Here is a 72,089-nt window from a genome sequence, read left to right as displayed (position 1 = left end):
TCTCTCTCTGTTTCTCCCTCTCTGTTTCTCTCTCTCTCTCTCTCTCTCTCTCTCTCTCTCTCTCTCTCATTCCCCCCATTATGTGAGACATTTATACATGTACACTCATATGTATGACAAGATTAGTGGAAAACCATTCTTGCAGGCCCTTCTATTCCACACTGACATAGTGCCTCTTAGTCAGTGATTCATGAGTTTTGAGGAGGGGGCTTCTACCTTTGTCTCTCTTCTCCTTGTAGAAATAATGAGACTATAGATGTGGGATGTGGCATCTGGCATCTAAAGACCTCTAATATTTTTACGATGGGTTATTATGATTATGTAACAAGTCTTTTACTCACTGAGCTATCTCTCCAGTACTAGATTATAAATTCTTACCCAAGATATTCTTCTTCACAGAGTCAACATAAAGACTAAATGCAATAATGTATTTAAAGTATTTTATATAGCTTATTTGATATGACACAATGCTTGTTTTGTGAGCAAGCATTTGTACATATGGTATGGAAAATTTAATGTAGGGTCTTGTACATATTAGGCAAGCTTTTTATTATTAAACTATATCCCAGTTCCTAATTATGCCATCAACACTGTCACAGGTCGAGTTAATCAGTATATTCTTTCCTAATGCAATGAAATTTTTATGAAGGAAATTCTAGCCAGGCTTACTGGCACATGACTATGTACCCTATTAGGTACAGTCAGAGAATGGAAAATCTTTTAAGTTTTAAGTCATAATGGATACAGATGAGCTGAAGCTACATAGAAAGAACATGCTTCAAAACAAAAGTAAAAATAAAAATAAAATAAAAATAAAAAATAGATCCCAACTTTGGAAATAGTTAAACTGTAACTTTCTATTTCTCTTGCTATGCAAATGAGCTTGTAAGTTGTAAGTAGTGATTTCTTCTACAGGCAAATAAAATCAACAATTTTAACTGCGTGTGATACTTATGAAAGCACAGGCCTATTTACTCAATATTTCCTAACCCCTCTAACAGACTACCAGATGATGCTGGTGATCTAAGGTTCTCTAAAGTGCTGAGACCTCTCTTCACCAGCCTCCAAGATTGGTTTGTTTTTAATCATGTGTATATGTATGTGCATGGCTGTGCAGGGTAAGGGCACATGGTTATAGTTACTATAGAAGTGTAGATGCCATGAGATCGTGTCAAATCCATAACCACTGTAGATACCAAGAATTTACAGTGTCCTCTGGAGGAACAATTTGTTCTCTTAACCAACTCAGCCCCCTAATGTGATTTTTTAATGGACATTTTATGTATTTACATTTCAAATGTTATCCCCTTTCCTGGTTCTCCCCTCTCCCATTCCCCCTACCCCTACTTCTATGAGGATGCTCCCCCTCCCAATAACCCACTCCCGCCTAAAAACCCTGGCATTCCTCTACACTGGGGAAATGAGCCTTCGCAGGACCAAGAACTTCTCCTATTGATGACAGACAATGCCATCCTCTGCTACATATGCAGCTTGAGTTATGGGTCCCTCCATGTGTACTGCTTGGTTGGTGATTTAGTCCCTGGAAGCCCTGTGGGGTCTAGTGAGAAGATATTGTTGTTCTTCCTACGGGCTAATGGATGGAACTAGAAAATATCATCCTAAGTTAGGTAACCCAGTCACAAAAGAAAACACATAGTATGCACTCACTGAAAAGTGGATATCAGCCTAAAAGCTTGGAATACCCAAGATACAATTCACAGTCCACATGACACTCAAGAAGAAGGAAGATTAAAATGTGGATGCTTTAGTCCTTCCTAGAAGTGGGAACAAAATACTCATGGGAGGAAATACAGGGACAAAGAATGGAGCAGAGACTGAAGGAAAGGCCATCCAGAGACTGCCTCACCTGGGGATCCATCCCATATGCAGCCACCGAACCCAGTCATTATTGCTGATGTCAAGAAGTTCATGCTGACAGGAGCTTGATATGGATGTTTCCTGAGAGGCTCTGCTTGAGCTCTACTGATACAGATGAGAATGCTTGTAGCTAACCATCAGACTGAGCAAAGGTACCCCAATGGAGGAGTTGGAGAAAGGACTGGAGGAGCTGATTTGTTTTTTAATTCTGTAACTCAACTGTAAGACAACTGTACAGTATATAATCTTTACAAATTAATCCTATTTACAGATTTCCTTTGCTTTCCTTCTTAGTGTCCAAATAATTTCTCATTTGCATTTGGTCATATTGTCAATGCTCTACACTCCTTGTTTGTTTAAGGATCCAAACAAACTTTCTGTATAGCTTTGACTTGATATGAATGTTTCCACAATGACGGCGACTGGCAACAGTATTGAGTTTGCAATTTACTAATTGAATGACATAAAGCTTGTCTGAATATTGGTCTAGCATTATGTTACTTTTACTATGGTTGAATAAAAGTGTTATTTTACATGAAAAATATGACACCTCATTACCAACAATGCTGAGAAACGTCTTTAAGCAGCAAACATAACCCATAATACAGTTTTCAAGAACTTATTAAAGCACATGTGGTAAATATATTTTCTTTTATAATATTTTTAACTTCTGGAAGTAGTATGGACTCCAGTATTAAATTTACATTTAGAAACATCGAGGGATGGAGTCAGAGATGCAGCTCGATTATTAGAGCTCACTCATCCTGCACAGAGTCCTGGGATCCATCCCATGGACCTCAGAATCCAGGTGTGGACCCAGTCTGCAAATCCAGCTGTGTGAGTTGGAGGCAGGAAGGCCAGGCATTCAAGGCCATCTTGACTACATAGAAAATTCAAGTTTAACCTGGGCTGCATGAATCACTGAGTATAACAAATGATATAATTATTTAACCCTTCACATCATTTTAGGTACTATGCCATCCCATCCTTATTATTTGCTTTTAAGTGGTAAAATTCCCTCGCTGAAAGTCCTCATTGAAAGGTCACCTAGGGAGTAAGCAGATAAAAGACTTTATTTCAGTTTGGTGATATCTATATCTTTATCTATATTCTATCTATATCTATATTCTATCTATCTATCTATCTATCTATCTATCTATTATCTATCTATCTATATCTATGTCTATCTATATCTTCCCCTGTCTCAGTAGGAAGGAGATACACCTGCTTTCTTCACCCCCCACTCTCATTGTTTCACACCCTGACTTTTGTTCCATCTAGATGATTCGTGTTGTATTTTGTAACACTAAAGCTTTGTTTCCCTTTTCTCCTTACCTTCTTGCTTTCTCTCCTCACTGGTTTATATATGTGCACTCCCGTGTTTGGTGTGTAACAAACAACTTGCAGGACTATCCTGATGATCAGTGCTTCTCCTAAGCGACCACAGTAGCATCAATGGCTTTGCACACAGTTCAAAGTCCAGCTCAGAGCCCGCAGGTCTGTGATATTACCTAGTAAACAAGAAGCTGAGGTCAAATAAAGATGAAAAACAGCAATGCATAGTTAAAGAAGAAAATGGAGAGCTTCTCAGCTCTCACTAACATATGGAGCACTTTAAAAATATTATTTAAGCCCTTTTAAGTTCCTCTCACAGAGCAACCATTGAAAGAAAACCATTCCTTCAGAAAAGCCAGTAATAGATTCCTAACTGTCATGTTACTATTTCTTGCGAACCGAGAATCAAATTCAAGACTGTCTGTCTTCAAAAAAAAAAATCCATGTTTTAGCTCACTGCCCTTACTTATCCTAGTGATTCTTCATCATTTGAGCAGAAGAAATGTGGCAAAAGTTGGTTATTTGACTAATTATAATACTTAAAACGTGTTTAATGAAAGAGATGAGAGTAAAATCAAGTCACTCAAATCAAGTTGATCATCATTATTTTTTTTTTATCTTGATACATTGGCTTGCTACCTAATTGGCTAGTGGTTGGAACTGATTGGCAGGTGCGACAAAACTCATTAAATCAACTCTTCTTTAAAAAGAAATGATTGCTATCTAAATATGGTATCAGGCTTAAGGATTCTCGTATGTGTTGTAATTGACTCAATCTCCAGGGATGTAAGCCAACTTTGCAAAAAAAGAGTCCACTAAAACCATGCACATGTCCCATGATGGGAATTTTCAATCATTAGGCAATAAAGTCCTTCATATGAGGGCCTGTTCTAAATATGCAACATATACCATAATAATAGGTAGGAAATTTATTGATATTTTTCTAATGATTTTTTTCTCTAAATAACAAAGCAGAGGAGATGAATGTTTGTCCACAGAGTGACTTGCACTCCTCTGGTCTAGTGAATTCTAAGAGAATTCTACATGCACCTTTGTTTCTGTATTGACTAATGGATGCTCTTTGCCAGTGTAATTGTATAGTGAACAGTCATGGGGAAAGATAGACCCGATGTGGCAGGAAAGGGGTTTATTTAGTCTTGGGACATAGAGTTAGTACCTCCCTCTGGAGCTAAGAATATTCAGGGTACCATATAAAAGGTTTATGTTGTATGAAAAATCACTTTTCTTGAAGTTTTCTCTTACATGGAGATGTTGTCTACAGGCCCTCTGCTATTTGTCCTTTGGGTATCATGACTCAGGGATTCAGAGTGAAAATCAGCAGAAAGTCCGGCCAGCTTAAGTACCATGAGCTGTAAGCTATTCTCTGTCTCTGACCCAAGAGAATTGTAGCTTTCACCAACATTCAAACTGTAGTGAGATAACATGTCAGCTTGTACACAAACACTGGTCTGCTCATAGCTGTCTACAGAAAACAGAAAACTAGCTTCTAAAAATTCCTCTAGGAAATAACAGAAGCACTGATCTAGAAGATCTTTGGAGAGAGGACAAATATTTTTATGAAACTGTTGAACATTGTATATCTGTGACTCTGGGCTAGCTACTTCATTTTACATAATCCTAAGAGTAACGTAAAATTAATCTGTTATTTAACAGCCTATTATTTACATCTTAAACTTTTTTATTTACTATTTGAAGCCAGATTTCAAAGGTAAATTTAAAATTTTTAATGCCTTGTACTTTTTTTATTTTTTGAAAATATTTTCTCTTAATTCATGAGAATTTTATACATACATAAATGAAATATATTCATGACTCTCTGATGATTCCATGGGAGTTTTTGATAAACCAATTAATGATACCCATATGTGTACAGAAAAGGGTCCATGGAGACTTAACAGTATCCCCTGAAAAACAACCGTTCACCCTTCCCTGACAACTTTTACAGCCAATACCTGCTCAGTGTGGGGTGGAGCCTAGAAAGCACTTCTCATATCTAGATGGGAATTTGGGCTGATTTCATCACAGGCAGTTCTTGTGCAGGTAAACGACTCCTGGGAGCACGTAAGTTCAAAGGCCAGAAGACACCTCATATACAGACAGCACTATACAAGATTCTTCCACATCCCACAGAGAGTTCTAAAGTTACTTAAATTATTAAAATTTAGTGTGATGCTTGGCCCATGGAGTGACACTATTAGAAAGTATGGCCTTGTTGGACTAGGTATGGCCTTGTTGTAGTAGGTGTATCATTGTTAGTGTGGGCATTAAGACCCTCATCCTTGCTGCCTGGAAGCCAGTATTCTCCTAGCAGCCTTCAGATGAAGATGTAGAACTCTCTGCTCCTCCTATACCATGTCTGCCTGGGTGATGCCATATTCCTGCCTTGATGATAATGAACTTCTGAAACTGTAAGCTAGTCCCAATTAAGTGTTGTCCTTATAAGAGTTGCCTTGGTCATGGTGTCTGTTCACAGCAGTAAAACCCTAACTAAAACAGAAGTTATTACTGGGAATTGGGTATTGCTATGATTGGCCTGACCATGTTTTTGTTTGGAAAAATGTGGATTTTGGAACTTTGGATTTGGAAAGTCATGGAATGTTTTAAGTGAGGCTCAATGAGTCATCCTAAAAGGAATATAGAAGACTTTGTTGCTGTGAGTGATTTGAACTGTATAGGCCTGGCCCAAGAGGTTTCAGTGGAGAAGAATTTCAATACGTGGCCCAGAGACTGTTTTTGAGATATTTTGGTAAGGAGTGTTGCCCTGTTACCTTGACAAGGTAAAGAGATTTATATTAATTGCATTGACAAAGGAAGTCTTAGAAAAGCCCAGCATAGACTTTGTTCTCTGGTTAGGGCTCATGAAGAGAGTTTTGAATAAGAGTTGCGAGCTTAGAAAAGAAAAATATAAAATACATGGTTTAATATTAAAGGGGCACCAGGAACCAGAGTGGAGCTGAAATCTTATGTTCCAGGAGACAGCTGATTATGGGAGTAGCAACTTGTGTCAAGATATTACCCAGCTAAATTTAGATCCAGGAACTGTGGTACATACCTTTAATCCCTGGAGAGAAAGCCAAAAAGATCTCTGAGATCAAGGCCAGCCTGGGATAGAGCAAGGTCTAGGGGAAAGCAAGCTTAAGTCCCAGTGGGGTGGTACACACCTTTAATCCCAGCATCGACAAAGTCAAACAAGGGAGGAGCAAGCTCCACCCCGGTAAGCAGTAGAACTCAACAATTTTGGCCATTTGGTTCTGGCTTTAGAGTCAAGAAGAGAATGGATTACTGGGACAATTGATGCTGATTAGTTAGAGCTAAGAAAGAAGTGGTGATTAAGATGAGACCAGCATCACTGAGGTGAAATCTGCTGGGAACTATGTTCTGAAAGTACAAAGAAACTGTGCTCCAGAGATAGTCAAGGTTGTACCTTGTGCTACAGCTGTAGTTGGTAACGTGTAAGAGTCATGCAGGTGGTATTGGTTTTGAAGGCATGAAGGCATCAGGAACAACAGCTGAGGCTTGGCACTGTGAGAGGCCATAGAAGTCTATTGGTGAAGGTGCTCCAGTTGCAATTGACAGCCCAGAACTGAAGTGGTCATGCAATGGAGTCGAGACTTGGCACCATGAAGAGAGCCTGTAAGAGTCTATTGGTGAAGCCTAGTTGCAGTAGAAGTCCCTAGTGTATTGGAGATGTCAGTACCACAGGATGATCACCAAGAACAGCAGCAGCAGTGGAGTGGATCAACCTGAGCTTAGAGTGCTACAGAGGACAGAGTGGGAGAAGTGACACTAGCCCTTTGGAGGAGACCAGAAGATCATGTGTATATCTGAGACATTGGAATAAGTAGCTGTAGCAAGGAAGTTGCCTTGGAGACCCCAAGATGTTCGAGATGCCAGAGCTGTGAGACATCCGCTGAAGAAAGAACTAACAGGAAGTGGAACCAGCCCAGGAGAAAGAACTTTGTGGCAGTCAACATGGATGGAAAGGAGTGGGAGATCTGAAGACTGCTTTGAAGTCAGATATGGAGCTGCAGAATTTATAGTTTTCCCAGCTGGTTTCCTGTCTTGCTTTGAGGATTACAGTTAAGTGATCTGGTAATTGTTAGAAGAGACTTTGAAATTTGGGCTTTTACCATTGTTGGGACTGCTATAGACTACAATGTCTTTGGAAGTTGTACTAAATGTACTTTGCATTATGCTATGTTTAAGTATGATCTACATAGGCTCATGTTTGATCAAGCCTATGGGGGCTAGGGAGTGAAATGTGATGGCTTGTATATGCTTGGCCCAAGGAGTGACACTATTAGAAGGCATGGCCCTGTTGGAGTAGGTGAGTCACTGTGGGAGTGGGCTTTAAGACCCTCATCCTTGCTGCCTGAAAGCCAGTATTCTGCCAGCAGCCTTCAGATGAAGATGTAGAACTCTAAGCTCCTCCTATGCCATGCCTGCCTGGATGCTGCCTTGCTCCTATCTTGATGATAAGGAACCTCTGAACCTGTAAGCCAGTCCCAATTAAATGTCCTTATAAGAGTTGCCTTGGTCATGGTGTCTGTTCACAGCAGTAAAACCCTAACTAAAACATTTGGTCAAAGAAAATATAGTATAGAAACACTTTAAATATTATCTTTTGAAATCTGTTGTTGTACTATTTTTCCTTTAACCCTATTTATGTAATTTAACTAATTTCAATAATATATCTCATTACCTTTAAAAAGTTATTAAAATTTCAGACATAGAATCAGTATCATGATAATAGCAACTAAAATTTCCAATGTATTATCTTTATTTCATATTTTATAGTTCGATCTGATGTTATATATTTGACTTTCTTAGCTTTTTATCATTTACTGGTTTAAAATGCCATGGATTATTTATAAAAAATAATATATGACATTGAAATTTAATAAAAATATGCTGGGAAGATAGATATGCGATGAGATAAAGTATAATATTTATTATAGTAATAAAATAGAAAATGTACTTATTCAAATAATTACATAGTAAAATTAAATGTTCAATATTTTAAAACTATTAACATGAAGCAAAATCAGAGACACAGTTTGATAAAACTAAAATGTCAAAATGTTTGGAAATAAATTTTCTTCCTATTTATATCATTAGTACTTGTTGATTTATATTCTAATTCTCTACTCTAAATAAATGTAAAACCCTTTTTTTTTTATCAAAAAGTGAGCTTTTTAGAAATAATCTACAAATGAACAGGTTGCGCTGACTTGTTCTGTCACCTTGACACAAGTTAGGATCACCCAGGAAGAAGGAAGCTCAAATGAGAAAATGCCCCCATTAAATTTGCCTGTGGGCATATCTTGGGTTCCTTTTCATGATTAATGATTGACTGGGAGAACTCAGATCTCTTTGGGTGGTAACACCCTGTGTAAGTGGTCCTGATTGTATAAACAAAGCAAGGTGAGCCAGCTATTGGCTAACAAGCCAGTAAGCAACGCTTTTCCGTGGTCTTTGTTTCTGCTCTGACTTCTAGATTCCTGCTTTGAGTTCTTATCCTGCCTTCCTCAGTGATGGACTGTAAGCCATAGGCTGAAATAAAACTTTTCTTCCTGGAGTTTCTTAGGGTCACCAGTGTTTTATTATATCAATAGTAAGCAAACAAAGGCACACAGACTTAAGTGCTCTGTACCATGAACAAGCACTTTTACCCTCAATTTACCATCCTTTGTGTTGCCTTGGGAAGTTTTGGGTGCTTACAGAGAACATTTGCCTGAATCCTTGGCTTTAAGTCCTCTAGGAGTCAGTATTGCTAACTGCATTTGGCTGATGAGTGTGAGTGGAGTCTGGGAGTATGTTAATCACTTCCATAGTTCTCCCTACATTTTTCCCTAGCAGCCTACTTCGAGGCCATTACATCAGCACCCCGATTAACTGATGATGAGGTCCACTAACCTGGAGAAATTGCCAAAGAGAGGGATCATTGAGGTTCATTTTGATGAGCCCTGGTAAGCAATAATCTGCAAAATCCATTTAGCCAGCAACCCCCCATGTCCTTACACCTAAAACAGGTGTGACAGGGTAACTTCCTTCTGTGTAACCCTTATCTGAGGCACCATGCTGCTTTCTTCTTCTACCACAGCTGTTAAATTAGGTCACTTTACCTTAGATGAGGAAGTTAAAGTCCTTTAAGCCCCGATTCCTCCAGAGCAACATCATGTGTGCAGTATAACACTAAGAAAAGCAAGAGTTTGGAGGAAGAGACGTAGGGCGATCATATACTAAAGAATGGCTCTAACATAGGTGGATTAGAAGGCTCACCGCCATCAATATCTGAATATTTCTGCACATCTCTTATGAAAAGGAAAGCCAGAACAACACCCCTATGTGTTGACCTGCAAATTTTATAGAAAAATTGTATTGAAGAGGGGCTATGTGGGAAAATATCCTTTTCTAAGTTCTGGTTTATATATTGTTATATGTATGAGCTTGACCTTCTGATAATGAAAATTAGTGACTAATTAACACATTTAGTTTCTCAGGATCTGGGCTAATTAGGCATATTCAACCATGTCTTTCTAGCTTCCTTTCAAAGTAAGTCCATATGCAAAATGTTGCTGCCTTCCTACGTGTTTGTTTATTTGTCATGTGACTATTTGCTAAAAATCTGTTCATTCAAGAGGTTGAGGCTAGGGGTCAAAAAGTTGGAGCTGGGAGAATGAAAACTAATTTCCTTTGAGTCCTGATGCACAGTCTTCTAGTAGACATAGACATCCTTCATGGAGACGGACCTCAGGAAACCCTGAAAGGACAGGATAGATGGTGAGCTGTGAATCACGCCATGCCAAGGTGCTCAGTTTACCTGTGGGCAACTTTCCTTTCTGCATAGACTTAGATTTGCTCTCTTTCCCTCAGAAACTGTCTGGTAGAGTGTGACTTTTACACCCCTCTCTAACCTCTTTTCCTGTCTACCTCTGCTCTCTGTAAGACAGTAATGACTTTATCACAATCTACGGAGTTAGCGGACATACATTGACTACAGACTGCTTCTGTGTTCATTGATCTAATGTAGTATTTCCATAGGCTTCTGCTCCATTCTAATCACTTAATTGGGCATACATTTTCCGATGTAGTCATTTATCCTCTCAGCGAAGCATGTAGATTTTTTTAACTCAGTCTCTCACAGGGATGTTTACAGAGTCTGAATCACAAGTTTTCTTGCTCTGAGGGATTTCACAGTCAGAACAGCTCTAGATTTTGAAGGCTAGTGCATTCAATTGCTACCTTTTTATAAATATTACATAGTAGGTGCTGTTCATTTAATTTTCACAGCAATCTAAATGTAACTGGTGGTGCTTTGCTTGTGACAAATGAGATTCTGAGAAAGAAAGCAAGAACTTTCCAAGCTCTCTCAGCCAGCATATAGAAGCCAAGTCTAGCCACAAGATTTTTAAAAATTATTTCTTTTATTTTTTGAAATTATAATACAGTTACATCATCCTGTCCTTGCCCTTTCTCCCTCTGAGTCCTCCCATATACCCCTCATTTTTCCCTTTTAAATCAATAACTTGTTATTCATTCATTTTGTCACATAGAAAAATATACATTCTTACATTAGTAAATACAAAACTGAAACCTGCTCAGGTGGGATAATGTGTTTAGAGATGATGGTTTAGAGATGATGGTTTGGATAGCCAACTAAGATGCTCTTCCATGGGGAACAAAGCCCGCTTCTCCCACTCTCAGCACTTCTTGGCTGTCTGTAGTTCTCAGTGGAAGGTTGAAGCCTACTGACCTTTTCCCATCAACTTTAGCATGTCTATTGTTGTTGTCTTTTTTCAACTCATGTTCGTTAGCAGGCATGCTACCAAAGCTTTGCGGGCATAGCTGTGACAATACTAGGAGTCACAATCTCACACCAAACTCCCTGCTTAGTTTAACTCAGTATAATCTTTCTATGTTTCTTACCTCAATGATACATGAACCTTAATTGAAGGAATTCTGTTTCCAGTGTTAATTGGTACTGATGCTCAAAGACTCTGCATTTTGATTGGCTGTGGTTTTCTGTAATGGTCTCTGTCTATTTCAAAACGAAGTTTTCTTTATGAGAGGTGAGAAGGTCTCTTGTCTGTGGGTTTAAGGACAACCATCATTGCATCTCCCTTCAGAGTTATTTTATGAATGTCTGTAATATGTATCTACCTTACTGATTTATTCATCTTGGAGAATTTTTTTCTGTAGGAAATGGAACTCACCATCCCATGGAAAGCTAATCTCACTCACGTTGCAAGTGTTTCATCATAACTACAGCAGAAGGTTAGTTCAGAGAGGACAAAGAAAAAGAACTCAAACATTCACTCCTGTTCACACATTAATTAGATGTGTACTTCACTAGGCACGGCTGTCAAACCCTTCCTCTTAATTTTAGAGATGCCAAAGAGATAACTTTGGGAACAGGTCTCATGTGACCCTCTGTAACATTGCATTTGGATGCTGTGGTCACTTCTCCAGAGAATAAGAACTGAAATCAACTTGGTATGGTCACCACAGCTGCAAGGTGAGATACTGAGGCAGATGAATAACCAAGGCAGCACTGGAAAAGAGACTAACCCTAGAGCCACACGTTGGCTGTAGTAGAAGACATTCGAACATAATATTGGCACACACACACACACACACACACACACACACACACACACACACACACAAGCGCCAGACCTTTGAGGCATATTATAAAGGTAGGAAGTTACTACACATTGGGTGCACAGTTGGGAGGCGTGTGGAGGGACTAGATCATGAGAGGGAAATTGAGGACCAAGGAACACTTCCCTCAGACACAATAAAAATGTGCAAACAACACTTCGTGTTTTAATCACACAATCTACTGAACTGAACAAATACTTAATGAATGTCATATTACACATGCCATCTCCAACTCCAAATTTACCTCCTGAAGCACAGCGCAAGAAATTACACTTTAATTCATATACTTCAAACATTGCCCCAACATACCCTATATTACCTCCCAGTGGTTTAACTTTGATTGCTTTCTTGAATATTATGGTTTTGCTTCAGAAAAACAAATAAATGTATCTATAATCTTCATGAACTAAAATTTAAAAGCAAGGGTGTTACAATTAAAGTGAAGTTTCTTTTTTAAACTCATGCAATGCTCTCTCCTCTGAACAGATGGCAAATTGAAACTTTTATTTTTTGCAATGCACATATTGTTAACACTTGACCTGGTACATTCCCTTTGTATAATGATTGCAACAGGAGAACTCAATGGAAAAACAACCAAAACTGCTATCCTGCTAGCAAGCAACATCCTCTAGATCTAGCTAAGCACTAGTAAACAATCAGGTAGGGATGTTGGTCATCGATTTTCAAAACATAACTAAGTCATTACATAGGATGCTGACAAGCAGGTATGTTGTAAATTTCTGAATAATTGAAATCCTGTTTAACAAGTCCTCTTAGAATGCACATGTGTCTCCCAAGCTGGGCCTCAGTCCTGTTTGCAAGGTCTCCTATCCTTTTAAGCCTTTCTATTTCCCCATCCCTGGCCTCCATTCCTCTGCATTGAAGTGAACCCAAGCAAGGCAACATTAGCCTAATGCACAAGAACAATGAAGTGAAGAAAAAAAAAAGGAGACCGAAGAAGTCTAATTACTCTAGTTTTACAGAGTAAGTTTTAAGGCTAAGTTCACACTGGGGCAATTATCCACCTAATTGCTTTAGTTTGAAGCTGGTTTGAAAAGATGTTTTCAGCAAAGTGAGAGGGAAACATGCAAATTGGGTGCCTTGGTTTGATCCCTGTTGCCCCTTTTTAATAAGGAAGAAAGCTCCTTGAAGGGTTGAGATGACGTTCCTTCAACGGATTTCAAATGTGCCACAAAGCCTTTCCCCTTAGAACAGAAGCCCTTGTACAATCACATCGAAATGCATAGACCAAGTTAAAAATCTAACAGCAAGTAGGATAAATAAATAAATAAATAAATAAATACATAAATAAATAAATACATAAATAAATAAATAAAATGCAGGGGTTCATTTGTAGCTACATATCCAGCAATGGATGCACACCACCCTTTTTGCTTGTTTAAGAAGAGTCTCAAAAGTTGTTGGGTTTTTTTGTTTGTTTGTTTGTTTGTTTGTTTTTTTCTTGTACTATGAGCCCTTAACAAGATCTATGTATGGATGTTAAAACTGAAGGGAGGAAGGATTGTGAGAGGGGCTGACCAGGAGGGGGCAGTGAGCAGTGAGTGAATAGGTAAAAAATAAATAAATAAACAAACAAACGGAAAGATACACGTATTTCATGGGATCTAGTACTCAAGTAATCCTTGATATTTTCACAGAGAGGTCACTGGAAGGAAAGAAGAGTGGATGAGCCGTAGACGGAAGAAAGCATAGAGTAGGATCAGGCAGATGTGAAAGGTAAGAATGGCGTCTGGATGTGAGTTCTGAAAGCTTTCTCGCCTCAGGCAGGGCACAAGGTCCTCCAGCTTGAAGTCGGCTTCATGAATCGCTCAGATGAGAGAGAGAAATATAAAGAGAATCATCCGAACCAAGAGCAGTCTTCGGGCTAAAGAGATTGCATTACCTAAACCACTTTCCTCATTGTACTAACAAGGGAACTAAATTCGAGAAACCTGTCAAAGACACATAAAGAATTAATAATGCAGCCTGCTCTCGCATCGAGCCTTCTGCGCCAGTCTGTCTGGTAAAGGTTCACAGATGGGGAGATCAAATGGTCACTTATTGGGTTAGAAAGAGAGCAGTTAATACTTCCTAACGGCAGCCTACCTTTCATGGACCAGAAGGCAAACGTCAAAACTGCAAAAGAAGGCACCTAAGTCCAGCAGGTCGACAAGTAGGAATTGCTGAAGGAGACCTGGGGAAGCAACTTTCACCCAATGAGGAGAGGATGCACATCACAGAGGGATGGAGGATACTGCCCTGGTTTAGTGATGCTGTTTTGTCTGGTGTTGAGCATTCTGCATAGGTTGGCACTTGTGGGAGGTGACTTTAAACAGGTGAAGACTTGGATGTTTAAAATGCATACACACGGGACAAAAATGTGTGAGATCAGAAATGTTAACATATATGCACACAGAGACAAACCCAGAGAGAGAGAGAGAGAGAGAGAGAGAGAGAGACAGAGACAGAGACAGAGACAGAGACAGAGACAGAGACAGAGACACTCCACATATTGAGAAATGGGACTCAAGTCCAAATATTTGAGCTCCAATATACTTAATATACACAACCCCAAAGGTAACATCCTATGACTGTTAATGATCTTGTATATGAAACATTGTTTCATGGTATAAAAATTCCCACTGTAACAAAGGCTTCCACTTTCAAACTCCCCAATTTCAGAATTCCAAATTAGGGATTCTTGGCCTGTGTAAACTGCATGACATTTTGTGGTCTCTTTGGTTTTGCTTAATGTTCACTTCTATGACTGGGAGGGGGATAGAGACTAAGATACAACAGGAAATACAATTTTTGCTTTTTTATATGTAAACCCCTATCTTCACACAGAGCAACTCTAGGGACTGGGAGATGCCTCAGTAGGTGAGGACACTTACAGATAATCACGGGGAACTGAGTTTGTATCTCTAATACCCTCAGAAAAATCTTGGCTACATCTCGCAGATCTGTATCTCCACTGTTATGAGCAATGGAGACAGGATGATTGTGGCTCAGTAGCAAGACAACTGGTGGAATGTGTGTGTCAATGAAGCACCGTCAGTCCTCAGGTTCAGTGAGCTGCCTAAAAGTAGAATAGAGGTAGACATCAGAAATACTCTTCCGTCCTCTTCACACAACTACATGAGCATTGGCACCTAACTTCACCTCCACATAAACCATGCCTAAAATCAAATCATTTAATGAATTGAACAACATTAAAAGGGATAACTCAAAAACTAGACACATGATATTCTTAAATTTAACAGTAGTCATGGGGAAAATATACTAAACAAAACACCAATGGCTTATGCTCTAAGATCAATAATTGACAAATGGGACCTCATAAAACTGAAAAGTTTCTGTAAGGCAAAGGACACTATCATTTGTCGTTGGTTGACAAAATGGCAACCAACGGATTGGGGAAAGATCTTTACCAACCTTACATCTGATAGAGGGCTAAGATCCAATATATACAAAGAAATCAAGAAGTTAGACTCCAGAGAATCAAATAATCCTATTAAAAATGGGGTACAGAGCTAAACAAAGACTTCTCAACTGAGGAATATCGAATGGCTGAAAAGCACCTAAAATAATGTTCAACATCCTTAGTCATCAGTCAAATGCAAATCAAAACAACCCTGAGATTCTACCTCATACCAGTCAGAATGGCTAAGATCAGAAAATTGGGCATAGTAATACCTAAAGACCCAGATAGACCACTTCTGGGCATAGACCCAAATGATGCCCCAACATATAACAAGGACACATGCTCCACTATGTTCAAAGTAGCCTTATTTATAATAGCAAGAGCTGGAAATAACCCAGATGGATACAGAAAATGTGGTGCATTTACAAATGGAGTACTACTCAGCTACTAAAACCCATGAATTCATGAAAATTTTAGGCCAGTGGATTGAACTAAAAAATATAACCTGAGTGAGGTAACTCAGCCACAAAAGTAAATTCACATTGTATTCACTCACTGATAAGTGGATATTAGCCCAAAAGCTCGGAATATCCAAGATACAGTTCACAGACCATATGAAGTCCAAGAAGGAAGACCATAATGTGCATGTTTCAGTCCTTCTTAGAAGGGGAAACAAAATACAGGAGGAAATACAGGGACAAAGAATGGAGCCAGAGGCTGACAAATACAGAGGCCGATGCTCGCAGCCAACCACTGAACTGAGCATGGGACCCCAATGGAGGAGTTAGAGAAATGACTGAGGGAGCTGAAGGGGTTTGCAACCCCATAGGAAGAACAACAATATCAACCAAGCAGAACCTCCAGGGCTCCCAGGGACTAAACCACCAACCAAACAGTATACATGAGGGGACCCATGGCTCCAGCTGCATACGTAACAGAGGATGGCCTTATCTGGCATCAATAGGAGGAGAAGCCCTTGGTCCTGTGAAGGCTCATTCCCCCCAGTGTAGGGAAATGGCAGGGTGTTGAGGTGGGAGTGGGTGGGTGGGAGGGGGAGCATCCTCATAGAAGCAGGGGGAGGAGGGATGGGAGAGGGGGAAACCAGGAAAGGGGATAATATTTGAAATGTAAATACATAAAATATGCAATTTAAAAAAATCTTGGAAAAACTCAAAGCAAACAAAGAATAGTAGTCATGGAGATTCCATGCTTCCTAATATTTAAATCATAAGAAAAACAAATGGAGCCTTAGTCTCTGCTACAATATTTTTCCACTCACATTACTTTGATATATATGATTATTATTAGTTGTCTCAAGAAGTTAAGCAAGAAAAGCCATCTGTCTACTCCCTTTGACTCAGCTGATGATAGTTAAGGGAAAGGCGTGTTTGACCAAAGTTGACAATTGCCTTCTCTAACTATCCCTGCATCCAGATTGTCAGTCACCGCAGGCAGAGTTGTAGTACAGATAGGCATCTGAGCAGTTTTCGGTTGCTGCCTGGCTTTATGGCGGGACCATTTCTCTACAGGGTGAGAACGTAAGTATTTCAGGCTTGGCAGGCCACAGGTCTTTGCTGGACACTGTTCGGCTCTGTTTCTGTTTTCTTCCCACACACAGATTGTTCATGTGTAACGGTGCTCATTTCCAGCAAGATGTATTTGTAATCAGGTGTGTGGCCATATTGGGCTCAGAGACCGCAGTTGTTGGATTCCTTCTTCACAGGGGCTAAGCATGAAGGACTACCAGCAACGGGGCAGCAATGTGTGCCTGGCTTACATAAGAAACATGGAAAGAAACAAGAGTCTGTGAGGTGTCGGCCACCTACTCGATCATTCCCAATGAGCATGCTCAAATTTCACGGGGCAGGTAGAATCATTAGAAACATCTGCCTCAAAGACCACCGCCACCCAATCTCTAAGATCGTATTGTACATTACAGAATAGATAGATGCGGGTTTTTTTTTTTTTTTTTTTTTTTTTTTTTTTTTTTTTACTTATTTGGTCCTTGTATCTGGCCACCTTGTTAAAAGTCTTGCATTACAAAAAGGGAGTCAGTAGTGTAGTGAGCTTTCTAGAAACAACGACAGAAATGGAGCCATGTTGGAAAAATCCAAAGGAAAGAAAAAGATTCTTTTATCACTTGAATCCCTATTCCCGGTTTGCTTCATCACTCATCATGAGCGCCCACACAATATTACCTGCAATATTGTCTCAGGTAAACTAAAATCTCTATTTTCTAATCTAGATTACACAGAGAGGATAAACAACAGTATTGTCTAATAAGAAATATGTTCGATCTTGATTAGATGAACTCTCCAGGTATTTATAGTCTACAGAAACATCAACAAAGATCACACAAGGAAAATAAAAATAAAATAGAATGAAATACAATCTTTCCATCAAGAATCATGGGGCTATGTACAGGCAGGAGGAGAATCAGTAACTGGCAACAGCAGGAGGGAAAATATCGTCTCAGCTCCTGTATCCACAGCAAGACCATTTTCTTTTGCCTCCTTTTGTTTTAAGGATTTATTTTATTATTAGAAATACAGCGTTCTGCCTGCGTGTCCATCTGCATGTCAGAATAGAGCACCAGATCTCATTATAAATAGCTATGAAGCCATCAAATGGTTGCTGGGAATTGAACTCAGGGCCTCTGGAAGAGTAGCCAGTAGTCTTAACTTCTGAGCCATCTCTCCATCCCTGTCCATTTTCTTTTGCCTGTCAAACCTCACGTTTCGTACTTCCTCAGTGAAATGGAAGTGTGCAGGTCTCCACCCACCTGATGCCCAAAGCCTCTGTCTACCCAATGCCCAAGTCCTCCATCTACCCAATGCCCAAGGCCTCCGTCTACCCAATGCCCAAGTCCTCCATCTACCCAATGCCCAAGTCCTCCATCTACCCAATGCCCAAGTCCTCCATCTACCCAATGCCCAAGTCCTCCATCTACCCAATGCCCAAGTCCTCCATCTACCCAATGCCCAAGTCCTCCATCTACCCAATGCCCAAGGCCTCCATCTACCCAATGCCCAAGTCCTCCATCTACCCAATGCCCAAGGCCTCCATCTACCCAATGCCCAAGGCCTCCATCTACCCAATGCCCAAGGCCTCCATCTACCCAATGCCCAAGTCCTCCATCTACCCAATGCCCAAAGCCTCCATCTACCCAATGCCAAGGCCTCCATCTATCCGATGCCAAGGCCTCCATCTACCCAATGCCTAAGGCCTCCATGTGCCCGATGCATCTACTCCCTCTCTTACTTTTGACTCTCATCACAGTTCCCTTGATCATCACATGTGCTTTGAAGCATGATGTATTACATAACAGGCTTTCAGAATTTGTCTCAGCAGAAGGACATCAGCTCATGAAATGTTTTCCAATGGTGCTGTGTTCTACTGTACGAGTATCATTTGTCTGTTGTTTAAAAGACTTCATTATGCTTTTCTCACTATACAGTAGCATTCTGTTTCATTCATGGTACAGCTTTGAGATATACAATTACTTGAAATATTATGCATAATCCATCCCTTCAGAATGTTGACATACAGGGATTATTTTTAAGGTATTGGTGTAGTATAATAAGCAGGCACATGCCAAAGGACAGTCAGTAAGTCCATGTTTGCAAAGGATGAAGATTTACAGCATTTAAGGAGGATGTTCTCCCCTCGCTTAGGACAAGAGCCTGGAGATTACAGACCTCCACGGATTTACAGGGGAAAAGAAAAAGTTAAGTTGGTAGTAAAAACAAAACAAAACAAAACAAAACAGTAGAGTTTAAGACAAAAATGCTCAGTGTGAAAAAATGATTATTAATGAAAGGTAAAGACACCCACTGTAAATAAAGACTTAATCTTAGTATATAGTATGGGTGTCTGCAAATAAAGCATGCTAAATATTAACAAATTATGAATCACATATATAATATTTACATTTTAATTTTCATATAATGAACTGATGCTAACAGTATATTTTCCCTTGATAGTTTTTTTAACACTCATGAACTAACTAATCTAACTGATTTATACTATAATAAAGATTGATGGATGTTGGTTTTTATTGTCATTTAAGTAAATGAACAATGCAAATATGACTTAGTAGGGGTAAAAATCAGAATTTCCTTTTTTCTCAGTAATTGTAGCAATGTCCTTGAAAGTTTAGATGTGTGGTTCTCAACCTATGGGTCATGAGTCCTTTGTAGGTCTCATATTAAATATCTTGCATATCAGATATTTCCATTACAATTCTAAAAATAGAAAAATTGGAGTTATGAAGTAGCAACAAAATAATTTTATGGTTATGGGTAACTACAACATGAGGAATGTTATTAGCGAGCCATGACCTTAGGAAGATTAAGAAGTTCTAATTTAGATAATAGTATTGAATTTTAGAAGATTATATTCTCAAATGAACATTAATAATACATCCAAATCAAATCAAATGAACATTAATAATATATCCAAAATATTCACAAATTTATTCAATCAGCAAAAATAATATGGCAGCCCTGCCTGGTAGCATCTGTGGCATGGACATTCCTGTCTTTATAAGACGCCTACAGTCTATGTAGTCAAGTCCTGTGACCAGCATTACAGAAAATGGAAGACTGAACTGTCTTCCAGCCACACGGGGCAATGAATGTAATTTCAAGAGCATAGATAACAGCCAAATAATGAGCAAAGACTATGTTTGGAGAATTTGAAATTGTGTTTTTATAATATGACTTATTTACTTATGTGCACATCATTCAATATTGATTATATCGAGATTTAATGACTAGATCAAAAAATTCCTAACCTACCCACAGGTTATTGCTAGCTGGTGTAAGTTGGCTTTTATTTTACAAACATAGTCTCCCACACAGATATCCCTGTTAGCTAGGTTTCACTTACACATTTAATGTGTTAATATAATACTCAGTAATTTCTTTGTCTAAAACGTCACATTGATAGCACTAGTTCAATGGACTGCTAGCTAGTTTCTCAGTGACCTGAGTATATTAACAAGTGAGAATTTGAATTGTTACTACAATTTTATTGAAGTTGATGCAGACAAATTACAGGACTTAAATTTTATGCTAGTATGTGCTATTACTCAGACCACCCCTAAGATATTCTCAAACATTGAATTTGCCCCCTTACAACCTGCTCAAACCTCAGGCACAATGGAATTACCTCCATTGGAAAGATGCTTCCCTGTGAAGGTAAGGTCTTCCGTCTGAAGTTTCAAATTGTGCCCACTGAACTGAATATTCTGTGACTAAGAGCACTTATAAGACAGCCACAGTCATTAAGGTCAGTTCACTTGAGGCTCCGGTTCCAACTTCTTTTGGATTCAAGGCAAACAAAGAGCTTTTACCTTATCTACTTTCTTCTCCAGCCCAGAGGCAAGGTAAAAGAGGCTGAGACAGAGGGGGTCTTTCTCCCTGGATTCTTGGAAACCTTACAACCTTAATGATGGAAAGAGCTGTGCTTTGAAACATGAAAGTCTGAAGTAGTTCTACTAGAGACATGGTGAATGCATAACTTCCTATGGCGTCTCCCAGGCATGCAATTGTACTGAGATTTCAAGCTCATAGTTAAACAGTATTGTATCAAAATATGGTGAAGATGGCTGCTTCGTGAAACACAGGGGAATAAAATACTTAACTCTCATGAAATGTCAGGAGCTTTATTCACAGACCTCAAACTTAAGAAAATTGAAACACTTATCATATATGGGCCCACAGTCAACAACTCATGGTGCTTTCCTTGGTACCAGACCTACATCTCATTGTAAGCAAGTCTGAATGGTTATCTTCAGGCCAATGCTGCATATTTTACATCCTTCTACATCTTCCAAGATAGTATTCCTGGATCTTCACACCTGTTCTCAGAGGAACCACACACTAACCCCTACCACTTTCAGAAGACTTTGGGCTACAGAAGCTATTCTTAACCAAATTGCTAAAAGCAAAGGAATAAGCATCCAGCGCAGCTAATAAGTGAGGGGTGCGGGTGTTTGAAATGACAGGTCTCACACTTCCAAATTGTACAGATTTGGTAGCATAATTAAAGTTCATAAAAGCCAGAGGAGTTAAATGGAGCTGAGGGCTTCCCCAGAGCCAGCACCCTGATTTAGCTTCCCTGCCATTTCTTCCCCTCATCAGATTCCAGAAAATCATTTTCTCTGATCTCCCCTTCAGAAGATACTAGTCTCACACTTCTCCTTTTCTTCCATTTTCTCCAGATACACAAGTGTCTGTATTATCCATGAACCTTAGACCAGGCTGCCATTTTTGGACCTTATAATGTTACCCCCTTTGGAATGTGTCTTCTCACATGTTCCTGTAGTTAACTCCTTTTCATCTTCCCATTGCGCCTTCAAACATCCCCCATCCCATAGTTGCTGTGACTGCTCTCCATCCATGATCTCACCAGATTCCACACTTACACCAGCTTCATATTTTATTCTCATTATTCTCTATTGAGGATTACAAAATGATCAGTTAACTTCCTGAGTACAGCTCAAATGTAGAATTATCAACTTGGTTTCCCCTTCCTGGTTCCATTCCACCGCACAGCAAATGAATCTCATAACTTAGGAGGCATGAACACATATTTTGTTTAATTTTAAAGTTTTTAACATATTACTTCCTTCTCCGTTTCCTTCCTCTTTTTATTTATTATTATTAGATACATATATTTAATGAAATATACAAGTAAATATAGCTATGCAAAATTTAACTAGAATGCAAATCAGATAAATTTCTACTCTACAATTACTTTTTGTTGCCCACATAATATACATTCGAAAATGTTGACTGAATATTGATTATTTAACAGAATTATACCTCAACAATATATTTAGCAAACATTATCTACAAAGTAAGCTTGATAGGTAGTACATGTCTTACAGAATATTGGCTCAAAAAGCTTAGATAAAGACGTTGAAAGATATGTAACAGAATGTGAGACAAGACTTCTGACAACAGTACTAAACAAGATGTACACACTATGCTTGAAATTTGCTAGGAACCTGAAGTCTGGATAGAACACAGTGTATGGAAGTTTCCTCATGGAATTCTGATAGTTAGAGAATAGAATCCTATTTATCAGGACAGACTACAGTGCATCCACTTCTCCTCATGGAGTTCTGCTGATGAGAAATAGAATCCTACATGACAAAAGGTTTCATAAATAGATTCTAATGTCACTCAATGAAAGACTTTAAAACTTTCCCAGAGTTTAATGCCAATGACCAAGCTCTAAGGGAATGTGCTGTAAAGCTAATGCCAAGATGGGAGGACATTAATAAATTAAAAGAGAAGGGCATTCAAAACATGATATCAAGGATCAATTTGAAAGGTAACTTGATCAGAACATCGGGAAAGCAGTCAGACAGGGACTGACTCCAGATACACATGATCTGGCCCTCTTGTTTATCCATCCTTAGAAGACAGGCTCCCTCTGCCAGTAATCACCACTCAGGAAGGCTGAAAGTTAGGAACTTGCAGTGAGGTTAACCAAGTCCTTGGGGTGAATCCACATTGTGAGCACCCAGGTTTTATTTGGAACAAGGGACTTGTGCCTGAGAGTATATCACTGTATTGGCACACAGTATTGACTTTCTGATAATGTTCTAAAGCCAGTTGAGTAAGAGAGAGAAAGTGCCAATGGGTACAAATTGTGGCATCAATTCTCTGCCAGGCTGATCAATCGGATTGTATATTACCTCCAGCTACAATCTTAAAATCTATAGTCTACTCTCTCTGATGCACAGCTCTCACAGTGTAAATAATTGCAGATTCAAGGGAATTTTAAAAGGCTTGAACAAGTCCTGAATTAAAGATGTGCGAACATTGTTGTTTTAACTATTCTCAATTATTCATTAATTCAACTCAATGGATCCACTTTTTCTCTCTTCTTTTGGTCTTTCTGCAACTTTCTTTAGAATATAGATTCCTCCCAGTTGTCATATGCATTCTTCAAGTTATTTGTTACTGTGTTAATCAATAAAAGAAATATAAGATGTACATATAGATTTTTAGATACTTCAAACTAATTCTTTAAAAATATCAGAAGTTCTGAATTTATAAGCACTCTCTGAGCCTTCGGTCATAACTACCTCTTTTGCATGATTATAAGATTTTAAAATCCATTCATTACATATCAGTGTTGAACAAGGAAAATTAGAAATACACTTACTCAAAAACTGCTTTAAGAAAAATACACTCACTCAACAGTGAGGTCTCCTCTGAATGAAATCTTTGTGAAGAATTGCAAACTGTAAATAATGTAAAATGTTCGATACAGGGAATTCAAGGTGTATTATAGAAGCTTAATGGATAATAAACAGGCTATTTAAATGTATCTCAATTTTGTCTTACATTTGGGTATCATACAGACTGCTTAAGAATATGCTGTCACAATCTTGTCAAAGGGTTCATGAACAAAGACATTTGTAATGAAGTTTAATGATCTGAGTTTGATTCAAGATACCACTTGATGGAAAGAGGGAACCAACAACTAATAGTTGTCCTCTGACTTTACTTCATGCATCATGGTATATGTTTCCACACATATATGAAAGCACACAAATGAATAGATAGATGATATGAGAGATGAGAGATGAGAGATAGATAGATAGATGTGAGAAAAAAGTTACATCTACAATAAAAAGATTTAAAAGTAAAAAATTTCAAATTTATTCAAATGTTTATGGTTAACATGTTCAGACATCAAAAATCCTTAGAACTTGTAAGAGTAGCCAACCAATGGCTGATCCAACTTGAGCCCCATGTTATGAGAGGGTCAGAAATGGGAGGGTGGATTGCTCTGAGACTTAGAATAGAACCAAACTTATTGGCAAAAACAATCATTATCATCATCAAAGGGTCTTCATCTAGCAATTGATAGGACAAATGTAGATATTCATAGTCAAACATTAGTCAGAGCTTAGGGAATCCTGACGTGGAAGGAGGGAAAGAACTGTAGGAACCAGAGGGGTCAATGACACCAAAAGAAAGACAAAAGACTCAACTAATCTGGGTCCCTAGGAGCTTGTAGAGACTAAAGTGAGAAGAAGGAAGTCTTTATGGGTCTGCTCTGGTCCTCTGCATATGTGTTATGGTCGTGTAGTTTGGTACTTTTATGGTAGTTCTAATAATGGGAGCAGAGGCTGTTTCCACTTTTTTTCTGCTTTTAGAACCCCTTTTCACTTACTGGGTTGCCTCATCCAGCTTTGATATGAAGATATACACTCAGTGAGTTCATATGAACTATGCTGAACCTTTCACACTTATTATTTTAGCTTGATCTCAGGAATATCTAACAGGTTAAGAGTTATAACCCTTTTTTTACAGGGCTACAAAACTAAACTTAAAGCGATTAAATAGATTTTTATATAGATTTTAATTAGTATGTAACATTTATCTTAACCTTTTACCTAGGCCTTAATATTTTACTTAGGTCCTAACATTTATATTTACATAAAGTCACTTACATAGTTATCAATAATGCACGTCCTAAGATCTTGAAAGTCAATGAACACCTGGAGGTCCTGGAAGAGCTAAGAACTCAGTTTGACAATGGCAGACATAGAGGTAGAATTCTCTTGTTTGGGGAAGACCTGGAATTTTTGTTTTCTTCAGACCTTCATCTGACTTGATGAAACAATTTAAGAAAAGAATATTAGACAAGGCAGGTCTCCAGCCACAGTTGACTACCCCAATCAATAGAAAGAGGATAAATGTACGACAAAGACACATTTCTAAGTAAATTCCCTATTCTTAAGTCCTGATTGGTGTAATAACTTGGCATAGATGATTGTGAATTCAGGGCTTAAAAGTCTTATAGGATATTAATAGGGGTCGTGGTTCAGTTTCGAATCTGTACTGTGGCCTTGGTCAATCAGATCTGGGTTTTAGATTTTATTGGATATTTTATTTATTACATTTTACCCCTTTCCTGATTTTCCCTCCACAAACCCGTTATCCTATCCCTTCTCCCCCTGCTTCTATGAGTGTACTCCCACACCCACCCACCCACTCCCACCTTACCCCCCAAGTATTCCCCTACACTGGGGTATGGAGCCTTCACAGGACCAAGGGCATCTCCTCCCATTGATGCCAGATAAGGCCATTCACTGCTATATGTGCAGCTAGAACCATGCAAACCCCTTCAGCTCCTTCAGTCCTTTCCCTAATTCCTCCATAGGGGTCCCCTTGTTCAGTCCTGTGTCTTATGCCCAACGAACTATCCCTGTCTTACTGAACCCTGTATTCATGTGGCTTGTGAGTCGATTCTTGAACCCCAAAAGTAAGCAGTTCTGAAGAACCCTGGTTAATATCAATCACGACAAGGACTATGACCTTCACATGTTGTACAAACATGCTAAAACTACTGTGTGCTGCTTCTGATTAAAGACTTTATAACAGAGGTAATCAGGTATTGTCTCAGCCCATCTCTTTATCGTCAGCCATAACTGTTCTATTGAAGCAAGATTTAAGGAAAAGAAATCTCCTTCTTCCATCTTGTATCCTTCTTTTAATTCTTTTTCCTTTTGTTCCCTCTTTTGGAAACCATATAATAAGGCCTAGGACATTCAAAGTGAAAGTCACAAAACTTAGGAATTTACCACATTCAATCATTTGGAACTCCTGAACCAGGAGCTGAAGCTGTCTCTGACTATATGGCCTGCCTTTGGATTCCTTTCTCCTAACTGTGGTGACTTCCCTAGCCACAATAGAAGATGCACCTCATCTTACTGAAAGAAAAAGGTAATTTCCTTTCAGTTCCAGCCTTTTGAATTTTACTTCTTGAATGAAAACTGAAAAAACATTGACCAAAAAGTGAAAAATATTACTAAAACAAAGTAAACATGTAGCCTGCTGTCATTAGTGAAGTGAGGTAATCAATAGTCCACATTCCATAAAAGCTATGCTGAAGAGACCAGTGGTTGAAGTTCAAATATAGCATAGAAATTGAAGCCATATAAACATGAGGAAAGTAAGCAAGTTCTGATGGGACATGGGTCACCTGTTCTCCAATTCTGTGAGAAACAATATAGACAAAGATATGCTGAGAGAGAAAGAAATAAGAAGAGGATTTGCCTTGGACCCTAACACTGCCCCAATTATAGGAATATTCTCCACAGATCCATAGTTCAGACTTCAATCCAATACTGAATTCTGGCATGCATTACAGTACCATGGGGCAACATATAGCTCTAGCCTTGCACAGACAATTTAATCTCTGTTCCACATGAACACAAGGTTGACTTCAGTAATTCTAGGCTCTGGACCAGATGCAACACCTGGGAGGAAATAGCAGTTCTGGACTTTTGGCATTTCCTAACACCATGCCTGCCACAGGATTTTGCACATTTATAGTATTTCTATACTTTGTCAACTATAAAGACATAGATATAGGACCCCAAGAATCAGGAATAATTAGGGAGTCATGACTTCACCAAATTCCAGAAACCATTGCCTAAGGAAATGGAGATCCATGAACTTCATCTCAAGGAATTCAAGACTATTGTTTTAAGAAAGAATGATGGTTAGAATTCATCTTGACACCTAGTAATCAGGCCTCTAGAAACACCTGTGAGGGATTGTTTACCTAAAGGTTAGTCTCAGAGAATATCTGTGAGGGATTATTTTTAAGGTGTTTTAAGTTCCTGACTTTCTCATAACAATAGGCTGAAACCTGCAATTCCTCACCAAATGAATCCTTCATCTCCAGTATGTAAAAGTAACTTATATTTGCCTGATGTAACCATCATCTCAAAGACTTACCGCTGAATAAGTCACCTTTGCCAGCTCTTTCTGACTTGCAGCTGGCTGGTTCAACTCAGCAGTTTGGGCTGAAATTCCTCTCCAAGCTGACTGACTCAAGCTGTCTTCCCTCTGCTTCAGGGTGAATTGCTCTGCTTGGCGTCAAATTAATTCTAGCAATCTGTTCTAATTTTCTGGCTCCTCCTCATTCTCCAGTTTAGTCTGTCTTTATCTTTATCTAGCTTTTTTTCTCTATAACCTATCTCTATAAAACTGTCCCTGTAAAAACTGCCTCTGAACTGACACAAACTCTATTCACTTGAACTGCCTTTCAACTCACGGACTCGACAAACTAACTACTCCACAGAACTCAACTGGCTGAACACAGCCGACTCCTCTCTCTCTCTCTCTCTCTCTCTCTCTCTCTCTCTCTCTCTCTCTCTCTTTCTCTCTCTCTCCCTCCCTCCCTCCCTCCCTCCCTCTGTATTGCTCCAATGTCTCTTTCCTGCCTCATGAGATTTGGGCGTATCTATCACTGAGTAATTCTGTCAAATCTTTCTCTGATTCATCACTTTGTTCCTCAATTAGAAATCATTTTGAAACATTCGCCACTTCCTTTTCCAAACTAACCTTTCCTTCATTATTTGGCATTAAAGGTGTTCACTAAGGTTGTGTCTGTATTCCAGTCAGACTTAACTCTTTGGATGTGACTCCTTGCCAGAGCAGCCTAGTTGCTGTATAAAAATGTCTTTACCTCCTTACTTTGCTTTTATTCAGGGTAATTTATCACAGTAACCAGAAATAAAAATGAAAACAAGAAGTTCTGCAAGCTGCAAGAAAATACAAAGAAATAATTTTCAAAAACATAAAAAAAACTATAGGCTGGATTATAGCTCAAATGGTAAAGTACTTGCCTAGCATTCATGAAGCTTTGAACACTTGATCCCAAGAAGAGCAGAAATTCAAAGTCAATCTTTGCTACAGAGAAAGAAAGATCAAAGCTAACCCGTATACCTGATATTTTGTCTCATTTTTTTTTTATTTTAACAAGATGAGCAAGCAACCTTAGAAAAACAGTGCCTTGACTGGACAAATTAAAATAACAACTAGTTGAATCAAATTTTGGGGTTAAAATTTACAATAGAAAAAAATGAAAAAATAAACTGAAAGTCATATGCAATTGAATTAATCATGTAGATGTAAGAATCTTTGAAACTGAAGAAAGCTGTTTGAAAATATATAGTCAGATAAAAAAAGCAAAGAATGATAAAAGATTTGGAGTACTCATTAGAAAGCATCTAAAGAATAAATATACAAGTTAATGAATATGAAGAAAAAGGAGTTCTGGGGGTATATAAATATGATCAAAACACATTTCATGAGATTCTTTCAAAGAAGTAATTAAAATTAAAGATTACTTTGAAAACAATTAACACCATAAGAATTTCAATACAAAAGAAAGAAATTATGTCAGTGTCAGGCACAGTAAGTGAAGTCTACAGTTGGGTTCAATTTGACTGAAAGTACCTCAATACTGTACTTATAACCCAACAGTGATAAATCAAAGGTAGAGGAAGACCCTGAGATAGGAGGAGTAAAGAAGAGACATTCAAAGAATCTCTGTAATATTCCTAGATCTCTTTGTTCAATACTTACAGACCTGGAAATCCTAATAATAATATATCCAATATGTTTCCAACTAATAATACTATACCCAGCACAGCTATCCATTACAAATGGAGATATAGGATGAAACATGAAGATCATTCCATAAACTCATGGGTTTATGGCATTCAAAGCTCAATCCTATCAATGTAATTCACCACAGTGTAGGGGAATATCAGGGCAGGGAGGGAGGTGGGAGGGAGTGGGTGGCCCTGTGAGGGACACACCCTCATAAAAGCAGGTTGGGGGTGGGTGGGATAGTTGCTTCCTGGAGAGAAAACCAGGAAATGGGATAACATTTAAGAGGAAAATAAAAAATGCAATTTAAAAAATGACTAACAACTGGCAATAGAAACAATCATTTTCTTAGACACTGCAAAGGTATTTTTTAAAAATCCGGATATTTTTTTCCAAAAAAAAAAAAAAAAAAAAAACAGAAGCTATGAAACAAAAGGAAATGTTTTCAGTCTGGTGGTAGATCAACTATGACATAGAAATTATACAATATCCTACCAGGTGGTGAAATTGCCAAATAGTTTCCATTAATATAATGGCAAAAACATCCACATTAATAACTCATTCAAAATATCTACAATTGTAAGAAACAAGTGAAGCATCTGAGACCTTACTTTTGTTGAAAGATAATTTTTAGACTAGCTTTCATACCTTAGTAGTTATAATTTATTAGCCTTCACGATTTTGTGAATGGTGATGAAGACTTTTATAACCAAACGTGGAAAGATTTGCTCCAGAGATATTAGATTCATTGTCGTTAGCAAGCAAACCTACTCTCTGTTCTGAAGATACCATTCTTATCTCCCAAGACTATTGACTCTCCGTCCATGTTTAAAATGAGTGACACCTGCTCCTGTCTCCCCTAAGAATATGTGCAGAAACACTGAAGGTGCATGGAGAATTGTTTTGCCGTTATTACCCAGTCAGTCATTATAATTCCCAAGTACTTTCTCCAGAGAATGAGCAACAGCTGATTAATATGCATACTACTTTCATTTAATTAAGACTATACTGTCTGTCTACAGATATCAGGATGAGGCCAGCCTACAGAAATGTATGGCAACCACAGCTTTAGGGTTCTGGACCAAACCCAAATCCTATAAAACTTTAGTTCCCACCTTAAAAAGCCAGGTGGCTTCCTTCATACTTATATTTCTATATTGACCTTTCTGCTGTGCTCAAGGCACTCATTCTAGGAGAGATGAGCACATTAACAATTCCTGTGTGATTGAAACATTCTACTGTCCTATAACAGTTATCACCAGTAGCTTAAACCAGACATGAATAACTGGCTTCCACAACATAGTGTCATTAATCACTCCAACTGAAATTGGGGAAGAATTTTACATTAAATCTTCTAACTTTATGATGTCTTTAAAGGCCAGGCTCCCCAGAGGTTATTGATAAATAATCTGTTTTTGTCTGAGCCTCAGTGGCTATGTTATATCAACAAGACCTCAATATTCCAGGTTGACCTCATTCACAAGGTTCTCCCAGTCCTCTGAGATCTACATAGTCTATTGATAACCTTTCCTTTGTTACTTTACGTCCTTTGCTACTATTTTATGTCCATTCCTAAGGTGAGGTTGACATACATTTTGGAGGGAAGCAAAGTTCATGACTATTCTAGGCAGAGTTTAATCTTACACATAGAAGGAAACATTGCTGAGATTTATAGGTGAGTAACAAGACCAGGTGGGGATTACATGTTAACTCAGCATATAATATCTCTTCATTGGCTACTCATAAGATTCGAAATTCTTATTTTGTTTACAATAATTCACAACTATATTTTTGTATTAGTTTACTGTACTGGATGGTTTTGTGTGTCTACTTGACAGAAGCTGGAGATACGACAGAGAAAGGAGCCTCCCTTCAGGAAATATCTCCATGAAACCCAGCTGTAAGGCATCTTCTCAGTGAATGATCAAGGTGCGTGTGGAGGGCAGGGCATTGTGAGTGGTGCCATCCCTGAGCTGTAGTCCTGGTTTCTATAAGAAAGCAAGCTGAGCAAACCAGGGGAAGCAAGCCAGTAAGCAGCACCCCTCCATGACTTCCTGTCTCCAAGTTCCTGCCCTGTCTGTGTTCTTGTCCTGACTTCCTTTGGGGATGAACAGCAATGTGGAAGTGTAAGCTGAATAAGCTCTTTCCTCCCTGACTTGCATCTTGGGTCACAATGTTTTGTGCAGGAATAGAAATCCTGACAGAGAATCAAGTATGCCTTGTTTGTCTGTACCACCACTAACATTGTTTTCATTGGGCTCAAAAGGTAATGGACTATGTACAGAGGGGAGGGTTCTCTTTGTATCTTGTGAAGATTAACTGTGAACAAGAGCCATTTCTGGTTGTTCCCAACAAATTCTTCCATATATTTAAGGGTAATATGATCAGACTTTACATTGACAGATAAAAAATACAGTGTCAATTAACTTTAAGGTTATGTCCATTCTGGGGATGAACCCAAGATTCAATCCAGTTTTTAAAGAGAGCGATAGAATGGTTATAATTTGGTGAGGTACTATAATGCCAGGTTTTCCACACTGAGTACGTGGTATTTTTTTTCTATTTTTAAACAGAATTAATCTATTGCACGTGGAAACTTATAGGATCAACATTCTTTCAGGCTATGCCTTAACACCCAGATTTTTATCCAAAGATTCTAATTCAAGAAGATAGTCTATCTACGAAAATATAAAAATCCCATGATGGTTCAACATTGGTCCACTGAGCAATGTTCTCAGTCAGAAGCAAAAATTTATTATGATCTAAAGTGTGAAAAATCCTATAACATATATAGTATTTTTAGGCTGAAATTTAGTGTCTTTCATTTAATGTCTCCTGTTGGTTAAAGATTTTCAGAAATTTTAAATTTGGACTGACGTTAGTGTTAGGATACTCTAGGGCTCGTCATTTATGTAATATATCGGAATAGAATTCCCTGTTTGAAAATCAAGTTCATAAAACTTTCCAGTCCTCTCCATGTTCATCTTAACACATCAAGCACCTGAGGAGGGATGAATGCTTTAGGGAAATGGGAACATGCAGAACCATGGTATGAAGGCATAGCAGCCCGATGGGATGAAGGAGGTAGAGCCAGAATTTGTTTTCTGGTTTTAAGGAGTTATTCTGAAATGGGAATGACTCATTGAGTAGCTTAATTACCAGCCCACTATTGCTAACTCTCATAATAAAAATAATGTACCATCAGCAGACTCGAGAGGTTGAGGAAGTGAATGTATAACACACCAATTTGTTTCAAGATCTGTGAGCATCACTTAACTCTCAGGTTTTTATCATTTTCTTTTACAGGGTTGTATGAATTTTCCAGTATATAGAGCAGACCTATTTTATTTAAATTTGTTCCATTGTTTTTGTTTTAATGTTGGTTTAATGAAATTGGCTTTTACCTTATTTATATTGCTAGTATTAAAAATCGATGGATTTTTATGCTGACTTTGGATTCTTATTTATTGATTGAATTTGTTCTTTAATCAGGTCACACACCTACACAATACATTCTGTTCACTCCTCGCTGCTTCTTCCTTTATCTCCCCCCACCCCTCGCTTGGACATGGGTTGTGGGAGCTTACTATATTGATATATTGGGCTGCAAGTTTGTAGATTGTCTAGTGTTTTTGGGTACACGATTATGCTACATGTAAACATTAACACAGTGATATTTATGGTTTTTTTTTCCTTTTCTTGCCTTATTTAAACATCTAGTTCTAGTCACATGATGTTGGGAACTTTTATTTTTTATTTTCTCCTGGTTGTAGGTAAATAAAATAATGAAGATGTTAATTGATTTTGTTTGTTTCTTTCTTTTCATACCTTCTGGGAGCATGATGTTTTTCAGAGTAGACGAGGCTGGGCTTAAAGAGATCTTCCTGTTATACTGTGCTTGTAGGCAGATGTTATGTGTGGCCTTAGCCAGAGATCTGACTTCTTTTCTTATAAATATCCTTAGTTCAGATAAACATGATAAGTGGGATTAACATGATTACTTCCTATTTTGAATTTCTTAGTTTGGTCATTTCCTTTCTTTTCACTTTTGAGTATATGAAAAATATGTGTTTTTATTAAATTGCCTTTTGAAAGTTTTAAAAGTAATCTGGTCTATTTTATTTTGTCATGTGCAGATCAACACTCATGGTTATTTTGGATTTAAAACCTTTTGTTTTGTTAGGATAAATCTGTTGTCCTATGGTATTTATTGGATTATTCTCTACGCTTTTGAAATTTTATATCTGTGCCATATGATGGATCCTACATTAGTTGGACTTTTCATTGCCGAGTCAAAACATGGAATAAATAATTTAAAAGGAAAGAAATTAATTCTGGCACAGAGTTTCAAAGATTTCAGTGTGTTATTGTTTGATCATGGTGGTAGACGTGTGTTCAGAAAGATCATCATGGCAGCAAAAGCCTGCATGGAAGGAAGTTGCTAACCTCCTCAGGGAGGTCAGGAAGTAGAGAGTAATGGAGCACAGTTCCTTTCAAAGGCATGCCTTCAAAGACTTACTACCTGCACAAGTTCCTACAACATCACAGAACAGAGTAAGAAGCCGGGACCACTGAAGTTTCCTTTCTACTTTATCAAACTTAAGGTCCAGAAATGTGGCTCAGCGTGAAATACGAAGGAGGTCAATTGACTATGTTACTATATTCAGTTTCTTTCTTTTTTTTAACATGATACACAATTATTTATCAGCATTAATGAGCAGGCCAATAACTGATTACAATTGATTTTGTTCTGAAAGGAAAGCAAAGTGTTGCCATGTTTTGATTGGCACAACTAGGGAAGAACCAGGGCTTCTCTGAGGTAAGGTTGCGAATATAACTGAGCATGCTCAGTGAGTCACACAGGCCTTTTTGATAATGGATATGAGCTCAAGCACAAGCAATTGTTAAGCAGAGAACCTCGAAAAGTCTGGGTATTATCACTTCTAACAGAATGTATGACACGGAGTGATTTTAAAATTATTGATGTAGAACGTTCCTTCTTTTACCTATGAATAATAATAGATAAACTAAGTTATCTTTCTAGTTTAATAATAAAGTTATTAGTGCATTGATTACATTAATTTATCAAAATTAATAATTTAGCGAAGAAGGTGAATTTTTATTTGTCAAGGGATGACTACAGAAGTACAGTATTGACAACTGCAGGTTCTATAACTTCTATTGCCAGTAGACTTAGCTAGGGTCACACTCATAGATTCCTGAGACTTTCCATTGTCCTGAGTTTCTAGCTCTTCTCAGAGATGTCCCCAAACCCCAGCCACCAATTCCAGTTCTCCCTCCGTCCAACCTCCCCAGATTTGAATCCTGTTCTCTCCCCGTCTCTTTGTTCAACCTATTTACTCCATCCACACCCATGTCTATTTTATTTCCCCTTCTCAGTGAGACTCAAGCATAGTCCCTTGGGCTCTCTTTGTTACTTAGCTTCCTTGGGTCTGAATATTGTAGTATGGTTATCCTGTAATTTAAAGCTAATGTCCACTTATAAGTCTGGGTTACCTCACTCAGTATTATGTTTTTCTAGTTCTGTCATCCATTTTTCTGCAAATTTCATGACGTCATTGTTTTTTTTTTTTTTTGGTTCTTTTTTTCGGAGCTGGGGACCGAACCCAGGGCCTTGCGCTTCCTAGGCAAGCGCTCTACCACTGAGCTAAATCCCCAGCCCCCGACGTCATTGTTTTTAATAGCTGAGCAATATCCCATTGTATAAATGAATCACATTTTTAATCTATTCTTCTTTTGTGGGTCACCAAGGTTGTTTCCAGTTTTGCCTTCTATGAATAATGCTGCTATAAACATGGTTGAGCATGGATAAGAGGCAGGCATATGCTCAGGAGTGGTATAGCTTTATCTTGAAGTATAACTATTCATAATTTCTGAAAAACTGCCAAATTGATTTCCAAAGCGGCTGTACAAGTTTGCATTCCCACCTGCAATGGAGGAGTGTTCCCATTACTCTAAAGCCTCGCCAGCATGAGCTGTCACTTGATATTTGGATCTTAGTCATTCCGATGGCCGTAAGATGAATCTGAGTCATTGTGATGCGTGTCCCCGATGATGAATAATGTTGAACATTCCTTTAAGTGCTTCTCTACTATTAGAGATTCATCTGTTAAGCATTTTCTGTTTAGATCTGTACCCTATTTCTTAATTGTGTTATTTTGCTTATTGCTATCGAATTTGCTAAAATCTTTATATATTTTGGATATTAGTCCTTTGTCAAACAAGGAGTAGGGAAGATATTTGCCCATTCTGCGGGCCGCTGCTTTGTCCTATTCACCATGTCCTTTGCCTTACAGAAGCTGTTCACTTTCATGAGGTCCCATTGATTAATTTTGACTTTCATGCCTGAGCTATATGTGTTCTGTTCAGTAACTTGCTCCCTATGCCAATGTGTTCAAGGCAGTTCCCTACTTTCTCTTCTATCAGACTTAGTGTATCCCTGTTAATGTTGAGGTCTTTGATCCACTTGAACTTGAATGTTGTGCAGGGTGATAGACACAGATCTATTTGTATTCTTCTATCTGCAGACATCCAGTTACACCAGCACTATTTGTTGAAGATACTTTCTTGGGGTTGGGGATTTAGCTCAGCGGTAGAGCACTTGGCTAGCAAGTGCAAGGCCCTGGGTTCGGTCCTCAGCTCAAAAAAAAAAAAAAAAAAGAAAAGAAAAGTAAAAAAAGAAAAAGATAAAAGATACTTAGATACTTTCTTTTTTCCATTGCACAGTTTTGGCTTCTTTTTCAAAAAGCACGTGTCTATTGGTGTATGTGTTTACTTCTGGGTCTTCAGTTTGAATCCATTTATCAGGATGTATGTATTCATGCCAATAGTTAGGTTTTTATTTTTTTATTACTATAACTCTGTAGCACAACTTAAAATCAGGGATATGATACTTCCAGAGGTTCTTTTATTGTCCAGGATTGTTTTACCTCTCCTAGGTTTTTTGTTTTTCTGTATGAGGTTGAGTATTGTTGTTTCAGTGTCTATAAATAATTGTGCTGGAATTTGATGCGAATTGCATTGACTCTGTAGATTGATTTTGGTAAGATAGTAAGATGGGATGCCAAGCCAGCCACAAAATGTTTGACCCACAATTTGTCCCAAATATAAGATGTACAGATATAAAGATAGATCAGAAATTGAGGGATTGGCTAACCAATGACTGGCCCAACTTAAGACCCATCCTATGAGAAAGAGCCAACTACTGACACTATGGTGTTCTTCTAGACTTGAAGACAGGATCGTAGCATAACCATCATCCAAGAGGCTTCACCCATCAACTGATGAAACAGAAGGAAGAGATCCACAGCCAAATATTAAGAGGATCTCAGTGAATCTTGCAGAAGAGTAGGAAGAAGGACTGAAGAAGCCAAAGAAGACAAGAACACCACAAGAAAAAAAACATAGAGAATCAATAAACCTACGTACATACAGGATCACGGAGACTGAACCACAAACCAGAGAGCGTGTATGGAATATTTCTAGGCCCCTATATATATGTAACATATGTGAAGCTTGGTCTTCATGTGGGTCTCCTAGCAGCAAGAGCAGAAGCCGTCTCAGTCTCTGTTGCCTACCTTTGGATCACTTTCCCTTAGCTGGGCTGCCTTGTTATGCCAACAGAAGATATACTTAGGTCCACACCAACTTGTTATGCTAAAGTCGGTTTGATATACATATGAAGCTTCTCATTCTCTGAAGAGAAAGGGAGATGGTAAAGTGAAAGTGAGGTAAGAGGGTGGAACTGAGAGGAGAGGAAGTTGGGATGTAAAGTACATAAATAAATAGATCAATCAATCAAACAAACAACAAAAAGAAAGAAAAGGAAAACAAGATGAATCCGAACAATACTGAAGAGACTTCTGTGGTAGAGCCACTTGACAATTTCTAAACAAGCTTAGCTTATTTTCCTTAATTTGCAAATGGTATGGGGCAAGATCAGTGAATTGCTAGTCGGATTTCCCTGCAGAATTCTTTTTTGTAAATTTATATGCATCTGTGTGTGTGTGTGTGTGTACATGCACACACATACATATAAATTTGTATGTGAAATGTTAAAGATTCTGAAGGCATTGACATTTTCATAATTATAATCTTCTTACAAGTTATTTTATGTTAATTATAGGCACAGAGATTCAGCTAGTAATAAACCATAAGAACAAAAAAAAATTTAAAATTCACCACTCGGTCAATAAGACTAATAGGCCTTACTGTAAATATTAAGAAGCAGTAATCTGGCACTATTTACTTAGTTTTTTATATTTAAAATACAGCAATTATTATTAATCCAAAATGTAATCTGTGTCTTGAACTTGTCACAAGTTCAAATTTGAATCTTTGATTCAGAATAAAGACTATTTATAGAATTGTTCTACTCTTCTACCTGGAATATTGTCTCAAATGGGATTACTTCTATTAATTTCTTGAGAAACCACTTCTTACAGAAATGTCAGTATTGTACCACCCTATTAACTTTCATTTTCATCTACTACACTTTGGATGTTATGAAAGCCAATATTTAGAGGAGTCTTATTTGTTTCAGTCCAAACTAATAATCAACTTATACATATTTCTTTCAAAGTACCTATATTAAGTAGTCAATCTGTAATTCATAAAATAAATCTGAAATAATAAAAGTGATGGTTCTGGGTGTTGTGATTTGGTGTGACTGCGAAGGCCCATTTTCAAAATTCCACACAAAGAGAAGTCACCAGCTCATCACGGAGGGAAAGTCTATTAATTATAAAAAGGTTTGTGCCCCTCAATCAGTCACTCCATGAAAACCAAGGACAGCAATTAAAGCCCTCCATAGTTAGTGCACATGGCAGGGAAGTGTTGACACCTAAGGAAGGTCCATCTGGCCTCTCTGCAAATGGGAGGTTTATACACACACGGACTACAGCATAAGCAGAGGTAGCTGAACTGACCTCTCCAACTCAACAAAAATTAGCATGGGGTAGCTTTTATGACCACTACAGCGAGTGAGACCTTCATGATCTTCATCCAAATGGACATATGATTACATAAAATGGGTAGTTTCTTTCTCAAGCATTTATTTGCATGTAAAAATGTAGGATTTGTTTAACTATCGGCAACTAAAGATCTGAGACCCATATGTTACCCCATAAACATACCAGTTAGCAATTTGTTATCAGCAAGATGCAAGTATTACGGTAAACATTCAGAACATTTATTCAGTGAACCTTATGCTGTAAATGGAAACAGCAGTATGTCAGGAAATGTTGTAATTGATCGTGATTTCAGCAATGATCCACTCTGCGGGTATCGGCGCTTATGGATTCTGTTAGTGACGATTGGCAAAATCATGGTCAAGAGTTTTAAACATGAAATTATTTATGGGTCACTGCAGAGAGAAAGCAAAATATCATGGTTGCCAGTGAAAGTCTAAGACATGATTTACCTTTTAGTAGTTGACTAATATAAATACATGAGAAAAGAATATACACACGGTGATATGAACTGATCCCATTAGGTTAAAAATGAGATTTTATTCATAGCTAAATACACTGAAGTTTAGAGCAAGAACAGAAACTTGTAGAAATAAATGTTACACTAAAGTTCAAACAAATCTGTGTTTATGGAAAAGTAAATATTTTAAGCAATATTAATGCAGATGGAGTTTACCTATAATATCCTAAGATAGAAGCCAGGATTGAGTGGTACCAAAGAGATTAGTCAGTCATTAAGAACAGCTACTGTTCTTAGCAGAGGCCCAAGTCCAGTCCTCACCACTCACATCAGGTTGCTCACAAGTGCCTGAAACTCCAACTCAGGAAGAATCAATGCTCTCTCTGGCTTCTGCAAAGTTAGCGAATGATATTTTATTTTTTTGAAAAAAAAATTTAACCTTAAAATTTCTAAACCCAAACCACAAATTTAGAATGAAAATCAGAAATGAGGTAGTGCAAAACAAATTTAAACACGTGGACTGCAGAAGTGGTCAGCAACCAAGAGCTCTGGCTTCTCATCTAGAGGACCCCGGTTCAATTCCGGATCCCACTTTGCAACTCAAAACCACTTGTGACCCCTGTCCCAGTGGATCATTCATTCTGTCCTGGCTTCTAGGGACATCAAGAATGCAAGTAGTACACAGCCATACTAGCAGACAAAATATCCATACACATAAAATACATTTAATTATGTTTTTTAAATACAAAAGAAATTTAGACATAGAAATGTGTTATAATTTGGGGAATTAAGTTTCCAGCCACTAATTGCTTCTCCTGTTTACAAACAGTTGAGAAGTATTGCCAATGTTTTCAACACAATTTTGACATGTAAAAATGAAAACACACTAAACTTTAGAGCAGATCACCACAAAGTGAATATTATTTTTGTAAATATTATTACAGGCATTAATGCAATCAATTTTAGGATAGAACTGCTTTTCCTATGTTGTGTCCTCAATAATGAAATGTTGACCAATGTTTTCATCTTTATTTGAAAACTTAGAAAATTTTTCTTATTTTTATTTTTTTATTAATCATTTTATTCATTTACATTTCAAATGATTTCCTCCTTCCTGGTTACCTCCCACAACCCCTCATCCCATCCTCCCTCTTCTCCCATCCCTTGGCCAGTGTGAGGGTGGATTTAATGTCTAAATTAATCTTTTTTTAGTCATAAATCTTACAATATCTAGTTTTGTTTGGCTTTTGGTTGCTGTTGTTTAACTAACTTGAAACTTACTGTGTAGACCAGCCTGGTTTCAAACTTATAGATAACTTCTTGCCTCTACCTCATGAGTTCTGGGTTTAGAAGGACATAAATATCTCCTTTTAATTGCCTAGATATAAAATTTATGGCCTTGTATTGCTTATGAGTACTTTTCCCACTTTTAATCATACCCTGATCAAGAATCTCAAAAAAAAAAAAAAGAAAGAAAAAGAAAAAAAAAGAAAAGGCTGTCCTTTTTTTCGGGTTTAGTGGGTCATTTATGCGATTTTGCTCAATATTTCATCTCTGTCTTCTTCAGTCTTCATTTATTGAGAAACTATAAACTTCCCATTTTCATATGCAGGGAAGTAGATCACCTCACTTAAACTCTCCAAGAAATAGCCTATACCTTATAAGCCATAACCATGTCTGTATCAAGGGTATAGTGACCATACATATTTTTAAAAGGAATTGTTGATTTACATTTGTGATTGGTGTGTGTGTGTGTGTGTGTGTGTGTGTGTGTGTGTGTGTGTGTACACTCATGTGTGTACACATGCACATGGAGGCCAAGAACAACCCAGGCTGGCATCCTTTGAATATTGTCTACCTGTTCCTGGAACTCATCAACTAGGCTAGGCTGGCTGGCCAGCAAGCCCCAATGATGCATCTATTTTAACCTTTAGCGTGTAGAGATCAAAGTGCATGCCATCAAACTTGTATGATGTTTAACGTGGGTTCTGAGGGTTGACCTAGAGTTTCCATGCCTGATAAGCAAGTGCTTTACCAACTGAGCAATCTCCTTAGCCTCTCGTTTAGCTTTCTGTCCCATTGTGGGTGGAGTAGTATCTGCATATGTGTGTGCATACATGTGGAAGTTGAAAGTTAATATCACAAATTTCCCTTGATCACTCTTGTACCCTTATTGCTTTGTTTATTTGCTTCTCAGACAGTGTCTCACAGTTAAAATTTGATGGCCTGTAATTTGCTGTGCTGACCAGACTGCCTTGAAACACAGATATCTACTTATGTAAGGAATTGGCAACCTGCCCGACCACCTTATTCTTTGGAAGTGGGGGCCTCTCATACTGTACCCCTTATCCTGTACCACTACTCTTGATAGCTGGATTGTGTTTTCTTTCGGGGAATCTTCAGAGCTGCAATTGCATACAGTGTACTACCATGGTTATGCACCATTTATATGGATTCTAGACATTCTGTGCTCTTATTTTTATAGCAAGAAATTTACTTTCTAGTTCTTGATTCATTTTTTGTTTTATTTATTTTTTTGCTTCAATAAAAATTTGAAACTTTTTCAAAAGAATTGATTTTCCTAGGTTGTAAATTTTCAATTTTAATTAAAATATAATTATAATTTCAATAAAAATGTAACATAAAATATAATTAAGTCCTCCTATCTGCTTTATTTTTCTTTCCTTTTTATTATTGAATATTTTTAATTACATTTCAAATGTTATCCCCTTTCCCAGTTTCCCATCCATAAACCCTCCATCCCATCCTCTCACCCCCTTCTTCTATGAAGGTATTCCCCCACCCAACCACCCACCCCTTCCCACCTCCCTGTCCAACATTCCCCAATGCTGGGGGGTTGAGTTTTGGAAGGACCAAGAGCTTCTCCTCCCATTGGTGCCTAACAGGCCATCCTCTGCTACATATGCAGCTGGTACCATGGGTCTGTCCATGTGTACATTTTGGATGGTGGTTTAGTCCCTAGGAGCTCTGGATGGTTGGTACTGTTATTCTTATAGGGTTGCAAACCCATATAAGCTCTTTCAATCCTTTCTCTAACTCCTCCAATGGGGACTCCATTCTCAGGTCAATGGTTGACTGAGAGCATTCGCCTCTGTATTTGTCATGCTCTGGCAGAGCCTCTCAGGAGACAGCTATATCAGGTTCCTGTCAGCATGCACTTCTTGGCATCAGCAATATTGTCTGGGTTTGGCGGCTGTACGTATATGTGCTGGATCCCCAGGTGGGGCAGGCTCTGAGTGGCCATTCCTTCAGTCTCTGCTCAAAACTTTGTCTCCATATCTCCTCCTATGAATATTTTTGTTCCCCCTTTTAATAAGGACTGAAGCATCTGCACTTTGGTCATTCTTATTCTTGTGTCCTGTGAATTGTATCTTGGGTAATCTACACTTTTGAACTAATATCCACTGATCAGTGAATGTATGCCATGTGTGCTTTTTTCTGTAATTGGATTACCACACTCAAGAAGATATTTTATAGTTCCATCCATTTTCCTATGAATTTCATGAAGTCATTGTTTTTAATAGCTGAGTAGTACTCCATTGTATAGATGTACCACATTTTCTGTATCCATTCTTCTGTGGAAGGGCATTTGGGTTCCTTCCAGCTTCTAGCTATTATAAACAAGGCTGCTATGAACATAGTAGAGCATGTGTCTTATATACGTTGGAGCATCTTTTGGGAATATGCTCATGAGGGCTATAGCTGTGTTCTCAGGTAGCACTATGTCCAATTTTCTGAGGAACCTCCAGAACATGATTTCCAGAGTAGTTGTACCATCTTTCAATCCCACCAACAATGGAGGAGTGTTCCTCTTTCTCCACATCCTCACCAGCATCTGTTGTCACCTGAGTTTTTGAACTTAGCCATTCTGACTGGTAAATCTAAGGGTTGTTTTGATTTGCATTTCCAGATGACTAAGGATGTTGAACATTTCTTTAGGTGCTTCTCAGCCATCCAATATTCCTCAGTTGAGAATTCTTTGTTTACCTCTGTACTCCATTTTTTAAATAGGGCTATATGATTCTCTGGAGTCTAACTTCTTGAGTTCTTTGTGTATATTGGATATTAGTCCTCTATTAGATGTCGGATTGGTAAAGATCTTTTCTCAATATGTTGGTTGCTGTTTTGTCCTAATGACAGTGTCCTTTGCCTAACAGAAACTTTGCAATTTTATGAGGTCTCATTTGTAGATTCTTGACCGTAGAACATATGCCATTGGTGTTCTGTTCAGAGAAATTTCCCAAGTGCCCATGTGTTCAAGTCTCTTCCCCACATTTTCTTTTATTAGTTTGACTGTATCTGGCTTTATGTGGAGGTCCTTGATCCCCCTGGACTTGAGCTTTGTACAGGACAATAAGAATGGATTGATTTACATTCTTCTACATGCTGACGTCCGGTTGAACCAGCACCATTTGTTGAAAATGTTATCTTTTTTCCACTGGATGGTTTTAGATCTTTTGTCAAAGATCAAGTGACCATAGGTGTGTGGGTTTATTTCTGGGTCTTCAATTCCATTCCATTTATCTACCAGCCTATCTCTGTATAAATACCATATAGTTTTTATTATTATTGCTCTGTAATACAGCTTGAGATCAGGGACTGTGATTTCCCCCAGAAGTTATTTTATTGTGAAAGATAGTTTTCACTATCTTAGGTTTTTTTGTTATTCCAAATGAATTTTCAAATTGTGCTTTCTAACTCTATGAAGACTTGAGTTGGAAATTTGATAAAGATTTCACTAAATCTGTAGATTGCTTTTGGCAAAATGGCTATTTTTACAATATTGATCCTGCCAATCCATGGGCATGGGAGATCTTTCCATCTTCTGAGATCTTCTTCAATTTCTTTCATCAGAGACTTGAAGTTCTTGTCATATAGATCTTTCACACTGAGGTATTTTATACTATTTGGAAGTATTGTAAAGGGTGTCATTTCCCTAATTTTTTTTCTTAGCCTGTCTATCCTTTGAGTAGGAGAAGGCTATTGATTTGTTTGAGTTAATTTTATATCCATCCACTTTGCTGAAGTTGTTTATCAGGCTTAGTAGTTCTCTGATGAAACTTTTGGGGTCACTTTAATATATTATCATATCATCTGCAAATAGTGATATTTTGACTTCTCCCTTTCCAATTTGTATCCCTTTGACCTCCTTTTGTTATCTGATTGCTTTGGCTAGGACTTTGAGTACTATATTGAGTAAGTTGGGAGAGAGTGGAAAGTGTTGTCTAGTCCCTGATTTTAGTGGGATTGCTTCGGGTTTCTCTCTATTTAGTTTGATGTTGGTTTGCTGTTTATTGCTTTTATTATGTTTAGGTATGGGCCTTGAATTCCTGAACTTTCCAATACTTTTAACATAAAGGGGTATTGAAGTTTGTCAAATGCTTTCTCAGCATGTAATGAGATAATCATATGGTTTTTATCTTTGAGTTTGTTTATGTAGTGGGTTACATTGATGGATTTCCGAATATTAAACCATTCCTGCATCCCTGGGATAAAGCCTACTTGATCATGATGGATGATCATTCTGATGTGTTCTTAGATTTGTTTTGCAAGAATTTTATTGAGTATTTTTGTGTTGATATTCATAAAGGAATTTGACCTGAAGTTCTCTTTCTTTGTTGAGTCTTTGTGTGTTTTAGGTATAATCATAATTGTGGCTTCGTAGAAGGAAGTAGGTATTATTCCTTCTGTTTCTATCTTGTGGAAAAGTTTGGACAGAATTGATATTAGGTTTTCTATGAAGATCTAATAGATTCTCCACTAAAGCCATCTAGTCCTGGGCTTTTTTTGGTTGGTAGATTTTAATAACTGATTCTTTTTCTTTAGGAGTTATGGGACTGTTTAGATGACTTATCTGACCCTGATTTAACTTTGGTATCTGATATCTGTCTAGAAAATTGTCCATTTCATCCATATTTCCCAGCCGTGTTGAATATAACCTTTTATAGTAGGATCTAATGATGTTTGAATTTCCTCAGATTCTATTGTTATGTCTCCCCTTTCATTTCTGATTTTGTTAATTTGGATACTCTCTCTGTGCCTTTGGTCGTCTGGCTAAGGGTTTATCTATCTTACTGATTTTCTCAAAGAACCAGCTCCTGATTTTGTTGATTCTTTGTATAGTTCTTTCTGCTTATACTTGGTTAATTTCAATCCTGAGTTTGATTATTTCCTGCCGTCTACTCCTCTTGGGTGCATTTGCTTCATTTTGTTCTAGAGCTTTTAGGTGTGCTCTCAAGCTGCTAATGTATGCTCTCTTCACTTTCTTTTTGTAGGCACTCAGAGGTATGAACTTTCCTCTTAGAACTGCTTTCATAGTGTCCCATAAGTTTGGTATGTTGTGCCTTCTTTTCACTAAATTTTAAAACGTCTTTAACTTGTTTCCTTATTTCTTCCTTGACCAAATTATCATTGAGTAGAGCATTGTTTAGCCTCTATGTGTATGTGGGCTATTTTTCGTTTTGTTGTTATTGAAGACGAGCCTTAGTCTGTGGTGATATGAAAAGATGCATGGTATTATTTCAATCTTTTTATATCTGTTGAGGCTTGTTTTGTGACTGATTATATGGTCAGTTTTGGAGAAGGTACCATGGGGTGCTGAGAAGAAGGTATAGTTTTACGTTTTAGGATGAAATGTTGTGTAGATACCCATTTGGTTCATAACTTCTGTTAGTTTCTCTATGTCTTTGTTTAGTTTCTGTTTCTGTGATCTGTCAATTGATGAGAGTGGGGTGTTGATGTCTCCCACTATTATTGTGTGGGGTGCAATGTGTGCTTTGAGCTTTAGTAAGGTTTCTTTTATGAATGTAGGTGGCCTTGCATTGGAACATGAATATTCAGGATTGAGAGTCCATCTTGGTGGATTTTTTTTTCTTTGATGAGTATGAAGTACCTTCCTTATCTTTGTTGATAGCTTTTGGTTGAAAGTTGATTTTTATATTATTTATATTAGAATGGCTACTCCAGCTTGATTCTTTGGACAATTTGCTTAGGAAATTGTTTTCCAGTCTTTTATTCTGTGGTAGTGTTTGTCTTTATCACTGAGGTGTGTTTCCTGTATGCAGTAAAATGCTGGGTCCTCTTTCTGTAGCTTTCTGTATCTAGACTGTTAGTCTATGTTTTTTTTTTTTTTTAATTGGGGAATTGAGTGCATCAATGTTAAGAGATATTAAGGAATAGTGATTTTTGTTTCCTGTTATTTTTGTTGTTACTTTCTTGCTTTTTTATGGTGTAGTTTCCCTCCTTGTTTTGGAGTTTTCCATCTATTATCCTTTGTAGTGCTGGATTTGAGAAAAGAAATTGTATAAATTTGAATTTGTCATGGAATATCTTGGTTTCTCCATCTATGTTAAATGAGCATTTTGCTGGATATAGTAGCCTGGGCTGGTATTTCTTTTCTCTTAGGGTCTCTAAGAAATTTCCCAGGATCTCCTGGCTTTTATAGTCTCTGATGAGAAGTCTGGTATAATTCTGATAGGTCTGCCTTTATATGTTACTTGACCTTTTTCCCCTACTGCTTTTAATATTCTTCCTTTGTTTTGTGTATTTGGTCATTTGACTATTTTCTGGTGGAGGAATTTGTAGAGAGCTGAGACATGCCGCGCCTCAAAGATGGCGCTGGTTTCTGCCTTCCACCCTCCCAATGGTGAGCACTCCTTGCAGTAAACAAGTCCTTATTTGGCTATGTCTGCCTGGCCTGCTAGCTTCCGCATAGTGACAGCCTATCTACATGACCCACGTGGCTTGCTAGGACTGGCCAGTGCTAGCTATTTAAGTGTGGTGCAGGGGCATTCCCAGGGAGGAGAAAGAGAGAGAGAGTCAGAAAGGGGAGAGGACAGAAGGGAGAAAGGGAAGAGAGACAGGAAGAGAGAGAGAGAGAGAGAGAGAGAGAGAGAGAGAGAGAGAGAGAGAGAGAGAGTCAGAAGAGATAGAGGTCAGAAGATTGTATCAAGGTTCCTGAGTAAAACTGCTTGAAGAAGATCTCCTGTGGTCGTGTCTTCCTTGCTGGTCGAGGTTGGGTGCGGCAGGAATTTCTTTACTTGTCCAATCTATTTGGAGTTCTGTAGGCTTCTTGTATGTTTATGGGCATCTCTTTCTTTAGGTTAGGGAAGTTTTCTTCTATAATTTTGTTGAAGATATTTACTGGCCCTTAAAGTTGGGAATCTTCACTCTCTTCTATAGTTATTATCCTTATGTTTGATCTTCTTGTTGTGTCCTAGATTTCCTGGATGTTTTGGGTTAGCAGCTTTTTGCATTTTACATTGTCTTTGACTGTTGTGTCATGTTTTCTATGCTATCTTCTGCCCCTGGGAGTCTGTCTTCTATCTCCTGTATTCTGTTGGTGATGCTTGCATCTATAACTCCTGATTTTTTTTTGCTAGGTTTTCTATCTCCCGGGTTATTTCCTTTATGATTTCTTCATTGTTTTTATTTCCATTTTAAAATACTTAATGGTTTTGTTCAATTCCTTCACTTGTTTGGTTGTGTTTTCCTGTAATTCTTTAAGGGATTTTTATGTTTCCTCTTTAAGGGCTTCTACTTGTTTACCTGTCTTTCCCTGTATTTCTTTAAAGGAGTAATGTCCTTCTTAAAGTCCTCTATCATCATCATGTGATTTAAAATCCAATCTTGCTTTTTGGGTGTGTTAGGATATTCAATATTTGCTTTGGTGGGAGAACTGGGCTCTGATGATGCCAAGTAGTCTTGGTTCCTGTTGTTTAGATTCTGGTGCTTTCTTCTCACCATCTGGCTGTCTCTAGTGTTTAGCTGTTCTTGCTGTCTCTGGCAGTGGCTTGACCCTCCTGTAAGTCTGTGTGTGAGCACTCCTGGAGACTGTCTTTCTCCCAAAGAGATCTAGGTATAGTGACCTGTGTCACAGGGTCAGCTCAGGGAACAGACAGAAACCAGAAGGATCCTGTCCCAGACTTCTCTTTGATTCCTGTGTCCTGAGGGCCCCAGGCGGGTATCTTGAAGCTGAAGTGGTGGTCTTATCTCTGCTCACAGGTGTGTCAGAGCTCCTGAAGACTGGCTTTTAGCTCTGTGCACAGGCAGGGACCAGAAGGATCTTGTCCCTGACTGCTCCTAGGTTCCAGTGTCCAGAGGGCTCTAGGTGCGTTCCTCTTGGACCACAATTGTGAGCAGAAGTGGTGGTTACCCCTGAGCTCTCAGGATTGTCCACACTTCTGAGAGTCCAGCTATCTCCTTTGCGGGATTTGGGTACAGAGAGCTGTGGTACTGGGTCAGCTCAGGACAGAGTCAGAAACCAGAAGGCTCCTATAACGAGAGGGGTAATATAAATACCAAATATTGAGTGCATTTTGTGTTGCTTTTGTGTATAGCATTTCAGGACTGACAGTATTTAAGAACCCATTTGGAGCCTCATCTTTATATCTGGGGATAGCTTATTCTTCTCCCCTCAGGAGTTATTAGTCTTCTGTATCTCTCTGTCTAGTAGGGACCTATGATTATTCCACCTTTCCATTGGTATTATCATTGTTAATCTCATCATTTAAAACTATATGTATTCCATTTTGGAATTAAGCATTTCTGTGCAGATTCTACAAGCTGACCCGGAACTGAAGTTATGAACAGTCAGGAGATGAGTCTCATGTAGGTGCTAGGAATTGAGCTCCTGTCCTCTGAAAGAAACAGTGCTCTTAACTACTGAGCCATCTCACCAGTGAGGTCACTACATTGAAAATATAATAATTCAGATGTAAAATTTGAACTCACAAAACAAAACACAGGACTACTTTTAAAAGGTACAAAAAAGTAAAAATACAACTGACTTCATAGCAAAGTTCCAAACAGTCAGGAAACAGAAATCTTCATTCATTCCCATTTTAATAATCTAGAACTTAGTCCCTAACATCAGACTGGAAACCTCCTTCACTAAGCATTTATTGAGCTGTAGACAGCAATGTCAATGTAACAAGGATTGGAGGAAGCTTCAGAAAAACACTGAAGAACAGAACACATCAGTCTGTCTTTCCCTGTTGTCCTTCCTAAACTAAATAAATTGCACTTCCAAAACCATCTAATATTTAAAATATTTCTATATAGTTTACACACATAAGGAAATCTATGTATGGTTGTATTTTTGAAATGAATTAATAAACCTTTAAACCTGATCACAGCCATTTCATTTTCTCTTCAGCATCACTTGAGTGAAGGTTAGAGAGATACAAGGTCTGAACTATATCTGTTCTCTTAGGAGGAAAAACCCTTGCCCTCTTTACTATAGTTTCAGGTGAAACAGCTTGTTTTAGCATTTTCTGTGTACATGACTGAGTATAAATTTAATAAGATAATTCTATATGAAACCATGTAGAGTAAATGATTATTAATACAAACATCTAAAAAATTATTGACTGTTAATTTTTGTATGTTGTCAGTAGATGACTTATAGTCTTTCTAGAAAGAGACTTATTGCTGGTATACATCTGCCAACAGTATTCTTAGATTCTACCTGAATCGAGTGACACCCCCAACTGTTAATGAATTTCACCAAAAAGAATATTTTTACCATCCTACTTGAAGGGTTAGAAAAATATACGTATATGTATATGTATATGTATATGTATGTATATGTATATGTATGTATATGTATATGTATGTGTATGTGTATGTGTATGTATATGTATATATATATGATGTATATGTATATGTATATGATGTATATGTATATGTATATGTATATGATATGTATATGTATATGTATATGTATATGTATATGTATATATATATGTATATGTATATGTATATGTATATGTATATGTATATGTATATGTATATGTATATGTATATGTATATGTATATGTATATGTATATGTATATGTATATGTATATGTATATGTATATACTTTTGTGTTTGTGTGTTGAGTGTGTATGCATGTTTGCATGCATATATATGAAGATGTACATGCCTGTGGTTAACATTTAAAGTATTCTGTGGTCTCGCTCCATCTCAATCATGGCTCTCTATTATGACTAGCATGACTACTGACTATTCAGCTTCTTCTGATGATTCTGTCTCCACGTTACAGTGCTAGAATTACAGGTAGGGCACTATACCTGCCAAGCATTTATTTATGTTCCGAGGACCTAATTCTCACATATATGTAGCAAGCAATTCAGCCACTGAACCATGTCCTCAGCTTTCAGTAAATATTTTCTTCATCACTGTCAATTGATGGTTGACTCAGTATTCTAGAAACCAAAAATATAATAGAACTTTAAATGTTTTCTAAATTGTTATAATTGTACTAATACTATACTGTTCTCTAAGACTGCTGTATTATACTGACCATCAGTATTGTCTATATACTGTCCTAGAAAACAAATTTGCCTGACATCTTAGTTCATTCCTTCTGTCTATGTCAAAATACATGTGCCTAGACATAAAAGGAAAAGAGTTTTATTTAGCTGGCAGTATTGGAAGCTGGAAGTCTAAGGACAGGCAGTTCATTGTTTTCATTCTTGGTGGGGTGTTTTTTGTTCTATGTACAGCATGGCCAAGAAGCAGAAAGAGAAATGACAGCATGTCTTGTGAGAACTAACTCAGTACATGACCAGCATAAACCATCCCAAGGCCTCTGTAGACCCAATTACCTAACATTATTCCTATCTCTTAAGAGTTCCCCCACATTAATGCTGCCACACAGAGGCCCAAGCCTCTGATGTATGAATTTTAGGGGGAAAAGTTATATGCAAACAAATTCCCACGTGCCACAAATTCAGCTTGGGAGTTCCCACATATAAAGTTTCTGTTATTTCTGAGTCAACTATTTTTATTATGTTCACCCTTAGTGCCCTAAATGTTGTAAGATTTTACAAAGGCATAATAGCACAAGTCTACTTTTACATCATCTATAGCAACTTCACCAAGCTACAAGTTCCTTTGTCTTCTAATTCCCCTCTTTCCCCTCTAAGTGTAACAGCATTTGATCTTTTAATTGGAACCACACTGTCTTCGGGTCGTAAGAGTCATAGAATTTGAGCAGTGTAGTAAATAGTTTTGAGTATATTCAGTTTTTCCTTTTGATGGCTCATGTCTCAGTCTAAAGATACAGACTGGAAATCAGCAGACCAATGGAAGAAGAAAACATTCAAATTCTTTTTTTTTTTTTTTATTTTTGGACACTGCTCCCTGTGCATTCACATTCTTTAATTCCAACTATAAGTGGTAAGGGGGCCTTCAACTGTGCACTTTGTGCTCTGGTTTTGAGACAGGTGCACAAAGAGTCTTAGTATCCTGGGATTCTACTGGGGCATGGCTACATGAATCACCCTCATCTACTACTTCGCAGAAGACGAGTTTCGCCATCTTCGTGAAGTGTGCGCACGCACCTCCATGAACAATACCACTACCACCCTTGGGTCTTGTCTGTGTCAAGATATAGGTACAGTCCTGTCTGGAGTAGGAAATAAATCTCTTCACTTATAACAGCCATTAAACTTGGGCAGTTTCTATTAGATTATATTCCCAATGTATATGGGTTTGAAGATCTCAAGGTTGATCCAGATTGAACTGATTTATGGTACGTGTACCTTAGGTCAAAAAATGTTATCCTCAAGAAAACTTTTTAGAGAACCCTCTATTTACCATCTTTTGCCTACACAGTTAACCATGCATGTGATTAGAGGTCATGCATTGTGAAATGGGACATCAAGACCGTCTCTTCACACGTGCTTGTACGCGCATGCGCGCGCACACACACACCACGCACACACACACACACACACACACACACACACAGATAGAGGGGGGAGGGAGAGAGGGAGGGAGAGGTAGAGAGAGAGAGAGAGAGAGAGAGAGAGAGAGAGAGAGAGAGGGAGAGAGGGAGAGAGGGAGAGAGAGAGAGAGAGAGAGAGAGAGAGAGAGAGAGAGAGAGAGAGAGAGAGAGAGAAGGGGATTTAAAATTAGAAGTGGCAGATTTTTCTAGCCTGACTTATTTCCAAGTAAGACAGAAGCATATTGATTTATTTAACGAACTTTATGCACAATCACTGGGCAAATATTCCTAACCCTGTATGCTATCTAACTGCTTTCCAGCCACATGCCATGCACTACTTGCATTTAGTCTCTCCTTGGCTTGTTCTGTGGTAGCTGCCTGAGAACTCCCTTGGCAGCTCTTCCTCCTGCTCAATCTTCTTCCCCTTCCCCTTCCCCTTCTTCCTCTTCCTCTTCCTCCTCCTCCCCTTCCTCCTCCTCTTCATCTTCCTCCTCCTCCTTCTACTTCTGCCTCATGGCCCTTCTTCTCCCTGACCTTTACCTGCCTCTTGGTGGACTCCTTCTCCCTCATTTTCCTCCCCGACCTCAGGTAGGATCTCAAGCGAGTCTCCTTCTCTCCTCTGCCCAGTCTTTGGCTACTCAGCCTATTTATTGACCATTCAGTGATAACTGGGAAGCAATCATTATAGTGCAATGATACAGGAGATTCTTCAGTATTGGTGACCATGCCTGTGTCCAGACTATAACAAGATCTTTGGGTGTAGAAATCAGCATCTGAATACATAGAGCACATGACCCTCGTTCAACACACACACACACACACACACACACACACACACACACACATGAATGCACTATCACATGACCTAATCTTTCAGTTAAAATAGAAAATATCCATGCTAAACTCTACAGTAATCAAATGGTTTCTCTTGAAACTCATAAAAGGAAACCCCAAACAATAAGTGGAGCCCTTGAGGATCCTCACTTTTGTTGCCTGCAGTGTTTTTGTTTCTATTCTTGCCCACTTTCTTCTTTTGCATGGCTTATCTAGTTAGCTATCGGATGTCTCCTCCATTTCCTGCATATTGTCACCTAATCCTTGTGCTTGGACTAGGATTTCAATTAGTCTTCATTCTTCGCTATTCCCTGTCTCCTCATCTGAGATATTACAGATAAATGCTCCATACTCTTGACAGAAGCTTCTCCATCTTTCCCTCTGGATACAAAACTATCGTCCACTTTCTTATAGATCAGAGCTGAGGGCTGGAGAGATGGCTCAGCCGTTAAAGGCTAGGCTCACAACCAAATATATAGATCAGAGCTGAGGTACACTTTCCAAAGCACTTTTTAGCTTTTCCTGTCATCATCCAGGGTTGTTGTTGCCTCTTCTCTGTGTTGTTCATAATTCTCTTGGTAGAATTATATTTCTTTTAAAAATATGTGTGTTTGTGTACGTGTGTGTACGTGTGTGTGTGTGTGTGTGTGCATGTGAAAGAGGTGAAAGAGAGAGTGAGCAAAGAGAACAGAGAGAGAGAGAGAGAGAGAGAGAGAGAGAGAGAGAGAGAGGAGAGGTGGTCGTGCTACCGTGCACATTGGGAGGAGAGAGGAGGACTTAAATGTCAATCTTTATCTTCTGTATTACTTGAAACGTGGTTTTTGTTTACTGATGTATGCGTCAGGATTCCTGTCAGTGAGTTCAGGGACTCTCTCACCATCTCCCACCTCATTGGAGGAGCCTTAGGACTACACATGTGCATACTTCCATGTCTGGCTTTGATGGATTCTGGGTATCTGAATTCAATGTTCATAATCACTGATCTGATCCATCTCTCCATCCCTCTATGGGTGTACGTCTTTATACACTATATTGCAAATGTATAGCAATGTATGTATTCCCAACTCAGGCATAAAACTTTCAACTGGAGAGATATGTTTCTCCTTGAAATCTATATGACTATGCCTAGTCCTTCAGCCATAAAGTCGGCTGAATAGAAATCATTTAAAAAATGAAAAATGAGTATGTGCTTATGGTCATGTGGAATTTGGTAAAATACCAAAAATACCCAAATAAATAATAACCTTTTCTGAGTAACCTCTGCGATCTGACCTTTATGATGTTTACCCCATTCTTTTAAGCACACTCTTTTATTTCATGCTAAAAACCTTGAAGATGCAGGGGATGCTTAATATTGGAAGAAAGAAGAGCTAGGAGATGCCAATGTAGAAGGTTGTGGCTCCCAGAGATGGCTGACCTAAAAAAAAAAACAAAAAAAACAAAACAAAAACAAAAACAAAGAAAAACAAAAAACAGTAGTGGAGGAAACATTCATTGTTCAGTTCTATAGTATAGAACAGTGTGTGTGTGTGTGTGTGTGTGTGTGTGTGTGTGTGTGTGTGTATGTGTGTGTGTGTGTGTATGTGTGTGTGTCTTTGTGTGCATTTCTTTTAACCATGTGAAGTGAGGGCACCCAGTTCCTCCATGAGTAATGTCTTTCTCTTTTATCTAGGCAACAAGGTTCAAGAATATATATTTCGTTTTGATTGTTAACTACTAGGCAGTAAAATTTTAAGCCTCAAAGGAACCCAATGTCCTGTTCATCTGACCCTTTTCATAGGGCTTTCTGGACAAGTGTTCAGGCAACAAAAGATGCCTGAGAGATAAACACAGATGGACCAATGGGCCAGTGGATAGTGGGATCAGAGAGTGCAAGTTTTGAGCAGAGATTGCGTGAGAGTAAAGAAAAATGCAGCAGAGCCATGTACCTACACCTAAGAAATATATGCTTACATATCTAGAATGAAAAAGAGGCCCTCAGTCTATAAATACTTAGTCCAAAGTGTCTACACAAATCAATACAAAATGTAGAGCCTCTAATAACTAATGTCCTCACAGTTAGTTCCATGCCCCCTCCTTTCCAGAGTCCCCAACCCTGCCATCAATGGCACGAATGTCATGTATTCTGTCTATTAAATTTAGAAAAGAATTGTTCTGTCTACCTGCATGAAAAATTTATTGCTCCCTGTACTGTAAGCGGCTTTGTGTTTAATACAGGTATATCTTACTTGTCAAATTACTTTTGGGGGTTAAGGTTTTTCTTTTTTAATTCCACGCTTTTATTTATTATCTTATTACATTTTTTAACTGTTGATGTTTATTTTTTTTATTTGACACTCAATGAATTTTGTCTTGGTCTGCCTTTTTAGCACTCACTGGTGTTTTACAGCATATTGATTCCCAATATTTTAAACTGACCCACTGTGGCTGTAAGGATCACGCTGGAAAGTAAGTTGTTCACATCTCACGATGAATAGCAGATAAATGAAATAATAAAGGTTGTCAGGTGCTGAGGAACAAAGTAAGCCAAGTTCTTGTTTGCTCTCAAGGATATATTGCCATGCAGCTTAGGACAAGCTAACTTCATAAGGCACCAACAGTGAAGGGGTTTGGGACAGCAGACTCATATTTTAGACATTTGAGATATTGAAGAAAATTTACAAGAAAGCACTATTCAAAATAGAGAGTTTAATATTTGTCCATCATAAAGTACTTTATTGAAAATAAAACCCTGGGGCTAGAGAGATGGCTCAGCTGTTAGGAGCCCTTGCTGCTCTAGCAAAGGACCTGAGTTTGGTTCCCCTCACCCACATGGTAACACATAACCATCTATGAAGCCTGTTGCAGTGAATCAAAACCCTTATTTTGGTGTCTCTGGACACTGCAAGCATGTGGTACACAAATATACACAGAGGCAAAAGATTCTACCATATGAAATAAAAATGAATACAATTTTAATATATTATAAATGTGATGTATACTATATAGTATATATCTATAACCATCAATAGATATATAGATCTACTAGATATATAGATATAAATTCTATTGATAGTTAAAGAAATAGAGGTGATAGAGAGAGATAGAAGGAGAGAGAGAGACACAGAGAGATAGAGAGACAGAGAGGTAGAGAGAGACAGAGAAAGAGACAGAGACAGAGAGACAGAGATTAACATATCCCCTAACTTTTTTAGGCTTTAGAGGCTGCCTAAGTTTCTATACACCTTCTGTGGTACTTTCTGACTCCGACCTTCAAGGAATCATTTAGCATTCAGATATTTTGAGTTCTTTCCTTGTCAAATGTAAATAATAGTGCCGTAAAATTTTGAATATTGCTCAAGTCAAAATGCATTAGTAACAAATGTCTTTTATTTTATTAGTATACTTAGTCACATTGGAGTTGTCTGTACAAACCCGTCAAGGAGGAGTACATATGTTTGACCTAATTTGTGTTATTTTCCTTTGAAATAAGCATCATATGTCACCCATAAAGTATTTCATCATCTTCTTTTGATTCAAGGAATGATATAACTATTTTGTAAGGTCAGCGTTAATTTTCCAGTTAAAGTTGGCCATCTGGTCCCTCAAGGAACATATTCATACTCTCATGACACTGTTGACGACAAATCCTAATGTGTGGGCTCACAGACCCACTTCTCCTAATAGCACATGGTAATTAAGGGCAAGGGCTACATATTCTTCCTAGTTTTACTTCCATAACTTGGCAGAGGACTTGACAAAGCGTAGACAATTGTTGAACAATTGCTGGCGAGGCCTAAATGAAATGATGTCCAGTGTTGCCTTCTCTTGGGCCTATCGTCCTTCTGAATCCTTTGCTTTCTTTAAGCATCAGTGACAAATATGCCAAGCTCCAGGAATCCAGTTGTTACAGTTCGACTTGAGCTGGGAGTGATAATGCATTCCCATAATCCTAGCATTTGAGAGGCAGACCTAAGGGTCGCATATTTGAAGCCCATCTGACTTGTATAGAGAGACTCTGTCTGAACAATAAAAATCAAATGGCATACAGATAGAAATGAAGAAATGTAAGAGGAGAGGAATAGCCAAAAATAGAGGAGAGGAGAGGACAAGAGAAGGGTGGGAGGGAAGGAAAACGGTGAGGAGGGGAGTGGGAAGGATGAGAAGAACGGTTAGGACCTGTTTGAGAAGACAGGGGCTATTGTGTATTAGACTTTGTAGATCACATAGGCATCCCTGCACATATATAGCAGATGTCCAACTTGGTCTTCACGTGGGTCCCCCAGCAGCTGGAACAGGAGTAATCCTTAAAGGGCCCATTCCTATGTCTGGTCTGGTCTCAGTGGCAGAGGATATGCCCAGCCCTCTAAAGACTTGATGTGACAGTTACCCAGGGGACACTCGATCCTCTCAGAGGGGAAGGGGAGATGGGATGGGGAAAGGGAGGGGAAGGGGGGCAAGGATCAGGTTGCAAAGTGAATAAATAGATTAATGGAAAAAAGAAAAGAAAAGAGAAGAAAAGAAAAGAAAAGAAAAGAAAGGAAAAGAAAGGAAAAGAAAAGAAAAGGCTTCTGAGTCCGGTTGTAGACTATACAACCTTCCTCCCAGCATACTTGTGTTCTACACTGGATTTGTTTTAGTATCCTTTAGCATAGATCTGAAGTGCAAGTGCATACATAATAAATAATGGTAGGTTTTCTTATCTGGATGTGGCTCTCAAGTCCCCCATTCTAACATTCTGCTGATCTTTGTACCTCCTGTCTCAGCTTCAGGACAGTGGCCAGAGAGAAATTTCTCTTATGTACCTATTGTCCTCATGCCTGCAGGCTGATGAGTGAGGGGCTAGCCTGAGCAAACAGACTTCACATATAGATGAGCACAGGTAGGCAGTGGCAAGCAAAGACCCTCTCTGTTATGCTGGGCCAGAGAAGCTATGACTTGAACACAAGTTCATACAACAGACTGGGGCCCGGCTTAAGAAAGTACTCTTTATGGGTGATGTGCATTATTTCTTAGGACGTTAGCTTAAACCTCAAACATTCACTGTGTTTTGAAGGTGAGTGGTCATTACTGTTCATATATGCCAGGCAGGAACATCACTGTGGCACTTCCCAAATTCCTGCTTGGAGCTGATGTCACTTCACAGGCACAATGACCCGAAAGTCCTATAAAGAGTTTGACTGCGTATTGGGGATGACCAAGTTTGAAGGAGACCTAGTCTTCAAAGAAAGGCAAGTTACCTTTATTAGGCTTCATTCTAGTGTACAGGAACTATGCTGGGGAAAGAAGGAAAGAAGGAAAGAAGGAAAGAAGGAAAGAAGGAAAGAAAGAAAGAAAGAAAGAAAGAAAGAAAGAAAGAAAGAAAGAAAGAAAGAAAGGGAGGAAGGAAGGAAGAAAAGAAGAAAGGAAGAAAGAGAGAAAGACAGACAGACAGACAGACAGACAGAAAGAAAGAAAGAAAGAAAGAAAGAAAGAAAGAAAGAAAGAAAGAAAGATATCCTTAGAAGTCAGGAAAGAAACCTTGGCCCCACACATGAAAGACATACAGAATACTTACATGCATATACACGGAGATAAAAAGCTGGTCTAACTCCCATTTGGCTTGGCTCGGTGTTTGGGTTGCCAACTGTTTTCCTTTATACACTGTGGTTTTATGTTTCAGAAAGACTTTTTCCTAGAAGCCAGACAGAAACCAAGAAGAGAGTGAGAAACCCACACTGCTGAGATGGACTCCATTGTCACCTGCACTGGGAACATTCTGTGACACAGAGACCTAGCAAGACTTAGGCAAACAATGACATCATCTTCTGCCCTTCAAACTAAATCCCTTACAGGAGTGCCTGTGTTATTTTAAATACCTTGTTTATTCTGTGTTAATATACATTTCCGAGTCCTCAAACTCCCAAGGAAATGAGAGAAAGTGGATGTGCCTTCTTGATTGGTATGTGAGAAGATCCACGGAATGGAACGCCTTACAGGCAAAACGTTTTATAAGCATGTTTAAAAGGGGAATCTATCGAGCCATTTCTATATGCGACTGATTGCTGCCTTGTGTGCTGTGAGGAACAAAACTTCAACTCAAAATGCAAATCATACAGGAATCATCAAAAGCCACAACCCAACCCGTTACCACAGCAATTAAGATTTTCAAAGTAAAATCATTCTCCTTCCCCCTCTTCGTTTTTTAAAAGGTAATTTAATGGCCCAACGATTTGGGGGTGCTTCGAGTTAGGATGTTCCAGGTAAATTTTTATGCCAGATTTGTCCAAAAAAAATCCTTTTGGGTATATATTAAGTCCCTCCCTTAATTAAGCCTTCTGGGGTTTCGATGGGTTGATCTCATTTTAAACCCCCCGATCAGCACAATTAGATTTAAGAGGACGAGGGAGACAAGTGGTGGACGCAAAAACATCCTCAGATACAATGCATTATCCTCACAGGCTTGGATTTTCTATTTCCATTAAAAAAAAATCCAGGTTCAAATAAAGAAAAGAAAAAAATTGATTATTTCCACCTTGTCATACATCTCATTTGGAGTGGGTCAGACCTCTCCATTCACAATTACCAGTAGTTAATCTTATCAGAGAAAAATTCAATTATAGTTACCAAGGTTATTTCATAGACTGGAGCTATTGGTCTTCTTTTAAAAAAGCATTTCAGCGTTAAGAATGTTAGCATTGTGTCCCTTCAGTTTCAACGTAAAAATAAATAATAAATAATGAAAGCATGCTTCCATACGCATGTTATTAATGTAGAGTTGTAATGAGTAATATTTGACAGCTTTGTAAAAAAAGGGATTATTAATACATAGATTATGGAAGTTTAGGAGGGAGGCTCATAACTTAATAGACTTCAATTCTCAGCCTACACTGACATTTTAAAAAATCTAGTTTCAAATTTGATAACAGATTACCAGCTAGGCTGGAAGCCAAGCACCTGATTAAGGCAATTTAAATGCTTGCAAAGTGGTGAGATTAAAATCAAATAAGTGCCGATTTTTTTTCCCCCTGCTTCACTTATCTTTTCCTGGATTCGTTCCTTAACTACCAGGTGGTAGAGGACTCTGGGTAATTTTCCTCTGCGCCAATTACCCCAGGATGGTTTTTAGGGTGATGCAGAATAATTACTGCACTATCAATCCAAAATGGGCTGCTTAATGTGTTTAAGAGAGATTTTGCGCCTTAGCAGGGAAGCTGCCTGAAGCGTGCTCTGCCTGCCTTGCCAAAGCCCGCTCGGCCTACTCGGATAGTTAACCGTTCAGCGAGAAGGCAGCACACACCCAAGGTGAAAGAAAACAAGGAAAACTCCTGGGAAGCTGCGGGGAAGTTAATGAGCTGCTCCAAGTGTGGCAGGCTGCAGTCGCAGGCGGCTGACAAAGCTAGGCAGGTTAAGAAAATAATATTTATCACCCAGCTGCCAGGGCTGTCTTTATCAAAACTCTTTCTAAAATCCATACAAGACGGAGGAAAAACGGGCTTTAAAAAAAATAAATAAAAAGATTCCGAAGAGAAACAAAAACAGAAAGCTGCGAGCAGCTGTGATTCCATGGTCTATGGCTTGCAAAGGAACCAGGAGAGAGCGATTGAACCTGACAGCATTTTTAAAACATCTTCCTGCAAATAAAGTGGGGGGAATAACAAAACAATGAGACGAGGTTATTTATTTAAAGATGAGAATTAAGCTGCAACTCCTCCGGCATGACACTACTCAATTCTATTTGGTAGCAACCTCGAATTAAGCGCTGCTTTCCTTCTGCTGAGACTGCTCTGAATTTCCTCAACTATCGTTATTTGAATGTAAATTTTGAATTTTAGTCAGTCTGCCCAAAGAGGTGCAATGGTAATTTAAAATAAAAAAATGAAGAAAATAAAGAAATCATTGCATATAAAGGGACAGCTTTTGTTTTCTTCGTTTGTTGTCCCTTCATACTGGTCTTCAAATGATATGTGTCTCGTCTGTCTTCAATGTGGCCAGGGCTTTTTTGTTTCTTTTAATTATTTAATTAAAGACTGATTTATGATTTAGCTTAACAGATGGTTTGTGATACTGTGAGTCAAAGTGCTTTATTTTAGAGCAAGCTGGCATTTGAAACGGTGCTGCGCACGCGTGAGCATGCCCGCCTGTATGCTTCTGTGTGGGGGTATCTGGTCCTCTCCTGGTATGCATCTGGAAATGTGAGCTTTTCAGTTTGGCCCCCGTGGTGAAGTATTCCGGAGGAAACTGATTTGTCAAGATAACTGGTCCTGGCTTCTAAGCCTCTTAGCTTCACAGGCAAGAGGAGAAGAAGGAGACAGGTAGTCAAGGGAAACCTGAGCCCTTATAACAACCTATGTCAGAGAGAAACTGGTGAACCTTGGGTTGGTAGGAAATGGGCTCCCATGCTTTCCCACAGATGTCCTAGTTTATACAGCGAGGCTCCTGCACGATCGATTTAAGATGATCACATTACACCATATTTACTTCTGAGGTCTCTAATAATTACATATGCACTTGAAAATCTCCAGGATTTCAACTGCTGCGTGGTACATTAAGACTCACACATTTTCATTTGATGTGCAAAGCGAGAAGTACTCTTTAGTGGCAAGACAATTATCTGATTCTACTAATAAATGACTGCACTACTCGTCATTTTTAATTGAACAATTATGGGATAGTGCACTGTCAGTTGATTGTACGAGTCATTTCATAAATGTCAAAAATCTCTTTAAATGAATTATGAAGCTCCAAAATAACTCCGGCAATCACCCAGCAATAACACAATAATCTGTTTACTCTGTTGTCAGCTGAACTCTCACCATCTTGGGGAGGCAAAGAGGCTAAGGGAAAGCCAGAACTCAGTGGCAGAGAACTTTCTTAAGGGTGAGATCTAATTAAGCGGAAGGAACCAGTTACATTGTAACTTCACAGACAGCACGTGCTTCCGGAGGGTTGTCTGTGTATAGAACACCTATGTCATGGATGAAGCGCGCAGAGGGTCAGTGAATTCTCAAGCCCGGCCTCACTTTGCTGCCAGTTCCCCCCTTATCCAGATTCTGATTTCGATTAGATTAACTCGGACCACAGCAGTTTCTTACACTTCAACTCAAGCTGAATATGTCAGGTTATTCTTTAAAACATCCGTTAAACTTTATTTAAAAAAAAATAAAGCCATCCTTCTATTTTATTTTCTCAAAGTATTCTGTTGACCTGGGACAAGTCCGATATGTGTCTAGATATATTGATATCTTGTGTTCTATGTGTAGGGATGCAATCAGGGATCCAGGTTCATTTAAAAAGAAAATCTAACTCATCACGGGATGAACACTTGGAAAGTGATATGAGAAATTTATTGTAAAATGAGGTAACATTGCATTCCTTCAACACTAATTTAGAAGTTGCACGCTGGTTCTCTAGTGTGTGGCTCTGATTCACCTTGTCATCCCATTACTTTCAACCTGCTTGCATTCTTCATTGTATGAGTTGTGATTATTTTCAATGCTCCTTCACAATTCTAGGTACAGGCAGAGCTCTTTATACGTGTTCCCAGATAGAGGTTTCATTTATAATTATTTTGTGGAATATAACTGGGAATATAAGAGGTACGGCCTTGGTTTTTGTAGCTTACTAGATTCTGATAGTTTATTTCAAATGTTCTTGAGTGGGATACAAACACTACTTTTCTCCTGATAGGCACCTAAATAATTATAACTTAACTGTTCCTCTCTTAACACGTTTGGAAGGCACAGAACTCTGCTGTGTTTCTGCTTTGCAGATGGCCCTTTGGTTAATGGAGGATAGCACAGAATGTGGGTTTTATTTGTTCTAAAATATTCTCCTGAACTCCTTCCTAAACAGACCTCAGACATATGTAGAGTTAGCTATCTAAAGCAGTGAAAAGATTCTGCCCAAAAGCAAATTGCCATAAGCTGTGAGAACATGAAGGACCCTGTGAGATGGGTCAATGGTTAAGGTCACTTGTCACAAAAGCTAATGACCTGAGTTCCATCCCCCAAATGCAGAAGTGAAGATCTCAACCCTGCAAGTTGCCCTCTAACCTCTAGACCTATGGTGTGTGGTGTGCACACACGTACACACCCTCCCCCAAGCCACAGGTAATATATAACAAAACACTTAACAAAAGGAAATCATGAAGAATAATGAAAGGGTATCACTGAGGAACCCATCTTACAACACTGAGAGGTGAGAATGAATGAGATCCTTATTTCTAACAAGACTCCACCAATCATGGTGGTCCTACAATTCTGCCAGCACTTCAACATCAGCAGTGCATGCAGACCAAACTCAGAGGAGCGAAGAAAAACCTCAATAAAGCCCATATAATGTCTTCAGAGAACTGAAAACATAAATAAATAAAAAAGAGGCAAAATCAATGTGTGCTGAAGGGCAGGTAGAACTGACGCTGAGGTGACAGGGCCATGACCTTAGGTGACAAACTCCTTGCCTGTCCTGTCCTTACTCTGTTGTACAGTATAGTCTCTAACAACCGTTACCCTAGGAAGATCCTTTGAGATTCATTGCTCATAGAGTTTCTTGTAAGGCTTATATAAACTTACATCTTGGAAAGCGTACTCAGTGAGATTTTTGTGTATCCCTTAAGAGACTACTTGGTGAACAATTACTCTATCTCCTCTTACTCTCCACTTCCAAAAATTCCAGTTGATTAATATAATACTCCACTGAATGTTAAAACACTTATTGGATGCCATTCCACTATCCTGCTAAAATACTGACTCTTAATCACATCAGCGTGATGCACATTCTCAGTACAAATGATGTGAGAGTCTGAACCTCGTACTCCTTAGTTTCCACCAAATGAGCTAAAATAATAATAACAGAACCTTGATTTTTTAGCAAAAGCTTGCCAGTCTTCTAGAGAGCATTATAATCAATTGTTACCAAAACTGCGAAGAACAAAACTCAGTACAAAATCCAAGGTATGCATATAGATATTCTTATACTTATAAAAAGTAGCACTTTATAAATAAGATGTTAATTGGACATTTTCTAAGTCGAACTTCTGTTCTCAAATTACAAAGTATTATATTTTTGTCCACTGGGTACCTAAACATTACACACACACACACACACACACACACACACACACACACACACACTCACACACACACACACTCACACACACTCACACACACTCACACACACTCACACACTTGCATACATATGAACCCCACATACATATGCACAGCCTTTAACAAATAAATTTTAAAATAATGAATTTACAATTTAAAAAATTGCTTTTATTCCTTGTTAAGTCTTGCTTCTTCCTCTCCTAGTAATCCCCGATAGGGTCAAATTTATATTTATTAGTATCGTTGACGACTCTCTAGTCATGCCAAGGAAGGATGCACTTTCAAACCTAGAGAACCATGCTACAAATTTTAAATGAATACAATCACATTGAGTGTTTCCTTACACTATAACCATTAAAATACCAATGAGGGACGAAGGAAACATGGGCTGGTGGAACAGATGGCAATTCTGTAACTCTTGCCCTGATCTCTCAAAGGTTAGAGAGAATGCATACAGAGAAAAAGTTATTAAGAAAAGATAGCTAAGATAGATGGGATTTTAAGCATTTGTAAGAAGTTAAAAAGCGATCATGTGTGTCTCATACACAGTGTTTGGCAAGCCTTCTGCATTATTTAAAGCTACAATGAAATAGTTTTCTTTTAAAGCTCATTTTTCAATATGTTAGTCATAAGGCTGAAACAATAGAGGCTTGGGTTAGTAGGTTTCAATTTTTTTACAGATTAGAAATGCGAACGAGTAGCAAAGCAGAGTGTTTGATACATTCATAGAAGAGTGTTTGACACATTCGGGGAGTGACTGTTCATAGAAACAATTAGCAGCACCTGTGTCTTCATTGTTTCCGGTGTTTGGAGAGGGTTTATGCTTACTTTTCCTGTTCCCCAGCCTACATTCCTCTCTGTGTCCATCTTTCTTGCTGCCAACTCCTGTTTCTGACTTCTTTTCAGCAACAAGTTCTATGTCCCGGATGTTCTGTTTTCAAACCTTGCCATGTGGCTAAAGCCTTCCAGTAAAAGATCTCCAGATAAAACCTTTTTGTGGATCAAAGTTGCTACCCTGACTGTAGCTTAGCTTTTTGACGAGGGACCCAGTAAGAAATTCAGAAACTGAGACAGCACACTGCTTAGGTGTTGGTTCCCACACTGATTCCAGAATATTTTCAGTCTGTGAATACATTTTCTCTGTTTTGTTTCCAAGTCAGTTTCCAATCCCATTCTCCCGATTGTCTCCTAGACATTCTCTAGGTCATTTTTATTGACTTGGCACAAAAAATTTAATACAGCCCCCCAAAATAGACTCATATTCTTTCTCCGCCAAACCAATATTCCTCCCTTCCTCCCTCCCTCTCTTCCTCCCTTTGTTTCTTCTGTCCAGTTTTGGTCTTTCATCCCTGCTTTCTTTGTTTTCCTCTCCGTCCATTTTTTGACTCTTCTCTTCCTTTCACTAATGAGTTAGAGCATAGGACCCTTTCAGAAAGAGCAAGGTCTCCATCACTGGACTGCACCCCAAGCCTCTTTCTACTTTTGTTTTGGAACAGGATGCTAGCAATGTTCCTGCCTCAGATTCCCAAATACATGGAACTGTAGATAAGTTCTATCATGCCTGGAACTCTTCCCTTCCTCTTCTCTTTCCTTTCCTTCGTCTTCTCTTTGCCTTTCCCCTCACCTCCTCTCATCTCCTCCCATTCCCTATCCTCCCAACTTCCCCCTCTCCACTCTTTGCTGTTTTCTCACCACCTCCCTCACTTCCCTTCCTCGCCTCTCCTCTTCCCTCTCTTTTACTCCCGTTCTCTTTCGTCCCCTCCCCACTTTTCCCCCTCCTTTCCTCTCTTCTCTTTCTATTTCTGGATGACCTGTCCCTCAGTTCTCTGCATAGTAAGCAAATAACCTATATTAATAGATTACCTCACCCATCTACATTTTTGCCGTGACATGTTTCCTATTATTCAATGTGTGGCATTGTTCTTACCATTTAATCTGTCACTATAAATCATCGTCATAAATAAAAACTCTCTATATATCGTCAAAATTAGGGTCCTTGTTCTTTTATTGGGAAAGAGTCATTGTTCCTATCACTCCAGCCTCTCTGCAGGTATCTCACTTTGGCACCAACATCTCTTTACCACCACTCCTTCCCTCTGCTCCCCTCACCCCCCCTCTCTTCTCTCCTCTCTTCTCTTCTGCTCTCTCTCCCCTCCTCTCCTCTCTGTGCTGTCTGTGACTCATTACTCTCTTTGCATTTCAGCATAAATTTTCCTGTAGGATGTACACGAGACTCTTTCAGGTTTTTCTGACTCCACCATGCAGATGGCATCTTTATTTCACACATTGTTCTGCTCAGCATCTAGATACCCACACTTTTCATGTGTATAATAAAATGTGGACATACAAGTATCCAAGTCCCTATCCACTTTCTGTTTCCGAGCCAAATAAGTCTTAAGTAATGGAGCCTGGGTAGAAAGCCAATGTGTTATGTCTTAGGACACGCTGAGTGTGTGTCTGCATGGCATGTGGGCTGTCGTTGTTGAGAAGATTTTATCTGCAACCGTAAGATTCCCTGTGATGACTGTATTACCTAACAAAGTAAATCAAGCAAATGAGAATGATGACCAGAACATGGTGATCAGGATGATAGAAGGTGGAGGAAAAAAATGAAACCTAGAACAACACTCAGGTAACTAAATTTACCACATATTGGTTCCCAACAAGAGAAAAGTAGTGAAGGGGATGAATGTTAGAACATCTTAATTAAGCTAATCTCTCTGGGCTTAAATACATATTTTTCTCAGATAACTTTTACATAAGGCTGAAAGTTTCATCATCTGGTCTAGATGTTTACTTTTTATTTTTAAAAAGCAGAGAGGGTCAGTGGGCATGTTCAGCTTGTCCTGCCTGTCCAACTGTATCTTGTGGTGTGAAAGCAGTCATGTAAGAGAGACAATTAAATGCCATTTACAAAATGAGTTTCAAACTTGATCCAAATAGAAGCCATATCCCGGATATCAAGTGAAGACATCTGAGGTCTGTGGTACCTAGGAGAAAGTTTACAGAGTAGATGACACTGTTGAGAGGGAAACCTCTGCCGTGGCTTTAGCCTAGCTGGACCAGAGTGGTTAGACTTCACGAAGAGATGGAAATGTTCACTGATGTCAGAAGCAATAGAAAACAGGAATCTGAGTTGTCATGGAAATAAAGATGTGGAGATTTTCAATAAAACTATGTTAATGCATCAGAATGCTTTAGTAAACACAGTTTCTTTTTTTTAAAGAAAAGGTCTCAGACTGGATTTTGTAAGGAGGCAGTCATTAGTGACCTGAGAACGAGACATTTCAGTAGAATGTGGTGGCAGATATCATCATGCAGGATGCTGAGTGGTCAACGCAAGCATGAAAGTGACATCAACAGATGTTAATTATTCCCCTCGGAAATTTGGCTCAAAGAGAAGATTGGCAGCTTAGTCCAAGGGAGGAGCTTTCTGGGGATACTCAATTTGCATTGACTTTTGACCTTCTGTATAGAGTTAGGAAGGCAATGAAACGTTATTAATAATTATATTATGAATACAATTAAACACTTTGCATTTTTAATTAAGATTCATCTTACTTGTCATTCTGGCAAATTGAGTGTTTTAGGCTTTAGGATACAGGTTAAAACGTACACACATAAGCCTACTGACTTCAGCTGTCTCTTTCCACTTCATCCTGATTTTAGCAGTGTGACCGTGCACAACTGCTTTAGCTTCTTAAACCAGCCCTTTCCTATTTTCTGGAACTAACATGTCTTCTTTATTCAATGAAGAGCCGACCATGATATGCTTCCGACTTTTATGATTTTTTTTTGAACTTGCGTTAAGCTATGGCATTATTCCCCTGCTACCAGGCTGATAAACCTTGGTTCTTGAATAAAGGACTATACTCACCTACAGGAGCTAGAACATCCGTGTAAATATTAATATGTATGAGAGTAACTGCCACAGTACTGATTTTAAGAAAGACTTGAATATTGAGATAATCTGGAAGAAATCAATTGAATGTTTAATCTTCAAAACAAATTTCTGAATCGAGAGTTCTCAAGACCCTTTTATTCCGCCTTCTCCAATTATGAGTCAAATGAAGTAGAAAATGGCAGTGTGGTGCCAATGCTTAACTATGTGCCTACGTCTAGGACTGATTCCTGGGTACGAGCAGAATGTCCATGATTTTTAAGAATATATACTGAAAAAGAGGTCTGTTGGTTGGCTCACAAACATGGTGGCTAGAATACTGTGGATGGGCGTCAATACCTGTTCAATTTTTAAGGGCGTCATGTGGTGCACCAAGTAAAAGAGAAGTAAAAAAGAGAAAGACTCACTACAGTAGCCATGCAAGGACTTGCCCATTCTGCCACAAAGTTAACATGTTTCACACAGTGAGAGCCTAACACCAATTTAGAAGCAAGAGTTTTAACAGAACTTTGAGTGAAGGCAATCGGCATCTAAACCTAGGATCCTATTTAGTAGAAAAATTTTATACATACAAAAATACAAATGATTACACACACACACACACACACACACACACACACACACATAGTCACACCCATGATCACTCACATACCTACATATTCCTTCCACACAAAACTTATTCACAAACTGCCTTTTCTATTCATAGGAATTCTCCCTCAAAATCAACCAACACTAGATGGAAAATATTTTGCTTCTGAGACTGTGCATGTGTGTGTGTATGTGTATGACTGTACGTGTGTGTGTGTTCCATTCAGTACAATCATGTGAACAAGATTTATTATTACTATGTGGCCATGAAGACATTAACAGCTGAGTGCTGAAGATTCCTGACTGATAGGTTCAAAAGCAACTCTTCCGGTATCTGTGTTCATCATTTCAGAAAGATTCAGTTATTACTTGCAGAAGGTATTTGGTGAAACTAATAGATGGAATAAGACGCCTACATCTGCATGCTTCAGTCGAGTGTGAGGAGATTAGAGGGATTAGAAGTATGGACCATTGCACTACAGTGACCGCACAAGCGCAGACTGTAAGGGCAGATGTGGACCACAGCAGAGGCTTCTTCTCTCGTCACTTACTAATTTAGAGAAGTGTTGAGTAGTCTCTTAGTAGTGAATGGAGCAAAGTGATGAACTTTCATTGAATGATAGACCCAAGGGGGTTTACTATCATTACTTCATTATAGAGATAAAGAAACCAAAGGCAAAAGGGGGTGACACTGGCTCAAGGTGACATAACCAGAGCACACTGGGGCCAGGATTCAAATGAGGAAGACGACCCTAGAACATTACTTACCTTCTAACAACTAAGATGGTTGACAACACAGTAATCTGAAAATAATGTGGGGTGGGTGCAGTCAGTTGTCATGGAAATGTCATTAATTCATTAGGAGAGGGAACCAAAAGTTTCTTACTTTGATAATTACATAGGATAGTGTTTCTTATTGTAATAGAAGTTCAAATGGTGTCCCTCGTGAAGCCCCCTCAGTCTTTCTTGACCAGTTGTTAGAATAGCAAAAGGTTTCTGGTGTCTCCGTCAGAAATGTAGCATAAAACTTGTTACAAAGCAGTCATAATCCACAAGATGTTATAATCCATGTAGGAAAGTTGGAAAGCTGTGGCTTCTTAAACTCCAGAATAAATTGGTTTCTATTTTAGATTGATATAATTTGTAAGAAAAGAAGCCACACCAGAACCTCCCCCAAAACACATCTTAGCCTCCACATTCATATACGCCAACCTCCACACTCACATACCCCAGCACCCACACTCATACACCCCAGTCCCACACTCCCAAATCCTAACCCTCATATAATACACCCTAGTCCTCATATTCACCTACCCCAATCCATACATACATGCACCGGTCCTCCCAAAAGCCATTTCAGTCCTAACACCTACACTCCCCAGTCCATACATCCACATACCCCAGCCACAGCACTTACACACCCACTGCCCCAACTTACTAATTATTTATTACTAAACTATGTTTCTTCCTTTTATGTGAAATGTTTTGATTCTAAAATTGTGTTATTGAGGACCAAGAGGAGAGGGGAAATGTTGAAAGGACACTGCAAGTATGAAGGCTTAAAAGTAAGAAAGATTAGACCAAGGGTCAGTAATTGTCTTGGGAGAGGGGAGTATGGAGTCCTGTCTTGCTGAAGCTAAAAACTGTATTGCTAGACTTTACCTGCTGTTTCTTGTTTCTAGAAGCACATAAGGGGTTGATGGTGTTTAATGCCTTCCCTCAGCCTTCTTCATCTATCAGGACACAGCACACAAATCAACCTCAGAATGCCCTGTTGGAGTTTCCTCCAGGTAACAGCCTCATGGCTACAGTTAATTAAATTCACCCAATGTCTTATTTTTTTAAGGGATACCCTTATTAATGAACCTGTGCATAGCATTCATATAATGGGACTCTTGTAAATAACGCCTTAGTTGTTCAGAATACCACCATTCTAGAACATCTTTTCTATTGCCATTCAAAGAACTAACTGTTACATAAGCCCAATCACTATCACTCAGAGTATTATGGGATGAAATTTAGTTAACAAACATATCAACAGAACATCAAATTAGCATTAAGCAAGCAGGCAGTCAATGATATTGAGAACTCCTGGGGCATCTCAGTTTTTAAACACCACGCTTACCTCATTTATGTCATTGATAATGTTGAAAATAATCATTATCTCAACAGCCGCCGAAACTGCTTCCTGCTTCCTGGGGTTTACACATCTCCCAACTTTCCTCCCAACTCTTCTGCTGAGCGAGTGAGGGTAATGTCAGCCTCAGAGAAACCTGAGGTGTGTATGTGGGCTACCTAGAGCGGGATGCATGGCAAAGTCCATGTGCTTACACATCTCTGGCCTCTACTGGCATGAAACACAGCTAAGACATGGTAACAACTCCTATGATTCTCATCTTTCCTGCCTTCCCTCCCCTTTCATTTTCCTTTCTCCTTTCCCCCTTCTCTTCTATTTTTCATTTTTTCTGCTTTGCTTTTCCAACTACCCTGTAGGAGTCTTTACTATGTAGGAAAGAATATTATGCTACAAAAGCCATTCTCTTCAAGAGAATATAAATATATTGACATATGCCATGTCTCTTTTTCTATGACATAATATTTATTTACTCTTTTCTCATGATTCCACCCAGTTCTCATCTTGAGACCTAGTAGCCCAGGGAGACACCCAACAGTGAAGGATCTGTAGGCTCCTATGGAATGAATTACCAACTCACAATGCCAACATCCCCTTGGATACTGTGTTTCTTTAACCAAAAACTAGGTTAACCTCTTTATATTCTATTCTTCTACTTGATATAAGGCTGCAGAGATGGCTTGTTTCAACAGCTCGACAAGAAACAATGAAGTACTTTCCACAAGAAAGGTGGAAGAGACCAGAAAGGGAATGGTCCTTTCGGTGGCCATGCTAGAGAGAAGTGAAAATCAATAAGAACTTTGTGGAGAACAAAGAAAACCTCCTCACCACAAGAAAGTACAAAATCAAAGCAAATGACAATGTGAGAGTATTTTGTACATTGATTTTATAACATACATCTCAAACTTTATGTGTAAAATGCCATAAAATTGAAAACAGTGAAACAAATATTGATATGAACTTTAAGTAAAAATGTGTGATTATATAGTAAATCTTCAAGGAGTAATATAAAATGATTAAAACATGAATGGGGAACAGATATTACGAATATACCATTGCAGTGTTGAAAACGAAAGACTTTGTAGCCTCTGAAATCCTAAAATTGGAATCATAATTGCTCTTAAATTTAGAGAATTTGAGATCACCATTTATTTTATTTCTTCCTTTGTTTTGTTCAGCAAGGTGTCCTCCAGTGTAACTCAGTGTTGGCCATGAATGAGAGACACTACTTCTTTGGCTTCCTGAGTGCTGTGATTGAAGCTACATTACAGACAGACACAGACACAGACACAGACACAGACACAGACACAGACACAGACACACACACACACACACACACAGAGAGAGAGAGAGAGAGAGAGAGAGAGAGAGAGAGAGAGAGAGATCTGAGTTTGAGTTGTGTTTCTCCCATCAGGGAGTGGTAAGCCAGTATTGGGGCCCCTATGTTTGTCCCTGGTATCTAGAAAGCTGTTTTCAGTCAGTTCCCAAGCCAGTGCCAGTTTTGCCTTTTTCTAGAGCTTCTTTCCACAGTTCCCAAATTCAAGCTGAGGTGTCCCTAGTACTACTGAGAGGATCAGAAGATCTTTTTCGCCCCAGTTCCTAATTCAATATTTTTAAAATTATTCTTGGATATTTTATTATTTACATTTCACATGTTAACAGCTTTCTTCCCTCTCCCACACACCCTCCCTTCTCCCCCCAGCTACCATGAAGATGCTCCCACTCCCACCCAACCACTCCCACCTCAATGACCTGGCATTCCCCTACACTGAGGAAACAAGCCTTCCCAGGACCAACGGTTTTTCCACCTTTTTAAAAAAAATGGATATTTTTTTATTTACATTTCAAATGTTATCCCCTTTCCCAGTTTCCAGTCCATAACCCCACTATCCTATCTCCCCTCACCCTGCTTCTGAGGGTGTTCCTCCACCCATCTACCCACCGCTTATCACCTCCCTTCCATGACATTCCCATACACTGCAGCATCAAGCCTTGGCAGGACCAAGGCCTTCTCCTCCCATTGATGTCCAACAAGGTCATCCTCTGCTACATATGCAGCAGGAGCCATGGGTCTGTCCATATCTACTCTTTGGATGGTGATTTAGTTCTTGGGAGCTCTGGTTTGTTGGTATTGTTCTTATGGGATTGCAAACCCCCTCAGCTCCCTCAATCCTTTCTCTAACTCCTCCATTGGGGAACCCATTCTCAGCTCAATGGTTGGCTGTGAGCATCTACCTCTGTATTTGTCAGGCTCTGGCAGAGACTCTCAGGAGACAGCTATATCAGGCTCCTGTCAGCATGTGCTTCTTGGCATCAGCAATATTATTTGGGTTTGTTGGCTGTACATGGGCTGGATCCCCAATTAGGGCAGTCTCTAGATAGCCTATCCTTCAGTCTCTGCTCCAAACTTTGTCTCCTATGAATATTGCTGTTCTCCCTTCTAAGAAGGACTGAAGCATCCACACATTGGTCATCCTTGTTCTTGAGCTTCATGTGGTCTGTAAACTGTATCTTTGGTATTCTGAGCATTTGGGCTAATATCCACTTATCAGTGAGTACATATGTGTGTTCTTTCGTGATTGGGTTGCCTAACTCAGAGT

Source organism: Rattus norvegicus, chromosome 4 (genome assembly GCF_036323735.1).
Source record: "Rattus norvegicus strain BN/NHsdMcwi chromosome 4, GRCr8, whole genome shotgun sequence".
NCBI classification, from domain to species: Eukaryota; Metazoa; Chordata; class Mammalia; order Rodentia; family Muridae; genus Rattus; species Rattus norvegicus.
The sequence above is the reverse complement of the archived record's forward strand: the minus strand, read 5'-3'. Positions refer to the sequence as shown.